This window comes from Schistocerca nitens, chromosome 7, assembly GCF_023898315.1.
Source record: "Schistocerca nitens isolate TAMUIC-IGC-003100 chromosome 7, iqSchNite1.1, whole genome shotgun sequence".
In the NCBI taxonomy this organism is placed as follows: domain Eukaryota; kingdom Metazoa; phylum Arthropoda; class Insecta; order Orthoptera; family Acrididae; genus Schistocerca; species Schistocerca nitens.
In genome coordinates, this window is record NC_064620.1 from 609878356 (window position 1) to 609941645 (window position 63290).

General features: G+C 45.6%; 1 protein-coding gene across 1 annotated transcript; it reads left to right on the plus strand.

Moving 5' to 3' along the window:
- The first annotated feature begins 32409 nt into the window (after nucleotides 1-32409).
- Nucleotides 32410-58261, plus strand: LOC126195777 (uncharacterized). The gene is made up of 4 exons (XM_049934410.1): nucleotides 32410-32909; nucleotides 47906-48284; nucleotides 57290-57959; nucleotides 58239-58261. Exons 1-4 carry the CDS (start codon nucleotides 32410-32412, stop codon nucleotides 58259-58261), a joined length of 1572 nt encoding a protein of 523 aa, XP_049790367.1.
- The last annotated feature ends 5029 nt before the right edge of the window (nucleotides 58262-63290 follow it).

The window sequence follows — 63290 nt, forward strand, 5'->3', positions numbered from 1 at the left end:
AAACTTCTGCGTTCTGAGTGAACGAAGTCACTTTTCATGAAACTGAACCATCTCAAAAACTATTGTTCCATAAATCGAATAAAATACGTTGAACGATTTTTAGTGCCCGACGACGTAATAGAAATTGGTTAAGACTTCAACTAGAGTGAACCTTACACAAACAGGTACTATTTTCGGCTACTACACACCAGCTCATAAGAAAAACCTCGCTCACCAAATTCCCAGGACCGAGTGACCAGTACCCTGACCAAGTCGGGGTCCATACACGGGTAGCGGAAGCTGCCAGAGAACGCCCTCATGTCGCCAGTGAAGCCTCTATGCCATTCTCTAAGCTTACCCCAAAGTTGACTAAATTTCCACTGTAGCAGACAAGAAGTTTACCGTCACTAGACACTATGAGACCTCAATACACATGCCCATTCACTTACTCTGTCGTTCCGAGGTGGTAGGAGTGGGATAGGAGGATTGTGTTACAATGTAAATACAGTATAATTAAGTGTCGAGAACATATAGCAATCACAGAAGCGTAATAAATCAATTTATGGATATAAAATAGACATAGAACAAATAGGCGTAGTTGTGACTGTATGAAACATAACAGCTGCTGATTCTCTCCTCCAGGAGTGTTTAATGAATGTACCTAAAGTATAACCTGCTAAATCACATGTAAAATGACGTTGAATGTTACTGAAACATTACGCTGGCGCTCTCGTAGACACCCTTGGACGAAAAGAACCAAGCTCCACGTGTTGAAGCACAATTGCAACTGCATAGTACGGATACGTAGGTGTTCTTCCCCGTCGCATACTCCTTCTAGAACACCACCTCTACGTGCGACACCGACCACAGGCCTCACCAACAATGCTTACCACCAGCCTGCTGTTTGAATCCCAGAGTACTTCAAATGTTCTGCATTAGGGTAGCCAGCCTCTCTTCAGAACTACGTTACACAAGGTGCTTCAGTCTCGAAGACTTCGCTGGCCTCTAAAACTACTTCAGTCGAAAACACACACTGGCAATCTCCTGTGTCCCGCGGACCTGATGTACATAAGTTATTTAAGCTCGCGGGTCGCCTCGTCTCTGTGACGTTAATGTTTATAGGATGAACGATACGATGGCACCCCTCCCCAACATGTTACGCCAACAAATTATCCCTCAACACATGCTTTTCTTTTAGTGTCCATTCATTTTATGTTCTCATCAGCTTCGGATGTTTACAATTACTTACGCGTAGTGAACATTTTTCTTGACTCACGACGTTTTACTACAGCTGACTTAAAAATTTCCGTAGCAAAATTCTGCAACTTTGTTAGTAAAGAAACGGCGTTAATGACACGTAAATAAGCCGGCCGATGTGGCCGAGCGGTTCTAGGCGCTTCAGTCTGGAACCGCGCTACCGCTACGGTCGCAGGTTCGAATCCTGCCTCGGACATGGATGTGTGTGATGTCCTTAGGTTAGTTGGGTTTAAGTAGTTCTAAGTCTAGGGGACTGATGACCTCAGATGTTGAGTCCCATAGTGCTCAGAGCCATTTGAACCCTTTTGACACGTAAATAAATATAAACATCTCAAGATGGGATGCCATGAATCGTGAAATGTCATCGTGTGAAAATATACGCCTATAAAAGTATCTAGTTAATCCGAGAAAGAGGAGAAAAATAAAATACACCAATGAGATAAGTAATCTCAGTCGACATGCAAGTAGAAGTACCTTTGCGATTTATGATCACAGAGGGGTCATTTCGAGTGTTTAAAATTTGGTGTGTTAATACTGACAAACATTATTAAAAACATTTCTTAAATATATGTTCAAAAATAGTTTTGATGACTGATCGAATCTACATGTGTTATTGTCACCAATAACCCAGAGCCGAAATACTTCTCCCCACATCACTTGAAGGTAGTGCGCTGTATCCCCCACTCATTGTAGAGGGACGTGTCCTCAGTACCTGCCTAGCGACTTTCCGTGGGGCATCCCGTAGTTTCTGAGAAAAGCGATGCGAAAGTGTTATGCCTGTTTTTCATACGCATAACATTAGTAAAGTTTCCACCGTCTTAGAACAATAGCAAATATTCGCTGCTACCACGCTGGTGGTACAGGTTCAAATACTGCCCGTGTCCTTTTTTTCCCCTCCGATTTCATCATATAGAACATCATTAAACAATACATTACATTCAAAATTAATCGGTAAGTATCCCACCCACATGTATCCCAGTGTTCCAATCCTTTGATTATTTTCACCGGGAATTTAAAATTTTCACGATAAAAATTTAAGAGCCCCCAATTTCCTGAAGTCTATTTCGATAAATCGCTTCGATGCAAGATTCCATGAACTTACACTCTTCAATTACGCATTGATTTAGTTCATTTACTTTCACATGAACGATCAAATACACGCGGTTTCCATCGAACGTGATCCAAGAAAGAACAATCTTTCTGAATTCAAACGGACTGTATATTCTGGTATCGCTTCCGAAATATCTTTGAGGCTGCTAGCCAGTAGCTTTCATTAAATGTGCGTGGTGCTCTAAGAATGTGTTTCGGTTGCTCCCACGTCAAATACTCTACGCAATTCTGTTGTGGCGCAGCAGTCCATAGCGAGAAAGACGATTCTGTTATCTATTATGTAACAAACGGAATACGCATTTGATGGAAGTGTGTTGTAGTGGTTGATTTGTTTATGAAATTACTACAGCAAAAATAGCTACTTTTGAAAAATTTTGCATCACACATAGTATTTAACGATATTTTGTACGATGAAATTGAAAAATGTAGACACGCAGGACTTGAACTGTGGCACTTGCTTGGTAAGGTGAACCCTAGTCGCTGCGCTAAGCTCACTGTGATAACGTTACACGCACAGCAGGTACGTGTAAAACTTGAACATTTATTTTCCCTCAAACTATGGGCTGTCGCATGGAAAGGCATTAGCCAGTTACTCAGGATAGGTCCCTCCAGTACACACCTAAGATTCACCAAAATCCGTGATTACCTGCCCAGGCCGTGGGGGCTTAGCCGAGCGGTCTCAGGCGCTGCAGTCATGGACTGTGCGGCTGGTCCCGGCGGAGGTTCGAGTCCTCCCTCGGGCATGGGTGTGTGTGTTCGTCCTTAGGATAATTTAGGTTAAGTAGTGTGTAAGCTTAGGGACTGAAGACCTTAGCAGTTAAGTCCCATAAGATTTCACACACATTTGAACATTTTTGCACCTGGCCAGACGGTCGCCTTGTCAGACAGGAAACGTGTTTCCCTTTGTTGTTGACATCCACAGGCGGCGAAATGGCATTGTGCATGCGCGGAGAAAGCAAAACTTCCACTGGTCTACGTCACGAGCTGCAGACCCTAAGCGAGCCGAGCGTCGACACAAATATCCGAAAATGCGTCCTGTACAGTGCGAGCGCTTCGCTCTATCCCCCACGAATTTCTTCCGCGGGCAGGGTTTGAAACCAATCACTGGCCGGCCGCCGGCTGCCCACTCTTGGTTTAGAAGATAAGCAGTTTCTTCGTTGCATCGATGCACTGCAGGGAGATCATCAAACCAAAGCATACAACTACGTAAAACTGTGCCCTGGAGCCGCCTGGTCTCTCTAAATCGGCCAGCCGCCTGATTATTCCTGCCCTGACCGTCACGCACAAATCATCTTGCTCTCGCACTTGCGGGCGTAATTAGCCTCGGCCTGTTTCTTAATTTCTGTGATCGAACTACTGGCAGAAATTAGTAAATTAGTAACATTCTTACCGATCACAAATCTACGTAAATAAGAATTGTAGAAGACTCAAACAGGTGTACTGAATGAAACACACACACACACACACACACACAAATAGGCCAACAGTGAAGCATGCCCAAGCATAGAGCAATTTTAAGGCCCATTGATAAAAAATTTGTATCCTTCGCTGTATCTATGTTTTGTAAAGAAGGAAGCGTGGGCTTTATTTCTGTCGTGACTACTCTTCGTAGTGGAGACGTATCTTAATCCATCTCCAACGCTCCTCACACCGCTGGCATCCAGTATTTCTCCTACTTTTTGATCTATACTTCATTCAGTCATCTCTGTGTTTTTTCGTAGAGCTTTCTAGGACGTCACGTTTACTTAAAAACGTTTTCATAATTAATGAATCATCGCGATAAAGCATTGACGTATTAGAGGACAGTGGTTGATAATGCTTCATGTCGTAAACCGATCTACAATTACTCACATACGAAAAATAATTATATATAATTACTGTCATATTCACAGAATGAATTACTTCGCACGTGTATTCGGTGTAGCTGACAGAGGAATTTCAGCAGTTCACGGAACTAAAATTTTTATTCGCTTTTACTGTGTGGAACTTGCTGTTAAAACTACGCCAGCATGAGAAGGAAGTGAAAATTTTCGGCCCTGGGATATGAGAGTAATGTTGACTTTGCCAGTCTGCCTGCGACCCTTCCGCAGTCGGCCAGCTATTGGCCAAGCACTGACCAATAGCGCGACACCAAACGAGTAGCTCGCTCCACTTCAGTTTAGTAGTAGCAGTTGCCTGTGGCCGGTTCAAATGGTTAGAGTTGATGTGAATCGTGTTGAATACTCAATTTTTGTCATCAGTAACAGCTGTGTATTTTTTGGTAGCACTTGGTTACTGGCAGAGTTTACGTGAATACAACGCCTGTTCGATCCAAGCGACGTACCGACGAGAAATGTATCCAGCAAGCCATGGAAAGAAGGTACTGTTTGACAATTGGCAGTTGCAGTACACTGGTGTCATTCGCTTCAGACAAACTGAAATTAGTTTGAAAGAAGTCTTACCCCTGCCTCGTCCTATTTCTTATTTGAAGCAAAGAATTTATTTCATGCACTGTTAGTTAATTTCTCTCTGTTTGTATAGCATCATGCAACTTCACACAAAAATAGCTGTGATTCGTTTGTGAGCATTCCATGCATCTACTGACTTTTAAAATTTCGAGATATATGGTAACAGATTGTGATATACTGGGTCTGCTGGTACAATGGACTAAAACGCCAAATGTGTTGCACTTTTCTGTTCTAGGTACAGAACCTCAGATCTCTGAACGTACACTAAGACACCGTTGCATGTTTATCTACTCTAGTGTTGTCTACATCATGATATGTTGACTAATCTTCGTACGAAGATACGAAACTTCAGTGTATTTTTGTTTGATAAGACCCAAATGTTTCTGTAAGCTTCTGTAATATGTTTATTCGTATGGCCATCATCCTCAGCAACTGCAGTTTTTCCGTGTTCCACATAGTGCAATTAAAGAGTATATTTCTCCAGACGTGTTTCTCTGATATTTATAACGCATTTTCTGTGGTTACTTTCGAAATATGGATACACAACACGACCCCAGATTTTGGTATTTATAATTAAAAACATTTCTGTGTAAAATTGGGGTACAGTTCACTTACGTTGATTTTCGTCTCTTGTTTACATATTCTGCACACCATTGTTTTTCCCATCGGTGTTAGCGAAGGTTGAGATCGAAAGAAATGTGGTTGCACATTCATTTCTGGCAGTTCTTCGTCATTTTCATTCTTATTCACGATTACGAAAAAAATATGCATTTGATATTACATTGCTGGATAAATGCGGCCTCTATGGTCTCTCGATGATTGGTAATTTCATCCACCTACATTATTCTAGATTTTCGGAGAATCAGTATCTTACGTAGGATGTAACTATTGTTTCCTTTTTTATTGTCACGTCGACGCATAATTCATTAGGAACGTAACACCCGTTTCTTGAGGGTTCAAGAGACGATAGAATATGTAACAGGCGTGTCTGAACCCCAACACTTTGCTAATGCAAGTCATGAATCTTGGACACTCATTCCGTGTTGTCAGACGACTGAAATGCTTGGTAGAATTTATGGAAATCCGGAAGCGTCCGATCCCGCCCGTCTGCTTTGACCCATGACGTCACAAATATGGCGGAAACAAAAACACACACACTTTCCACAAGAAGCCTAATGGCACTAACGGGACAAGCGCGGAAAATGGGGTGTTTTGGGTGGGGGGCAAACTAAATATAAACAAATTTAGACGCCTTGCGTAGCTACAACGTGTAAGTGAAGACAGCCATGCATGAATACGCACCCACCTCCCCAGGGGTCGTAACCCCTGCAACCCATAGAAGATAAAGATGCTTCAGTAGCTGATTAGTGTTTTTTGTCTTTAAAAAAAAAATCTCACGGGATAGAACGAACAGATCAGAAAGATAAATATAATAAACTAAAACAGAAATTGGAGGAAACAGATAATTAAAATAATAAGTGTTTTTAAATTTAAAAAAAAAATCTCACGAGATAGAACGAACAGATCAGAAAAGTAAATAAAATAAGATAAAACAGAACTGGAGACAGCCACACTCAAACCAAACTCCGCGTCGTCATGACGTCACACACAACACCCTTACGTCACGGGTCAAAGCCGACGCGTGGGATCGGACGCTTCTGTCGACCCGAATTTATTATTGCACTGTGCAGTGAGGCTATATTTTTGGAAAGCAATGAGCGGACGCTGATCATATATTTTCCTCTGCGCGAGTTCTTTATAGTCTAATTTCATTCTCACAGTCGCTTTTCGATTTGACTCTAATAAGTGATTGTTTTATGCAATGTGCGTGAGACAGTGATGGGACAATATGTTTGCGGTCATTAGCTTTGTAATCTGTTTTATGCAAAGTTCTTATTATGTCTTCCGTGAGTCACTTATGGGACAAAATGTTTGCGGCCATTAGCTTTGTAATGGAACGTAATGTGGTTCCCGCACAAAATCAATCTTACCTCTCGTTTGATGTGGCCTGCCGTAAGCTCTGCATCCGCGCCATGCTTCCCATCTCAGAGGAACACTTGTTGGCTATGTTCACTCTGTCTCCCACTTAAGCCCTAATCTCTACATCTCCCTCAGTATCACGAAAGGTGCTCCCCGATGTCTTCAAGACGTTTCCTGTCAACTGTGGTTTCTGCTCGTCAGTGTTTTACACACATTCCTTTCCTCACCAAGTCACTAGAGAACCTCCTTCTTTCTTATGTTTTGTAAACAGTTTGTTTCCAAATATGCTACTTCTAAATCTAAGCTTAACGTTTGCTTCAGTAAAACGTAAACCAGTCGAATAATTAGATTTCATATTCCAAACAGTATTACTTTTCATATTCCAAACAGTATTACTCCCAGCTAGGAAAATACTGTAGTGTCAATCCTCTACTTACAGGAAATATTCCCACATAATTTATCCGTGAGCAGCTCTGCAAGTGTGAAGCTGCGAATCGAAAGCTGCAGGTTCTATCCACACTTGATACGAGTACAATGACTTTTTTTATTTTGCACTCTTAACGTGTTTCTAATAGGAGACAGGCTTTTTACGCATGCAAAAAACGTGGTTGAGTTGCGGTATGATTTAAATCTACATTCTGCACGACACTCCTTACAACGGAATGGTCCAACCCAACATATAAAAACCTACTCTCAAATTTTTCTCACAGGAAGAATACACGGATAGAAATGCATTGCGAATATTCTAGTTGCTAAAGCGCACTGCAAGTTCCTTTTTTTATTTTTAAATTAAATCCTCGTTTTTGCCGCACGAAGAACCGCTTACAATATCGGTTTGTTCAGCGCTTCCTGCCTAGAGCGCGCGCGAGTCGGCAAATAAACAGACGAAGCCGTGACACGAGAACGCAGCGCGTAGTCAAAGGTGCTCGCAGGCGAATTTTAAGCACTTAAACCACACCAAATATGTCTCAAATCATTAATTTTTTGAATAACTTGGAGTTCATACCAACAACTAAGCTGCTGCAAATGTCACTGCCACGCAACTGACCATAAAAACAAAGCGGGGTATGATACTACATTACTCGCAACTTCCTCAATCGCAATTTTAATTTTTTGACATCAAATATTTTATAACAATAGCTGCAGCACAGTTCCAAAGATAGTTTTTAAGTAACATCAATTCTACTAGCTTTGAAACCGTCTCTTGTTTCTTCCCTGGAGTTGTCACAAAAATGCGAAGTGTCTATTGGATGACGAAAACACACCCGATGTAAGAAAAATTAACGCATTCAGGGGCTTCGCTGTAATTACTGCTGTAATTTTATCTAGATACAATTAGGATGGAATAGGAAGTGATTGTGGTCGCTGTTCTACATGCTGTGCAGCGTACCAGGCGTTGTTGTGGTGTTCAGTCCTGAGACTGGCTCGATGCAGCTCTCCATGCTACCCTGTCCTGTGCAAGCCTCATCACCTCCGAATAATCACTGCAACCTACATCCTTCGGAATCTGCCTAGTGTATTCCTCTCTTTGTCTCCCTAATTTTTTACAGTTTTTAACATCCGCTTGCGTGTCCCTACATTTCTCCAGAATCTAAACTGATCTTCCCCAGGGTCATCATTTACCAGTTTTTCCATTCTTCTGTAAAGAATTCGTGTTAGTGTTTTTAACCATTTCTTATTAAACTGATAGTTCGGTAACTTTCACGCCTGTAATAATAGATCTTGCGTATCAGGTGGAAGAGTTAAGTCATAGTTGGCTCTCCCAAGGCTATCAGTAGTTCTGACGGAATACCATCTACTCCCGAGGCCTTGTTGCGACGTCGATCTTTCAGAGCTATGTCAAATCCTTCTCGAAGTATCTCCCTTCTCATCTTCATCTACGTACGCTTCTCTTTCTAAAACATTGTTTTCATTTCCCTTGTATGAACCCTCTATATACTCCTTTCAGCTTTGGCTTCTTCGCTTAGGACTGGTTTTCCATCTACGTTCTCGATATTTATATAGTTACTTCTCCGCAAAAGCCTCGTTAATTTTCCTGTAGGCGGTATCTATTTTTTCCTTAGTGGAACATGCTTCTAAATCCTTACATTCGACCTCTAGCCATTCCTGCTTGGCCATTGAGCACTTCCTATCAGTCTCATTTTACAGACGTTAGTATTTGGTTTCGTCTGCTTCTTGCTGCTTTTGTGTATTTTCTTCATCAGTAACGTTCACTATATCCTCTGTTATACAAGGGTTTCTATTATGCCTTGTCTCTTTACCTATTTGATCCTCTGCTGCCTTCACTATTTCATCTCTTGACGCTACCCATTCATCTTCTACTGCATTCATTTTCCTTTTCTAGTCAACCGTTGCCTAATGCTTCCTCTGAGACTCTCAACAACCTCCGAGTTTTTTAACTTGCCCAGGCCACATCTTCTTAATTTCTTACTTTTTTGCAGTTTCTTCAGTTTTTGTCTTCAGTTCATAATCGATATATTGTCGTCAGTCCATATCTGCCCCTGGAAATGTCTAACAATTTAAAATCTGGTTCCTAAATTTCTGTTTTACCATTATATATTCAATCTGAAACCTCTCGGTGTCTCCATTTCTCTTCCAGGCGTACTTAATAAAATTCGTAAAAAGTGTCGATGAAAACTGACAGTGCACAATGACTGATGTTCAACAATACTATCGGAAATTGTAATTGTCAGACGGTTTACTAAAAAAAAGCTTACACTGTGGAAAAGTTTCTTTATCGAGAGGCTGAATAACACTTTTAGTCCCGAGTGGAATCCGAATTATATGAAGTCTTTTCTTCTTCGATCTAAAGAGAGAGGTGCTTATGTCCATGCCAAGGATCCATCAAAAGCAATGAGTTACTTTCTGCAACTGGTAAGACGACGTTTCAGCTGTGATACTGGACATTATTCTCTCCCGCTTTTCCAAGTTTTGTTACGTCGATTACTAGATTTTTGCAACTAAACTGTTCTTTTATTAATGTTTTGGCACTGGTATGCCTTGAGGTTCATGAAGACAGATATAAAGCAGCAGAAACAGTAATTCACTGATACTTATCGCACACATTGTCGTATACGAATGTGCCATAGCATGTATCGACAGCACAAGCGAATCCGTCTTTTTTTCATCTCCAGTGCTTTCAGGTAGATCTTGCACAAAACGTGACTTACTGCTTTTATAGGCAGCATTTTAAGAAACAACAAGTTTGGTCTTCAAGCCAGCTACGAATTTCGCTATAGTTTTACCTACTAATCCCATTTTTGGTCTTTACTTCATGTAAACTTCGTAACTTTGTGACTTCTCATTTTGTATAATTTCCGAAATACGTGTAACCACAGGGCAGTTCGTAGATGTACCTCGGTAACAGTGCACTGACTATCCCAAGCAGTTCTAAATTTTCCGAACAGCTTTTCTTTCAAACTTTTTCGAGTTTCATTTTGGCGCATATTTCATAATGTGTGTAAATCTTTCTCCCATTTATACAATTCACATTCAGTGTTTACGAAATGAAACCGGCTTTGCAAACTGCTTAAGTTTGGGTATTTCATCTCTCCTTCGTGTAATCAAAAAATTTTGTTTTTTCTTTGTCACTGAAAGCAATTACACTCAATGTTCTCTTTGGGCTAGGAGGGTAGAGTATTTTTTTTTCTCCGGACTTGAATTAGCAGAACAATCACCGTTCGAACCACAATTCACGGAATCGTCGGTTATTCCCTGTTTTTTTCTAATATTGACAGAATTTCCAACCCAATATCGGCATCATTTTAATCAAATGAAAAGAAATTAACCAATAAGTAACACACATATTGGCCTCTAGGAGAAGTAGGTAATTTAGATTGCATACTTCGTTGTTCATGTTTCATCTTCGTGAAGCTTAAAACATTATTGGATTCCACCTTACTGTGAAACTCGGGAACCTGCACAGACAGATTCTGTTAGCCATATACGAAGAAAACTCAAAGAAAATTTTAAATGAGATGTAACTTTTAGTGAATAGTAAGTGATCAATTGGGTCAAAGGGGCTATCAACAAAAAATGAAATTAACTTTACAAGTTGTGATCGCGCTCTGCCGTGTTACGCGTATCGATGTGCGGACAACCAAGGATATGCGCTATGCGATGAACCTACGATAGGGGTGTCCAGTTCTCCAGGCGCCCGTCGAGCTACTGTTTGACAGTTTTCAGCATTTAAAAAAATATTTACATTGTGTCTTAGCAGCTAAAATTTTGACGTTGTTTCTTTGTGTGTATTCGTCCTGTATAAGAAATTTCAGGGGCGGTTTCGACAAGTCTGACTTGACCATTTCTTCGATAGCTACGTCTACATACATACTCCGCAAGCCACCGTACGGTGCGTGGCGGAGGGTTTCCTGTACCACTACTTGACATTTTCCCCCAGTTCCACTCGCAAATAGAGCGAAGGAAAAGCGACTCTACACCTCCGCATGGGTCCTAATCTCTCGTATCTTCCCTTGGTGATCCTTACGCGCGATGTATGTTGGCGTTAGTAGAATCGTTTGGCAGCCTGCTTCAAATAGTTGTGTGTCACAGAATAATCTGTACTTTACTGTTTGATTTGCGGATGCTGTGCGGGTAGGAAAAACACTGTAAGCCACCTCATGAGGTAAAACTTTTCCATAAATTCTTCCTAAACGAACTCCTAACGAATACCAACACTCTTTTCTGGATTTTTCTATTGTCTCTTTAAGACTGACCTGCTGAGAGTATTGCGACAACCTGCATTCTGCACCACTTTCCAGTTGCCAGATGTATCCAAGGTGGCGGCGATGACGTCATCCAATATGGCGTCCTGTAGGCTTGGCACCAGCGCATGTCATCCAAGATGGCGACCATGACGTCATCCAAAATGGCGGATTTTGATGGGAAGTTTGAATTTTGGTGGGAAAGAGATGAATTAGGCAACCTCCACTAACCTAACCCGCCTCCTCCCCCCCCCCCCCCGACCGAGCGAGGTGGCACAGTAGTTAGACACTGGACTCGCATTCGGGAGGACGACGGTTCAATCCCACGTCCGGCCATCCTGATTTAGGTTTTCCGTGATTTCCCTAAATCGCTCCAGGCAAATGCCAGGATGGTTCCTTTCGAAGGGCACGGCCGACTTCCTTCCCCGTCCTTCCCTAATCCGATGAGACCGATGACCTCGCTGTCTGGTCTCCTTCCCCAAACCAACCAACCAACCCCCCCCCCCCCAGAAAAATGGCAGGAAGTTCAAAATCCAACAGAATAATGCATCACACCATGTTTTACTAACCTAAGAAAATCGTGGGAAGATAGATAGGTCACTTGGACAACCTCCTACCACCAAATGCCACCTCTTCCTAGGGAATGGCGGGGAGAGGTTTTTGCCTGTGCTGGACATAAGTCTTTATTTTGCAGACAGTGTCTCCACCACGAGATCTAGAGTCCAACTGACCTAGTACACAGTACTGCCACCAACCCCCCCTGCGGGTCCGGGGATTAGAATAGGCCCGAGGTATTCCTGCCTGTCGTAAGAGGCGACTAAAAGGAGTCCATCCCCCTCACGGGGGTAGTTAGCGCCTGCGTCCGGAGACAGACGGTTTCACGACCTATAATCGTGGTCTTTTTGGTTTTTCACTTCTCGTTTCTTCCTTCCTTTTGTTGGTTCCTTTCTTTGCTCTTCTCCACTTCACTGTCTTCCTTACTTTTTCCCTTGACTTCTCCTTGCCTTCTCATTGCCTTTTTCTCCTTGCCTTCTCATTGCCTTCTTCTCCTTGCCTTCTTCTCCTTGCCTTCTCCTTGCCTCCTTCTCCTTGCTTTCTCATTGCCTTCTTCTCCTTGCCTTCTCTGGTCTCCGCCTCGGCGTTTGAGACAGTCTGTCCTCTTTCTCCCTCTCCCTTCTTTTTCCTCTTCTTCCTTCCTCCCTGTGCGTGTCTGAAGGCCGACCCACGCGTTCGCACGCGTAGCCGGTGACGGGGTAACGCGTAAGTCCCCGCCCTGGGTAGACATGTAAGGCACGCGCGTACCCCCTGGTAAAGGCCAGGCCCGGGGAGGGGTGATTGCCTGAGCTGATACCTTCTGACCATGCCGATTGGTCCCTCCGTCTGTTTCTCGGGAGGTGTGACCTGAGGTGTAAACATTCACCTAAGGCGGGAGTGCCCTCTGAGAGGGTCCCCACAAGGAAGGAGCGCGCCATCGGAGACGCTGGCAATCATGGGGGATTCCTCCGCAATGGATTCTACTCCATCGCTTTCGACTTCGACCCACAAACGGAAACGTGACCAGCCAACAGTGACAAAAATACTACCGCCTGCCCCACAGTTCCTCGTAGTTTCTCGATCTGAGGACGGAAAGGATTTTTCCTCTGTCAACCCTTTCGTTATCCAGAAGGGCGTAGATGCCATAGCCGGATCTGTCAAATCTTGTACCAGGTTGCGTAACGGTACCTTATTACTAGAAACTGAGAGTGCCTTTCAGGCACAAAAACTGCTTCGGGCCACACTCTTGTACACGTTCCCTGTCCGGGTGGAGGCCCACCGCACTTTGAATTCGTCTCGTGGTGTAGTCTATAGTAGATCTCTCGACGGATTGACTGACGAGGAGCTTCAATCTTTCCTCGCTGAGCAGGGCGTGACGGCTGTCCATCGGGTCATGAAAAAGGTCAACAATGACCTTGTACCGACCCGGACACTTTTCTTAACCTTCGATAGTGTTAAGCTGCCATCGCGCATCAAGGCGGGCTACGAGGTTATCTCTGTTCGCCCCTATGTCCCGACACCTACGCGCTGCTACCAGTGCCAGCGTTTCAATCACACTCGACAGTCTTGTTCCAATGCGGCTAAATGTGTCACTTGTGGCAGGGATGCCCATGAGGGTGACTGTCCACCTCCGTCTCCTCGTTGTGTGAACTGTCAGGGTGACCATGCCGCATCCTCCCGCGACTGTCCTGTCTATAAGGAAGAACGCTGTATCCAGGAAATTCGAGTCAAAGAGAAAGTGTCCACCTCGGCTGCTCGCAAGCTATTGGCTAGTAGGAAGCCCACGCTGCTCCCAGCGGGGAAATACAGCACTGTCCTCGCCTCTCCTCGGACTACCCGGGAGGTAGCAACCCAGACATGCGATCTGACCTTCAGCACCACGGTCGTCCGTTCGGCCAGTGCTAAGATCGCGCGGTCGACGTCTCCTCTTCCTCCCATCACCCCACAGACACCAGCCACTTCCTCAGCTTCTGCTCAGTCGAAGACCCCGAAGTCAGATGCACGGGCCTTCAAGAAGGAACCATCCCGTGCAGACTTCCTCCGTCCCTCGACCTCCCAGCCTTCGACCGGTACTTCCACCAAACGTCCTTCTAAAAAGGCGCATAGGAAGCACAGTTCTCCTTCTCCGCCGCGGCGCCTTTCTTCTCCTGCGCCACCCAGCGGTTGCCACCCCAGGCCGTCATCCGTTTCGCCTGGCCGCACCGCTGGTAGCCGAACATCTGGCCGTTCACCGGCGGAGGAAGCTCCCCCTCCCGGCCATCCTCCTGAGATGGCCGATGACCCTATAGACCCCATGGACGATGACTGTCCGCCTCCTGCTAGCGGCGGCAGTGCTCGCTCGAAGCCAGGCCCTAAGCGGCCTTCGAGGTGACCCCTTCTCTCATCTTCCTTTTCTTACGATGGCACTTATTAACTGGAATATTCGCAGCATTCGCTCCAACCGAGAGGACTTGAAGCTGCTGCTCCGCTCGCATCGTCCGCTCGTCGTAGCCCTCCAGGAAACGAAGCTACGCCCATGCGATCAAATTGCCTTGGCACACTACACCTCTGTGCGTTTTGACCTACCCCCTGTGGTAGGTATCCCAGCTCATGGAGGGGTTATGTTGCTGGTCCGGGATGATATTTACTACGATCCCATCACGTTGCACACCGGCCTGCAGGCAGTTGCCATCCGCATTACTCTCCCCACTTTTACGTTTTCCTTTTGTACCGTTTACGCTCCATCGTCATCTGCCGTTACCAGGGCAGACATGACGCAACTTATTGCTCAGCTACCTGCACCATTTTTGTTAACTGGAGACTTCAATGCCCACCATCCTCTTTGGGGCTCTCCAGCATCCTGCCCGAGGGGCTCCTTGTTAGCAGACCTTTTCAACCAGCTCAATCTTGTCTGCCTCAATACTGGCGCCCCTACTTTTCTTTCGGACACATCTCATACCTATTCCCATTTAGACCTCTCTATCTGTACTCCCCAACTTGCACGCCGGTTTGAGTGGTATGCACTTGCTGATACATATTCGAGCGACCACTTCCCGTGTGTTATCCTTCTCCTGCAGCATACTCCCTCTCCGTGCTCCTCTCGTTGGACCATCTCCAAGGCAGACTGGGGGCTCTTCTCTTCCAGGGCGACCTTTCAGGATCAAACCTTCACAAGCTGCGATCGTCAGGTCGCACACCTCACGGAAGTCATTCTCGCTGCTGCTGAATATTCCATCCCTCACCCTACTTCTTCTCCACGTCGCGTACCGGTCCCCTGGTGGACCGCAGCATGTAGGGACGCTTTACGTGCTCGTCGACGTGCTTTACGCACCTTTAAACGCCACCCTACAGTGGCGAATTGTATTAATTATAAACGATTACGTGCTCAGTGTCGTCGTATTATTACAGAAAGCAAGAAAGCCAGCTGGGCTGCTTTCACCAGCACCTTCAACAGTTCTACTCCTTCTTCTGTTGTCTGGGGTAGCCTGCGCCGGCTATCTGGCACTAAGGTCCACTCCCCAGTTTCTGGCTTGAAGGTCGCGAATGAAGTCCTTGTGGCCCCTGAGGCTGTCTCCAATGCCTTCGGCCGCTTTTTCATCGAGGTTTCGAGCTCCGCTCATTACCACCCTGCCTTCCTCCCCCGCAAACAGGCCGAGGAGGCTAGGCCACGTGACTTCCGCTCCTCGAATTGTGAAAGTTATAATGCCCCATTCACCATGCGGGAACTCGAAACCGCACTTGGCCGATCACGGTCCTCCGCTCCCGGGCCCGATTCTATTCATATTCAGATGCTGAAGAACCTTTCTCCTGCGGGTAAAGGTTTTCTTCTTCGTACATACAATCGCATCTGGATTGAGGGACATGTTCCCGCATGCTGGCGCGAGTCTATTGTTGTCCCGATTCCTAAGCCGGGGAAGGACAAGCACTTGCCTTCCAGTTATCGACCTATCTCGCTTACCAGCTGTGTCTGTAAAGTGATGGAGCGAATGGTTAACTCTCGATTGGTTTGGCTGCTCGAGTCCCGACGCCTACTTACCAATGTACAATGTGGATTTCGAAGGCGCCGCTCTGCTGTCGACCATCTGGTTACCTTGTCGACCTTCATCATGAATAACTTCTTGCGGAAGCGCCCGACCGCGGCTGTGTTCTTTGATTTGGAGAAGGCTTACGACACCTGTTGGAGGGCGGGCATTCTCCGCACCATTCATACGTGGGGCTTTCGCGGTCGCCTCCCTCTTTTTATTCGTTCCTTTTTAATGGATCGACAGTTTCGGGTACGTGTGGGTTCTGTCCTGTCCGACACCTTTCGCCAGGAGAATGGGGTGCCACAGGGCTCAGTTTTGAGCGTCGCTCTCTTCGCCATCGCGATCAATCCAATAATGGATTGCCTCCCAGCTGATGTATCAGGCTCCCTTTTCGTGGACGATTTTACCATCTATTGCAGCGCGCAGTGTCCACGTGTCCTGGAGCGCTGTCTTCAGCGTTCTCTTGACCGTCTTTACTCCTGGAGTGTCGCCAATGGCTTCCGTTTTTCTGCCGAGAAGACGGTCTGTATTAACTTCTGGCGCTACAAAGAGTTTCTCCCACCGTCCTTACGACTCGGTCCCGTTGCTCTCCCACTCGTGGAGACAATCAAATTTTTAGGCCTTACCTTTGACAGGAAACTTAGCTGGTCTCCACATGTGTCATATTTGGCCGCCCGTTGTACCCGTTCTTTAAATGTCCCCCGTGTTCTCAGTGGTATGTCGTGGGGAGCGGATCGAACCGTCCTACTTCGTCTATATCGGTCGATCGTCCGCTCCAAGCTGGATTATGGGAGCTTCGTATACTCCTCTGCACGGCCATCCATCTTACGCCGCCTTAACTCCATACAACATCGGGGTTTACGACTTGCGATCGGAGCATTTTATACCAGTCCCGTAGAGAGTCTTCATGCTGACGCTGGCGAATTGCCACTCACCTACCGGCGCGATATACTGCTTTGTCGGTATGCCTGTCGGCTACTGTCAATGCCCGACCATCCTTCTTATCGTTCCTTTTTTGACGACTCTCTTGACCTTCAATACGGGTTGTATGTCTCTGCCTTGCTACCCCCTGGAGTTCGCTTTCGTCGCCTCCTTCAACACCTTCATTTTTCACTCCCTGCAACCTTTCGAGTGGGCGAGAGCCGCACGCCACCTTGGCTCCAGGCTCAGGTCCGCGTTCACCTCGACCTCAGCTCGCTCCCCAAAGAGGTCACCCCCGGTTCGGTCTACCACTCCCGTTTTTTGGAACTTCGAACGAAGTTCAACAACGTGACTTTCATTTATACAGATGGCTCTAAGACCAATGACGGGGTCGGGTGTTCCTTTATTGTCGGGGCACAAAGTTTCCAATACCGGCTCCATGGCCATTGTTCGGTCTTCACAGCTGAGCTCTTTGCCCTCTACCAGGCTGTTCTGTACATCTGCCGCCACCGACATTCTGCTTATGTCATCTGCTCAGATTCCCTGAGCGCCATCCAGAGCCTCAGTGATCCGTACCCGGTTCACCCTTTCGTACACCGGATCCAACGCTCTCTTCAGCAGCTGGTGGACGTCGGTACGCCGGTTAGCTTTATGTGGGTTCCTGGCCATGTCGGTATCCCTGGGAACGAAGCTGCAGATGCCGCGGCCAAGGCTGCGGTCCTCCAGCCTCGGACAGCTTCGTGTCCCTTCGTCCGATTTTAGCAGGGTCAATTGTCGGCGCGTTGTGTCGCTGTGGCATGCCGATTGGGCTGCACTTACCGACAACAAGCTTCGGGCCTTAAAACCTCTTCCCGTGGCTTGGACGTCCTCCTCACGCCCTTCTCGGCGGGAGGAGGTCGTTTTAGCAAGGTTAAGAATTGGACACTGCCGGTTCAGCCATCGCCATCTGCTGTGGCTGCGCCGGCGCCGTTCTGCCCATGTGGGCACTTGCTGACGGTTAGTCACATTTTAATGTCCTGTCCCGATCTTAAAACACTGCGCCTCGATCTTAACCTGCCTACTACTTTAGATGCCATTTTAGCGGATGACCCACGAGCAGCTGCTCGTGTTCTTTGTTTTATCAATTTGACAAACCTCGCTAAGGACATTTGATGATGTTTTTTAATCCTCTGCCTGTCAGTCTGTCTTTTATTGTGTTTTCCCTTTTAGTTGTTGTTGTCAACTTGTGCCTCGCGGTGCATTCTTAGAGTAGTCAGGGCGCTAATGACCATTGCAGTTGTGCGCCCGAAAACCACAAAAAAAAAAAAAAAAAAAAAAAAAACAGTACTGCCACCAGAGGGTGCTGTCATCCCTCCTGTGACGTAATCCAAGATGATGGTCTCGAGGGGGAAAATGGCACGAAAATGACTCGGCCTGCACTGGGCTGCTGGAGAGAGTAAGGAAGGAGTGTATTTTATTTATTTTGGAACAATTTATTTAGGGATGGAGTATATTTATCACACTGATACAAAACACATGCTCTGACATGTTTTAAGGAAGTAGTTTTTTCATTTTACTGTTTGATAAGATAGTTTATCGTAGAGAAACCAGGAAGAAGGGCATACGTCATCCACTTGAAATATATTTCTTACATTGGGATATTAACAGCGCCACATTCCATACGACTGATTGGTCGGAAACGCTAGCCAACATTTTAGCCCATTTTAAGTGCAAAACGTTGTACCCATAGGAGTGCGTGTGTTTATGTTCTCTCTTACTAGTACCTTCCAGGTACTGATCCTAGACTCTAGAACAATACTTTAGAGTTGATAACTTGGTTGATTTACTTAAAAATGCGTCGAACTCCATCTGTCTGGAGCTCCATCGTGCATAAAAATCGTCCGTTTCTTGTTGTTCTTAACCATCTGCTGTTACATCAAGACACTTTGAAATCTGCTACTATACATCGATAAGGAGTGCTAAGCTCCTTGACACAGGCACATCTCGAGATATCTTGTGCACTTGGATGGATGAGGACTTGGCAAGCTCCATTAATTCACAAGACATGGAATGTAGCAGTCTTCTTCTGGTCGGATGCAGATTACTTCGCTAACAGTGCTGTAGGGTAGTTTGGTCAATGACGGTGTGAGGAGGGTCATTCACTCTCTAATTTTATCCTAAGACAGAGAGATTGCTCTGTGACTCACATGTGCAGAGAGATAGATTGTAAATTAAGCACTATGCTAGAGGTGTTAGAAATATGTAGAGTGCTGTCTGATATACTTTGATGGTGTATGTGTTCGAGAATTAAAAATGAATGGACGTACTGCACAGTCATCTGTCCATGATCACAATGATACTCGCGAAGTGGAGAAGGGGTGGTTTAACTATGATACTGAAATTGGGAAGCATGCTGTCGCATCATTGGTCAGTGTTGAAATTACTCTGAAATTGCTAAAATTGTTCACACTATCAACTGTGATGATAATTATTAGAGTACATCGATGGTGTCTTTTCCACCCCATCTGTCCACTGGCACGCTGTTGGTTAGCACATAATGATTGACTGACATCGCTTGTTTGAGTTGGAGAAAGAGTTTTGGTGGATGGACAACACCTTCTGACGTGGACAGCACAGAAACGGTGATCGCATACATGATGGCAATATGATGAACCAGTCGAAACAGAACAGAGTGTCATCAGCTATTCCATGACTATGACAAATGAGTTTAGATGTAGAGCTCGTGAATCACTTTCAGACTGTAGTTTGGAAACCATCCACAACGCCGCAAAACTCTTCCAGTTTCCTTATGTTGTAACTCTCTTTTATTTAAAATCATCCAGTGTTTGTGGCGTGTTATGGTAGGTGCAGTAAAGACCTGACTTACACCGTACGCCACCTAGTTTTCTGCGAGAGGCAATGGATCAGAGCATGTTAATGTCAGTTTAGAACGTTACACAGACCTCGAAGTCGTGTTAGACAAGCAAAATGTATGGCATTGTACGAAGCGTGTTAGAAAACAATGTTTCAAACGACGACACAGGTTCACAGGGAGCGTCTCTTGCGATTTACAGTATACTCCATGGAATGCGAAAGTTTCATCAAAGATGATGAAACTTTAAACTGTCCTCTTCAATGGATCAAAAGCTTTATACTTAATAGGGTTGTTCCACATCAGTAGCAGCAGCAGCAGTTTGACAGGTAAATTTAGTGACGGGCGGGGTGTCCCCTTAGGAATGCTATTCTGGCAAGCACTGCGACATCTCGCTATCCGCGATGGCCCCTACCACAGCTATGCGTCATTGCGCCATCAACGGTGCCTATATGAGTTCTGTATCGGAAGAAGTTAGTGGAGCTTTTATAGTTCGTTTCTCTGTTGGATGGTAGAGAATAACGGTGATAGCATCTTAGGCTGATAGATGTGAATGGATGTGGATCTGCTTCAGATTGTAGTATCTGTACCTAGTCTGGAGACGCACCACAATGCGCGCATTTCCACCGAATGGTCAAAACACGGTCCTGTTGTGCTAACTCAGGTCGTTCTGTTTCTACATTGGTTGCAGAAAGTGGTGGATATGGCTTTCTCCGACTTCTGCTCAGTTCCTACTTAAACTGGATCTATTGGAACTATCACATGCCCAAAGCTGCAGAAATGGAGGCAGTTGCAGGATGCGTAGGGACTGATGTTGGAATTTTAGTGTAGCAGACAGGTTCGAGAACGGTGTTTCGAGATATGAGAGTACCAGAAATAAGATTCACTTGTGGCTGTGATCCAACGCAGGTATGTGGTTGAATGGAGAGACTTGATTCCAAATCATAGACATCATTTCTAGCAGATAGCGTAACACTAGACATCTGGAAAGCTAGTGTACATTTCTTAGGACTTCAATCAGCACACCATCTACTACTGTTTGTGATCCTTCTCAGTCAGTCATCGCCTATAGCTCAGTGGATGTAGCGCAGAACCTCTAAAAAGATATCGAGACAGAATACGTTATGTATACTGGAGAAATATCTAGTGGCGTGAGGGAGTTGCAGATAGTGGTTTCATACCACATTCCTTATCCAAAACACTTTCAAAACTGAGCGATTTTATGACGAGGTTGCATCGTGGGTTATGTGTAACCTGACTGCTGGTATGATAATATATACTCCTACGATCACTGTCTTGATATTTGTCTTGGAAAACCATGTCATTTGTAGGTAATGCCATACCTCGATTTATAAAGCCTGTGTAGCTTTTAACGTGGATATTTGTGTTCACCTGTAGAACGAAGACCGCTTTTGATAGTAACATAAAGTAGTTTTTGCGACCGGGTTTTTTAACATCTGGCGGATTACTCCTGTCTTTCTAAGACACAGTGGTAAAACTCACAAGAAAAAGTTGAGGCATGCCCACCCATCGTTGATTTTCTCTCAGTATTATTTTGTATCATGTGGAATCATTTATTGATCAAGTACTATACTTAGTAGTAGGGGGTGCGTGAGAGGTTCACCTTGAACATCAAGCTTATAAAGTATGTATTTGTGTTCCGACAAGTGCAAAGGACATCACTATGTCCATTCAGTAAGGAAGGTATGAATTTGACGTCGCACACTGTGATAGCAAAAGGGAAGTATGTATCAAGTCATAAGAATGGTACTGATATTTCTATTTCCAGAGCCACAGCCATCAACAGGGTGTACTTCCAATAAATCGCTCATTGTCGAATGTTGTTCAACTGAGACTGTGATCGTAACATTTAGTTGCAAGTAGAGTGATACGAGTAAGGTATATGTGACCGATGTCTTAGGATGATGATTTTACCTGTGCGTGCTGGGCGTGCAGTCCTGGTGACCCGTGCGGGGATGATTCACGTTTCCCATTGACAGTATAAGCCCTCCAAATGCAAAGATCTGTTGGATCACTGGAATGTAGAAGTCTTAACCGGGTTGTCCTCTAGTTGATAGAATAGTGAACTAATACTTAGTATGTGTTGGGTAGCTTTCGTGATCACATGGAAATTTGACAAGATTCAGTATGGACTTGTGTTTGTGCTGGGCCATTATTCCCTCCCATGTAAATTGGTCGGTTTACTGTTTCTTCACATTTCCCGTTTTTATTTAATTGAGGGAATATCTATTGTGTGTGTGTGTGTGTGTGTGTGTGTGTGTGTGTGTGTGTGTGTGTGTGTGTGTGTGTGTGTGTGTGTCTAGCAGGTGGTGGACACATTTGCCAGGTCTCTAGATATGAGAAAGACCTTAGTTGCCTTTGTAAATTAAAGGGATGATTTGGAATCTGTTACATCACTGGCATTGGTATTCACAAGTGGAAATATCTATTACGTAAAGGTGTTCACATATGGGGTAAGTTTCTAGTTACTCAATGGTTTACAGCACACTCCACCTACCTAAAGTTTGGGGTTTGTTGAGAAATAATTCCCAGTCTGCATCATCGGAATTATGTTGCGTGAGTGATCGGTAGGATACTGCTGTGTGCAAACCTTTCGAAAATATATTTGTTCTTGTAATCCCAGAATCTGGAGATTGGTGTAGAAAAAAGGAAGCAGGGAAGCAGGCCCAGACCAGATACAGTAACACTTTCGTGTCGAGGGGGAACGAGCTCGAATTTGTAGAACAGTTCTGAGAGTGACTTCAGCCCACCGAGGACACTCTGGCCACCTGTCGGGAGTGGATGACCGCCGACCTCGCAGGGAAATATCTTGTGCCGTGAGTATAACTATGGTGCTGTCTGTCTTCGCAGTATATGTACAAATGATGTAAAAGGGGCTATTTTTTATGGCATAGGATACGACTTGTATGTTTACTTCATCGACATGGTATGTGGTGATATATTGCTGGGTTGGAGATTGGTTTCATTCTCTAATATTCAAGCTCCTGTCCTCAGTGGGAGAGCAGTGTAACTGAGTAAGAGTCTTTCTGCATTTGACGATATGCAGGGCACATTGCGAGGTTTAGTTGTCGGAGCAATATGGCGATCAGTGTAATATTTTTTTTTTTTTTTTTTTTTGCCACTGTAAGCCTTGTCTGCAGAAAGAGAAAGAAAAGGCAGACTGTGATTCCACACTGATGGCATCAGTAATTCAGTGGGTAAATGCGATATGAGCCAATCATAATCCCACAGCCATTCACAAGATGTCCTTTGTGCTGGGATATAGGAGTCTCTACATAGCGGTGAGAATGTTTGTGTATGTTGAAAGCAGGAAGGGTACCACATGATGGACAGGGTGCTACGTTTGGACTGTGAGGAAGTACGAATTCGCATGTTTCCTTGTTGTTCTATCGATGGTGGTGATGATTACAGTACACCAACCTGCATCAATGATGTCTTTCTAAGAATTACGTCCACGGGTGCGGTGTTTATTATCACACGTAGTGCCTGATGCCTGTCCTTCATAACACTTGTTTGAGAGAATCTTGGCTGGATGCAGCACCTTCCAGAAGTGCTGATTGTAAGAATTTGTCAGATAATTTCCTAGGACTGAGGCGAATCAAGACATAAAGCCAGTGTGCATGTAGGCATATCATAATTTTTTTCAGGTGCCATACAGATATAAAAGATAACTCGCTGTTTGTGTAAAATGTGTATATATTGCATTGTAAAGTGTCTGTAGCTTATGTTGTGGCATGACCGGAGATGATGAGTGTGTGTCCTATCGTGAGGGACGTATAGATTCTGCACATCGATAACTGCGAGGGTGTGAGAGAGGTATTTTCATGTAGAAAATTATGTGCACTACAGATACTGAGATTCGTTCCAGAACCACAGCCGTCAAGAGGAGACATTACCCGTACATTGATTGGTGTCAGACTGTAGCAGCAATCGTAATATTTAATTGTAATTCTGCTGGTAAATATGTTCCGGGCTTCCAATACTCTTGTGAATCTTGTATGTATTTGATGATCCGTCGACAACTTTTGTGGGTTTAACTGTCAGTGCAATTTAGCAATCTCTGCAAAATAATTTTAGCACTGAAAGTCTTTTCTGCAGAAAACAATTGCAAACGGTGCTCCCACTTGACCTGCACTACAGTTACGCATCATTATGCCAGTAAGGTAAACTTTCACATGCCATCAGCACCAGAGTGAGAGTTACGGCTCGCAAATAGGTCTTTGCTACTGTCCAGTTGCGTTATCAGTGGTGCTTAGGTGAACACGTATTTCGAGAGGACTTTCTCAGGTACCTAGTATGAAAGGGATGTCGCTGCCTCATGCTTGAAGGATCCGAACAGGCACCTGTGCGTGGCTTGGCAGCTGGTGACTGCGCCACTTCATAGGGGCTGTCAGTGCATCTCGACTTCTGGGAGCGTGTGAGGTCCAGTGGACAGGCGGCAGCGGGCAGTGTCTGTTGCATTATTTTGCAAGCAAGTTTGTAGGCTGTGCTATGCACTAATTGGAAAGTTTAGGAGCACTGAGTGTGTCTACACTTCAGTGTACTGCAATATTTAGGAGAAGTTTGCATGTCTGTGCTGAAATTATTTCAGTAATTTAGGAGTTGTCTGTGTGTCTGCAGAGCATTATTTAGCAGTAGTTTAAAAGTCTGTGGGCTGTGTGATGTGAGCCCAAGCATGTCAGTGTGTGTGTTTCCTACCTGTGTGATAAATACACTCCATCCCTAAATAAATTGTTCCAAAATAAATAAAGTACACTTTTTCCTTACTCTCTCCAGCAGCCCAGCACAGTCTGAGTCATTTTCGCGCAATATTCCCCCTCCATACCAACATCTTGGATAATGTCACAAAAGGGATGACATCACTCTCTGGTGGCAGTATTGTGTACTATGTCAGTTGGACTCTACATCTCGTAGTGGAGACACTGTCTGCAAAATACTGACTTACATCCAGCACAGGCAGAGTCCTTTTCCTGCCATTTTTCCCACCCCAGACCGCCATCTTGAATTATGTCATGGACTGGTCAACATTGCTTTCTGGTAGTGGTACTGTGTACTAGACCCTGACCTCGTGGAGAACACACTGTTTCCCACCATCTTGGATAGTGGTATGTGCATCATCAGCTGATGTCATGGTGGCCATCTTGGATTACCTCATGGATGAGATTGCCATCTGGCAGTGGTACTGTGTACTAGATCAGTTGGAGTCCGGAACCCTTGGCAACCGTGCTGGATGGTGGTAGTGCCTCTAGTTATTTAAATAAAATTGTGCATGCAAAATAGAGACTTACGTCAAGCACGGAGTCCTCTCCCTGCCAATCCCTAGTAAGAGGTGGCAGTCAGGTGACAGGTTAGTGGAGGTGGCCCAATTGTCCTTCCTTTCCTGCTGTTTTCTTAGGTTAGTAGAGATAGCCCAAGTGACCTTTCTTTACCGCCAAAATTCAAACTTGGCCCCAGTTCCTAGGATGAGGTGGTGGTCGGGTGACTTAGGTTAGTGGAGGTAGTCCAATTGACCTGTCTTCCTGCAATTTTTAGGTTAGTAGAGATAATCGTGGTGTGATGCATTATCCTGTTGTATTTTGAGCTTCCTGCCATTTTTCTGGGGGAGGAGAGGGGGGTTAGGTTAGTGGAGGTAGCCCAAATAACCTCCTTCCCTGCAAAATTCAAACTTCCCGCGAAAATCCGCCATCTTGGATGACAGCACAGCTGCCATCTTCGATGATGTCATGTGCTGTTGTCAAGTCTACAGGCTGTCATCTTGGATGACTTCATCTCCACCATCTTGGATACATCTGGCAACAATGTGAAGTGGCGCAGAACGCAGGTTGTCCCAATACTGTTGAGTAGTGGGACGAGTGTTTCGTGAGTCACTTCACTTATGGATGAATTATCTTTCCTTGCGTCATTTTCTATTAATCTGAGCCTGCTCTCGGCTATCCTACGTCTAGTTTTATGTTGTTCCATTTTATTTCACTTCGAGAGAAAACAATCATTTTTATTTATATTTTACGGCTCCCAATGACTTCTTGCCAAAAGTGCAATCGAGTAATTAAGAGTCCTCTGCTTACTTATGCGCTGTACTTTGTTTTTGAAGACGGCATACTCTTGGCGTCTGCTCCATTCGTGTGCAGGTCTCCATGCACTTCGCTACAGTTTTGCGTGGTTGCCCCCTGCCCACATAGAACAGACTCGTCCACGAATAGCCCCACAGCGCTCCCGATATGTGAGATTCGCCCGTGATGTTTTGCGACGTTTAATCGAGGCTGCGTTAGGAGATAGTGTACTGGTAGATAGGACAGCTTGGCTGTGGAAGTGGAAGGGTGGCCCACAACATAGACAACAGTATTGACAATTACAAGCACCCAAGCTTTAATCATCTTCCAGCAATAAAGGCTCTTAACAAATCTCAATTAAGTGAATAACCCCAATAAAGAATTACCAATCAATAAAACGTAGATAAAGGACTGCTTTACAAGAATGCTTAAATTAAGTAAAATCATGAAAGCTAAGTTACAAATTTTATGTTAAGCTTCAACAGGTGAATAACCCCAATAAAGAATTCTCATTTAAATAAAACATAGATAGGAAAATGCCTTACCAAAATGCTTGAATTGTGTAAAATCATGAGAAGCTGAGTTACAACTTTTCTCACAAACTCCTTAGGAATTTACAGGAAATAAACAAGTTTCGTCTGTTTAACCAGAAGGTAACTGCGAAGTCCAAGCGACCGAAGCCACTCAGAGCGGACGACCGCCCCAACGCTGGTCATCAACCGACATCGTCACGGCCCAGTGGCTACCGTGCTAAAACAGGCTAACGTTTCGGTAAGCGACCGACAGCAACACAGGAGCAACAGTGACTGAAAGTCGGCGTACGCCTTACGAAACACGGCACACCTGACAGCGGCCGTACAACCGCGAGCAAACAAATCTCACGCCACCCGTACTAACGCGGGAAATGACAGCGAGCGGCAAGACGCCACGCGCAAAGCAGCAACCGTGCCTACCCCTCGACCACAGAATGTGCCCTGTCTCCTTGTCTATGGTAATACAATTTATAGCACAAAAGAAACGATTTAATAATGGCATTAGTTCAACGCAAGATCAGTTAACAGTTAGGCCCCGTAAAGATTTACCAACGGATTTACCTTCAAACCAATTTCCGGACCACAGGCGGAAATTAGTAAACTTCGTATAAGTTTTCACCAGACCGATAAACAAGAAATCAAATTAAACAGTTACCAAAAATACAGTCACGATACGCAAGCCCTTCAAGACCTTGCTATCTTACAGTTATGATTAACGGCGAAACATACACAAATGAATGACAAGAAATTCACCATTGAAAGCAAAAAACACACCAAAGGTTTAATTAATTTGCAGACGAGCCAGTCACTGAAAGCTCAGCTCCACAAGATTAGGACTAACCTCACTCGGCAGCAATACATTTGTGTGCGTGATAACTAGGTTGCCGAAACAGGACTCCAAAACCCAAAACAACAGGTCACATGTTAGCTGTCTTGTTCTCGGATACTAGGCACCACCGGGCTAAGACAATCGCGGCAAAAAAAATCTCTGAAATTGCAGCTGCCTGCAGCAAAACAAATGAGTCAGGGTGCATGAACGTAAAGCACAAGCCACTGTTCCAGCCGGAGCGGAACCTTTTCAATGCACATACGGACAGAACAACACACGTGGCCATAAAGGGAGCAGCAGATGCGTACCGAGCGAACTATACTGCGCCAAAATACGACCCACGTCACCTCCACAAACCGGAGCACTGCTCCCGGAGCTGGTGTCTGCTCGCTGGACTGCCGCAACTCTCTGTCCCCCGGAAAGCGATGCTGACTGCGGCCTCGCTCGACGCTCCCTTCCCGGCCGTACACAACTATTCTTCTCTTGTCGCGTCAGAGTGCGGCCGCAATGTGCGTTCTCCCCTGCTGTCCGCCCCAGACTCCCGTACTCGCACTCACTCCCTCGTTAGGACCCGCTCCGACAGGAGGCGCTCGCGATCGCACATAGTGCCAACCTCAACCAGAGGAGTCATCGATAGCGTCTTGCGCCCGAGAGCCGCGCCGCGGCTCAGATAGCCAAACCCACAGTTACTGGGGACCAGAGACTTCGTGCCTGACTAAAACTGTATATCGGACCTGGTCTCTAAACCGGAACTTCGCCAGCACTGCTCTTACTGACTCAGCTGCCCAGTTGAGGTCACGGTTTCGAGTCCCAGTCAGATACTCAATCTGCCAGGAAGCTTCGAAAGAGCGCACAGTCCGCTGCAGAGCAAGAGATTCATTCTGGAAACAGTCGTATCAGCTGATGTAATTGATTTATGGGTTACAAGTGCATAGCTTCATCTGATGTCTCAAGCGATATTGATGTTCGAATAACAAACGAAAACTTAATAAGAAGTTCGTTACGAACATCAGCTCCAACAAAAGTATAGATCTGATTGGCTTCGATATGGCAATCGTTAATGAAAAACGAAAACCGTGGTCTTTCACTCGACTGGTGATCTCTCAATACTCCTCTATCCGACGCTGCTGGCTTTGTAGTGTTGTCTTGCGGTACTGCTTCGGCATCATCCGGCCGTATGTGAGAATTACATCAAGTTCCTTAAATCAAACTGTCTGTTCTTTAGTTTGAAATCACGCTGAAGACCAAGTTTCTGGGAAGATTCAATGCATCACAATAGTCGAGAAACCCTACAGATTCGTGGTTAGTAGTCCCTATGCAAATAGTTTTTGCAATATGTTGACGGAATGTATCTGACAAGGCAGAGCGACAGAAAAAACACTACTAGAATTCCAAATTCTGATTGCTTTGGGTATCATGAAACTTAAATCGGATGTTTTGAGTGAGAGTACTTTTTAGCTACTGACGATTTTATCTGCCCCTTGTAGAGGGTACTACCTACCTGAATAGAGGCAGTTCGGCTTAGATACCTGAGCTGCAGTAAAACGATTTTCAAAGAACAAGCCGAAACATTACTCGAGCTCTGCTAAAATTTAGATCATTACCACGAAAGGGCCTTCCGAATGAAGCAATCAGTTAGTCGTGGCTCAGGTGCTACCGGTCGATCTTAGAATGACAAAAGAAGCGGAGAAATCGTGTGGACAAAATATGAAAGTATCAAATCGGTTTTTTGACAGCGTTCGCGATTTGGTATTAGATAGTATTCAATACTTCGTTCTTAACGAAAATTTACGTCTCTTGAGTTACGCCCGTTCTACTTCGTTCGGAATGAAGTGAGTCCTATCTAATAGAAAGTCGTGAGTCCAGTCTCGAAGCTGGTTTCATACTAAAGTTCGTTTTCTGTTTACTTTCTGAGACTGTATAAATGCATTACATGTTTTCCGGAAATAACGAACACACTATTCAATCGGACATTTGTCCGCACGAAATGTATTCGCAGTTGCGAATATGAACGGCCTGTAGCTGTATAATGGAATAACGACAGTGAAAATTTGTGTCGATCCGGGACTCGAACCCGAATCTTCCGCTTTACGTGAGCGGTCGCCTTAACCCTTTCGGCTACCCGAGCTGACCACCAGACCCACACTTCCATATGTCGTCGTCCGCGTCTCATACCTGTACTCCTACACCCCACTAACGCTATTCCCCTGCAGGGGAGATATTTTATTTATACGTCGTAGGCCGATGAACACGATATTGCAGAGCCTGTGTCGTGTAGAACTACGATGCAGTGTTCCATCGGACATGGATGCACTTCCTAAGGAACATTGCATTGTACTTTATTACAACAGGCTCTGCAGTTTCGTACATTTGCCCAGCACTTCCTAAGGAACATTGCATTGTACTTTATTACAACAGGCTCTGCAGTTTCGTACATTTGCCCAGCAAATTAGTGAAACATAGTTCAACTTTTTACTCTTCATGTGAACGCAAACCCAGCACAGGAACGTAATGATATAGTACGCCCTTCTCTACTCTTTTAGCCAATACTTTGGAACTATTTTTGGTCGCATTCTGCTATTCACTTCGTAATCAATATACTCGTCTCCACGCCAGACCACACTTTTCTAATACAAATGATGTGTAGACTTAATATTTTCTTTGACCTAATCACACAAGATTCACACTGTTAACGGGGTTCGTCCAGCACTGACCATCATCGGAGCAGTCGCCCTCCCGGTTAACCGCGCGGCCTAACGCGCTGCTTCCCGAGCGGGAATGCGTGCCGGTGCCGGCCAGTCGTACGCTATCGTCTGTGGAATGGCGACCCACTGTCCAAGTCTCGATGATCATATGCTTCACGTGCCCGGCTCAAGAAACATCCTCCTCTGCTCCTCTTGAATTGTTAAATAACCATTTTCTACAAACTTGTAAAAGTTCGCCTCCTCAGAAAATTGTTGATCACAACATAGTCGAGCCATGCCGTGTCCAACCCCATGCGATCTCTCGACAGTCGTGTTTTCGCTGGTGTGGAAAATTCACCACCTGCTGCTCGAGGATTAGCTAGCTTGCACGTTAGCCACTACAGAATGGCGGCAGGAACATCAACGAGCTCTCCGCCGCGCGTTATCTGAGTTCCTCACGACGCACTGGCAACCATAGGCACCTTCAGGAGACACCTACATCAGTTTAGAACACGTTCTCACACTTGAACATGATGCTCACTCTAGAGCGGGTATAACGACGCCAGTCTGCGACTTGTTAACACACCCATTTGTGACTCACGTTCAGCTTGATTCTCAAATATGAGCCATAAAGTTTTGAGCCTTTGAGTATTCGCATCCAGACCGTCAATAATGATTTCATTTATTGTTGTTTATCTTTCTCAAGCCACAGCTCACAATGAAATGAGCGTGGAAGACATATCGACATTGCGATGGTAAAAAAATAAATAAATTCAGTTAACTCGCAGCAGACCATATTGCCGATGTTGTGTGAGGGACTACGCAAACAGAAAATAATAGCTATCAGTTACTGGGAATCTGAACCGTTCGCTTCAGAGGGACCATTCGTATTCGGTTGTCCCTGCTGTTCACGTTTACATTTCCATTAAAAAACTGTGATGTATATCAAACGATTACGTTTGATTAGAGGGTTATGAAATTGTAATTGCATTTTGTCTAGTACAGTATTACAAAAGATATCGATGTACTTTTTGGATGTTTCTAGTTAATTAATAGAAATCAAAAAGTCGTCTTTTAAGTAAAACTACTTAAGAAAATAGAAGTTGGTTGGTTGATTCGGGGAGGGGACCAAACAGCAAGATCATCAGTCCCATCGGATTGGGGAACGGTGGGGAAGGAAGTCGACCATACCCATTCTGAGGAAGCATCCCGGCATTTGCCTGAAGCGATTTAGAGAAATCACGGAAAACTTAAATCAGGATGGCGGGAAGCGGGTTTGAACCGTCGTCCTGCGATTGCGAGTCCAGTGTGCTAGCCACTACGCCACCTCGCTCGGTAAAGTAGAAATATTTCTAACTCCTCCTTCGGCTGATTGAAAAGGCGTTCCTAAATATTTCGATGTTGAAGTGAGAAGTGTTGTCATACAAGACTTTGCAGGATTCTTGATGGAGGCTGTACACCCCAGAATCTGTTGTCACTGCGGGTGGGAGGTGGTTCTGACATCCAACAAGTATTAGTAAAGCTGAGTATAAACGAAATACAAAAAAATTTGAACTACACACAGGAAATTGATAAAAGTAGTGAATGGGAAGGCATAGGTAATTTTAAGCTAGATAGTGGCCGCAAGTATGAATTTATTACCTTAGAATCATCTTTTTTACGTAGAAGAATGGGTGATAATTTACGAAGCAATTCTCGTCTCAAGTAATCAGTTTAAACAGGTCGATCTATCGCAGTCTGTCTAGGATTTATAGAGAGGGCGGGCGTGTCAAGTAGAGCTACAGCGTAGTCGTGAGTTGACACTTCTTTTTTTCACTAACTGCTTATTTTTTACGACCCACCGTCTAATTTCTTATGGTGGGTTGTATGTTGCCACTGAGCCGCTGTGACTGGGTCCGGAGTGCGGAGTGACTGACAGTAACACCACTCCGGCTCCCGTCCCAACTGAGGCCGTTGCCCCTGTCCCGCCACTTGGAGGCGGGCTCTATTTGTTTACATCTATTTGATACCTTTTTTGTGCAGCATTACAAAGACTTATAACTAATACAAAAACAAGTGAGATGAGTTGGCAGTGGAGCCGCAGCGCTGACGCCGGGCGCGCGTGTCGCTGTTGCAGGGACCCGGCGAGAGTCGCATCCCGCTGTTCCGGGCTGCGGCCGCCCCGCGGCAGGCGTTCGCCGCCCCCGCCGCAGTGGAGGCGCACCTGCCCCACCTGCAGCAGCGGCCGCGCCCCCCTCAGGAGCTCGCGGAGGCGGCAGTCCGGCAGGCCGGACAGCTGCCCTCCGTGCCGGGGAAAGCCGGCCTCTCCCTGCACAGTCCTCCGCGAGCCGCAGGTGCCGGTGGCGGCGACTCGAGAGCGGACGCGGATGGCGCCGAGGCGCCGGCAGCGCCCAAGGCGCACAAGGGTACCGGCAGGGTAGCCACCATCTTCGGAGCGCTGCGCAAGTTGGCGCCGCAGGCGGGGGGCGGCAAGAGGGAGGAGCCCGCGCCCCCCGCTGAGGCCGCCATGCCCGGCGACGGCGACGCCTGGCAGCGGTTCGCGGCGCCGCAGCTGCCCAGGCCGGCTGGCGGCGCCCCCGCCGCCGCCCCCGCCCCGGCGTTCGCCAGGTCTGCGCTGAGGAAGGGCGGCGACCAGCCGAGGGGGGCGGCGCCGCTGCCCAGGTCCGCGAGCGCGACGACGAAGCTCCACGAACGACACGGCGACACGTACACGGTGGCCTCGGGTCGCCAGACGGCGGCGACCCTGGCGCTGTACCGAGGCGTCGCCGACGACGACCCCGCACCGACGCCGGCGGCGTGCGGCGCGGTGCAGGAAGCGACTCCGACCCCGGAGGAGCAGTTCCAGAACGCGGCTGCGGTGGCTGCAGGGGCGGCGTATCGTAAGCGGCCCTCGCTGCTCGGCCTGTTCGGCGGCGCCGCCCCCGCCAGCGGAGGCGTGGCCGTCGCAGTCGCCTCCACCTCCTCTGGTACCACCTCCCCCGTCGGCAGTGGCCAGAATGCGCGCAAGTACGTATTAAACTAGCGAAAATGAAACTGATGAGATGTGGACATCGAATACTCGATTAGTTGGTACTGAATCGAACTGCAAAAAAAAATTACTAAAGTAACTCAGTCTCAATATCTACACTTATTATTAGTGACGATATGGACCGTTTGCACCAGCTGGACAACACGTGTGGCAGGTGCAGGTGCACATTCGCACTTCGTACACAAGTCACAAATGTCCTTTCCACTCACGTTGTGTCTTGTACAGTTATCCTAACTAAGGTACGACCATATGGCATTGGTTCCCACATACGTGAGTGGCTCAAACACTTCTTAAGTAATAGAACCCAGTACGTTGTCCTCGATGGTGAGTGTTCATCGGAGGTGAGGGCATCATCTGGAGTGTCCCAGAGAAGTCTGGTAGGTCCGCTGTTGTATTCTATATTCATAAATGATAGGGGCATAGCAACGTGCGGCTGTTTGCTGATGATGATGTGGTGTACGGGAAGGTGTCGTCGTTGAGTGACTGTAGGAGGATACGAGATGACTTGGACAGGATTTGTGATTGGTGTAAAGAATGGCAGCTAACTCTAAATATAGATAAATGTAAATCAATGCAGATGAGTAGGAAAAAGAATCCCGTAATGTTTGAATACTCCATTAGTAGTGTAGCGCTTGACACAGTCACGTCGATTAAATATTTGGGCGTAACATTGCAGAGCGATATGAAGTGGGACAAGCATGTAATGGCAGTTGTGGGGAAGGCGGATAGTCGTCTTCGCTTCATTGGTAGAATTTTGGGAACATGTGGTCCATCTGTAAAGGAGACCGCTTAGAAAACACTAATACGACCTATTCTTGAGTACTACTCGAGCGTTTGGGATCCGTATCAGGTCGGATTGAGGAAGGACATAGAAGCAATTCACAGGCGGGCTGCTAGATTTGTTACTGGTTGGTTTGATCATCACCCGAGTGTTACGGAAATGCTTCAGAAACTCGGGTGCGAGTCTCTAGAGGAAAGGAGGCATTCTTTTCGTGAATCGCTACTGAGAAAATTTAGAGAACCGGCATTTGAGGCTGACTGCAGTACAATTTTCCTGCCGCCAACTTACGTTTCGCGGAAAGACCACAAAGATAAGAGAGATTAGGGCTCGTACAGAGGCATATAGGCAGTCATTTTTCCCTCGTTCTGTTTGGGAGTGGAACATGGAGAGAAGATGCTAGTTGTGGTACGAGGTACCCTTCGCCACGCACCGTATGGTGGATTGCGGAGTATGTGTGTAGATGTAGATATTGCTTTATGCAGAAGATGCAACACGATCGTGGGTGCGGTCATAGCAATCACCTTGCCTGTAACACGAATTCCTACACGTAGGCAGCTTGGCTGTAGGCAGTGTTTTCGAATATCAGTTTACAGATGCCTGGGTACTTCTTATTTATGACAAGAACTAACATTGGGGACACTTTAAAATGACTCATCTGAAATAGAATAAAATTCCTTCTCGCACAATCTGCAGCTTTATCTGTGGTATCGTAGATCGATGACACCCCCAACAGTCTCTCACAGTTGGCAAAGGAAACACAGTTTCCGGCGTCTAGCGGTCGCGCGGGGACCCTGCGGATCCAGTGATGCGCGCCCACTGGGCCACACCTTCAGCGCCTCCGACTACGAGCGTGCTCTGCTGCAGCGATGTAGGATAGCCGGCGGCCGCTTAACGGCTCAGTCTGGCCGAGTCTTCGGCAATCTTAGTTAGCCTTCGACAGTTGCGTTAGTAGTGGGAGCCAACCACTGCACAACGCTTTTTAATTTACTTCGTGTATTAGCTGGACTTCATTGTCACTTGCTCTTCGGTAGAGTTTCTCCACAATGCTTGGAGAAAGCTACGAGTTAAATAAAACTTCTGTCTGTTGTATTTACGTGTCCACTAACGATTTATACTCCTGCACAGCTTCCCTATGATGGCAGCTCCTGCACCACTCTCTAGCCCGCCTCTCGTTACTGTTGTGTATCGAGTAGTATGCAACATTCTGCATGCACATTGGTGCTCAAACTGACGCCACCACTTAGTCTCAGACCGTCGTGGACACTGTGTTCTCAAAAACACCCAGTCAAAGACCACAAAAGGTGGCGCTTCCTTGTAAAGACGTTCTTTGGACATTCAATGGGAGACGACAAAAAGTACTTGTCATGCGTTCCTCGTGTTCGACCACGCACTCAGGGGCGTCATCACGACACAGTACTATTGCTTCCATATACCGCATTATTTGGCACGAAAAACTGTCTCGTATCAAATAAACATCACGTTTGAGATTTAGCGTATCGTACCACGAGGGCAATTCGCCAAAAATATTATTAAGCGATAGTTTCATATGACATGTTATTAGGTATGAAGGAATTTTCAGTTTCGCAATGCTGCTTAATGTGCAGGACAAAAATGGGAGAGGGACGGTAAAGTTCCAATACAGAAAGCAGGCTCAAGTGGATGTAGGTTGCGGTAGTCATTCAGACACGGTCTGCACAGGGTGGATTAGCGTGCACGGGAGCACCAGACCAGTCTTCAGACAGGCAGGCAGACAGAAGAAGCAGAAGGAGGAGGCCATAAAAACGTAGGGTTCCAGAGCCGTTGCGAGCCTCATTGCAATGTTTAGATACATTCCCGCGTCAATAACAATCCAGTAACGGTAGAACGGGCACCCATGAGTTTCCCGACTGCTACGCTCTGAGCATACACCACCGAAGTCTCTGTTATTTTAGTATCTTCGTATTCAGTGCTCCATTATTAATAAATCTGTACAGAAAAGAAGCAAATAAAAGCAGAAAGGTTCAAGAGAGAGCATAAAATACAGGGTGGAAGTGCGTGCGTGTGTGTGTGTGTGTGTGTGTGTGTGTGTGTGTGTGTGTGAGAGAGAGAGAGAGAGAGAGAGAGAGAGAGGATTTGTTGAATACATTCTTAACTTCAGTGATTGAGAGGAAGAATTAAAATACTTGTTGCAGAGAATGAAGAATCCACTAAACACTGAACATGGACTGAGAGTAAACCAAAGAAAGGTCGAAGTGATGGGCAGCAGCAGAAGTGATATCGCCAGTAAAAACTGAGAATCGCTTAGTAGTGGAAGTGAAGGCATTCTGCTACCCCAGAAGCAAAACAACGCTTGACTTGTGAAGCGAGGAGACTATAAGACAGAGACTAGCGTAAGCGAACAGGGTATTCCTCGCTAAACGACTCCTGCTATACCTGATTCGGGATGACAGAGCGACTGTCGCACCTGGACAGCGGCGATGTTGTCGGTTCACCGTTACCCGCAAACCCAATGTGGTCGCGGCGGCGGCAGCTGTGCAGTTCCAGTACTAATTCTTTCGTGCGTTTCCTGTCAAACTACAGTACTCAGTTGACCTTGCACAATCGTAATGCCTTATCACTTTCGCTATTAGCTGCAGGCAGTCTTTTGTGTATTATAAAGAAAAATACAGCACAAAGAAACAAAGCAATGACGGAAACGTATCACGGCAGTGCGTTAGCGGCTGCGATTGTTCGGAGAGCGATATGACAACATACGCCGCAACTAAGCTCGTTCTGTCATGTATAACATCCAACTGCCAATCACTCCGTTATTTTAATACGTACAGTGCCAAACGTAGACCTTAATTTGAGAAGGGTATTTCTGAAAATGTATATGTGAAGTGTGGAAATGAACGATGCACATAAGGAAAACTGGGAAAGAAGGGAACCCAAGCGATTGAATTATACTTCTACAGTATGAAGCTGAAAATAAAGTTGATTCTCAAAGTAAGAGGACATCCTCCGTTTACCAGAGAGGTCAGCAAGATACTGAAAAATTAACTAGGATGAGGCATAGCATTCAGTAAGACATCAGGGAATAGCAGCGGTGATACTGCAGAGATCTGTAGGGTAAAAAAAAACTGTGGGAAAGAAAAAGATCAGAAAACACCAAAGAAATAATTGAGTGTAAGTGGTACTCAGAGATATGGAGGTTCACACAGGATGAGGAAATCGTGGTGGGCCATAACAAACAAGTCAGGATACTGGTATCCCACAAGGCAAAGACGAGGTGGGGCGTGCAGTGTCTATCAGAGACTGACACTGTGTGCTGCGACTTATCGATACAACAGTTAGTAAGAAGAATGTTCATGCAAGTATAGTTTCAAAGACGTTTGTACGCCTTACAGTTCCTCCCACATGGATTTGGGTGAAGAATCTGGTAGTGAGGAAAGTAAAAATGTTGCTTTGGACAAAGTGCACTTATTTAAAAACGCGAGTCAATGTCCTTTGTGCAAGGTACTGTTGGAAGCAGGAACACGTGCGCAGAAGCAGGTTACCTGACGTTGGCAGTGAAGTCGGCCACTGCGGCAGGCTGCAGCTATGTCCAGCTGTCGGCCCACCGGAATGTGGAGACCTGGGGCGGCGACAACACAGTGGGACAAAAGTCATGACGCAGGTGGCTGCTTCGGTGGGCCATCAGCTGCTTTCCCCCCTTACGATACTTAGGTGGGGTCTTACATAGCTTCCATGGGCCACACCCACATCTGAGTATCAATTTTTACACAACTTTTCCCTACATTCAACATGTTTTGCTGTTTCGGTCTTCAGTCCGAAGGCGGCTTTTATGCAGCTCTGCTCACTACTCTACCTTGTGCAAGCCTCTTTATATGTGCATAACTACTGCAGCCTTATCCATTTGACATGCTGACTACACTTAAGACCCATCGTCCAGGGGTAGCGTCTTTGAATAATAAACGGAACATCCTGTGCCCTGGATTCGAACCTAGTCACTACTTAAGTTATGAAACAAAATCATTAGTAATTGCCGCTGAAGACTTCGGGCATAAAAAGTCACCCTTGTTCTGACAAAGGCCTCTTCAAGGAGGGCACAGGAGCGGACAGAGGTTCGGGGCATTCACTTGCCTTGGGGTGGAAAAGTGCCCCTAAAAGGCCGGTCAGTCATCAGCGATCAGGGACATCAGAATGCAGAAGGCAATGGAAACCACTGACTTCCAGACGCATAATGTGTATCCACAGGACATGTGAGCTGTAATTGAAGAAGTGCCATGATCATCTCTCCATCGGCAAAAGATTCCGGAATATCCCCCCATTCGGATCTTCGGGAGGGGATTGCCAAGGGGGAAATGACCATGAGAAAAATATTCAAAACGAGCGACACGGTAATATCCTACGAGTCCAGGCGTAGAATGTGATAGGGAAGCTGGAAAGTCTGAAAATGAAAATATTAAGGCTCAGTCTCCATAACAGTGGGAGTCAATTAAGTGAAAAGGAAACAAGGCAATGTCTGACGAATATAAGGTAATATCAACAGCAGAAGAAAATCGTGTAACGGAGTAGGATTAGTTATGGACAGGTAGGGCAGAGAGAGAATTATTGTGAACAGTTGAGTGATAAGGCTGTTCTCAACAGAATCGATAGCGAACCAATACAGACGGCAATAGTTCAGGTATACATGCCTAGGCAGGAGGCGGATGACGAAGAGCTAAAGTATATGACGGTAATGAACGAGTAAAGGGAGGGGGAAAAGGAATAATCATGAGGAATTGGAATGCATTTGCAAGGGAAGAAGTAGGTGAACGGGTTATCAGAGAATACGGACGTGGTAGTAGCATGAGAAAGGAGAAAGACTAATTGAGTACTGAAATAAATTTCAGCTAGTTATAGCAAATACTCTGTTAAGGAATCAGAAAAGGAAGTACACTTTGAAAAGGCCGGGAGATATGGAAAGATTCTAGTTAGATTACATCATGGTCAAGCAGAGTTTCATTAATCAGATATTGAATTGGAAAGTGTACCCAGGAGCAGATATAGAATCAGATAACAATTTAGTACCGATGAAGAACAGGCTGATGTTTAAGAGACTAGTCAGGAAGAAACCATGTGCAAAGAAGTGAGATATATTTGAAGGTTTCTTAGGCTATAGATACTGCGATAATGAATAGCTCAGTAGACAGTTTAGTTGAAGAGGAATGGACATCTCTCGAAACGGCAATCACAGAAATTGGGAAGAAGGTAAATGCGAAGAAAACATGGGAAACAGAAGAAATACTTCACTTGATCGGCGAAAGAAGTAAGTACAAAAATTTCCAGGAGATTTCAGGAACACAGAACTGGAAATCATTTAGGTGCGAAATAAATAGGAAGTTCAGGGAAACTAAGGCGGAACGGCTGCGTGATAAATGTGAAGGAATCTAAAAAGAAATGGCTGTCGGAAGGACTGACTCAGCAAATAGGAAATTCAAAACAACCTTCATTGATACTAAAAACTAGGATGGTAACATTAAGAGTGAGATGGGAATTCACTGTTGATTGTGGGGAGAGAGCGATTGGTGGGAAGAGAACATTGAAGGCGTCTATGAGGGGGAGAACTTACGGAATGTTATAAAAGAAGAAACAGGAATCGATACAGAAGAGATAGGTCTTCCAGTATTACGATCAGAGTTTAAGAGATTTGGTGGACTTATAAAATAAGGCAGAAGGGGTAGTAACATCCCATCGGTATTTCTCAAATCAGTGGAGGAAGTGCCAATAAAACGACCATTCCCGTTGGTGTGTAGAATGTATGAGAGTGACGACATACTATCAGGCCTTTTAGAAAAGCATCATCCACACAATTCCGAAGATAACAAGAGCCGTCAAGTGCGAGAATTGCACAATCAGCTTAACAGCTCATGCATATAAGTTGCTGACAAGAATAATATACACAAGAATGGAAAAGAAAATTGACAATGTGCTAGATGACGATCAGTTCGGCATTTTTAAAGGTAGAGGCACTAGAGAGGCAATTGTGACGTTGCGAATGATAATGGAGGCAAGATTAAAGAAAAATCAAGACACGTTCATAGGATTTGTCGACTTGGAAAAAGAGTTCGACAATGTAAAACAGAGCAAGATGTTCGGAATTCTGAGAAAAATATGGGTAAGCTATAGAGGGTGGGTGGGTGGGTGGGTGGGTGTGTGGGTGTGTGGGTGAGAGAGAGAGAGAGAGAGAGAGAGAGAGAGAGAGAGAGAGACGTCCGACTAATATACAATATTTGCAAGAGCCAAGAGGGAATAATAAGAGTGGAGACCAAGAACGAAGTGCTCGGATTAAAAAAGGTGTAAGACAGGGATGTAGTCTTCCGCTCCCTACTGTTCAATCTGCACATTGAAGAGGGCAAGACGGAAATTAAAGAAAGGTTCAAGAGTGGGATAAGATTCATGGTGAAAGTATTTATAATTCGCTGACGTCATTGTTATCCTCAGTGAAAGTTACGATTACAGGATCTGTTGACTGTTGAGTGGAATGAACAGTCTAATGAGAAAGAGAGAGAGAGAGAGAGAGAGAGATTAAAGTATGGAGAGGTAGTAGAAATGAGAAGAGCGATAAACTTAACATCAGAACTGCGAGTCGCAAAGTAGATGAAGTTAAGGAAATCTGCAACTTAGGCAGCGGAATAACACACGATGGATCGAGCAAGGAGGACGTAAAAAGCAAACTAGCACTAGCAAAAAGGGCATTCCTAGTCAAGAAAACTCTATTATACACAGGCTTTCATTTCAGGAAGAAATTTCTGAGAATGTACATGTGCAGGACTGCATTGTGTGGTAGTGAAACATGGACTGTGGGAAAACCGGAAAGAAGAGAATCAAAGCATTTGCGATGTGGTGCTACAGAAGAATGTAGAAAATTAGTTGGACTGACAAGATATGGAATAAAGTGTTTCTTCGGAGAATCGACGAGTAAAGGAATGTATGAGAGACACTGACCAGAATAACGGACAGGATGGTAGGTCATCTTACATCACAGAATAACTTCCATGATACTAAAAGGAGCTTTAGAGGGTAAAAACTGTACAGGGAGACAGAGATGGTGAAAATAATTGCGGACGTTGATTGAAAGTGCTGCTCTGAGATGAAAAGATGGCACAGAAGAGGAATTCGTGGCGGACCGCATTAAACTAGTGAGAAGAGCGATGACTCAAAAAAATACTAGTCTCGCGCCTTGATCTCCCCCTACAATTTTTACCTGCTAACGCTGGTTTTTACCAAACTGATAATTCGTTGGTGGATCGTAATTATGTCCTGTCAATCGATGCCTTATTTGGTGAGCTTGTGCCGTAAAGCTATATTTTCTGTAATTCGAGTCTGTATCATTTCATCGGTTACTCGATTTACCTCGTGTAATCTTCAGTATTTTTCTGCAGTACATTTCAAAGGTTTCTATTTTTTTGTGAACAATTGATAATCCATGTTTGTCTTACATTCAAGGCTACACTCTAGACAAATATCTCCAAAAAGGCTTTCTAACAACTTAATTGGCATTAGATATTAACAAATTCCTCTTCTTCAGAAAATAATTTCTTTCTATTGTCAATCTGCATTTTACGTCCTATCTATTTGGGTCAACGTTTGATATTTTACTGCCCAAATAGAAAAACACTTCTACTATTTTCAGTGTCTCACATTCTTACTAATACTCTCAAGATCGTCTGATTTAATTAGACTACATTTGATGAGACTTGTTTGACTTATGTTGGTAACGGCCTTCCAAGACACTATCCATTCAGTTCGACAGATCTACCAGTCTTTCGCTGTCTGACAGAATTAGAATGTCATCGGATAACCCCATATTTTTTGTTTCTTCTCCTTGAAGTTTTATATACTTTCCAAGTTTTTGCTCGTTTTCTTTGCTGAAGGTACAAGCTGAATAATATTGGGGGTAGGCTAAAACTTTCTTCTCAACAATTGCTCCCCTTCCACGTCCTCAAACTCTTCGCAATTAAGTCTAGTTTCTGGACAACTACTATAGAGGGTGTTTCAGAAGTGATGGTCAATATTGAGGGATATGACTAGAATGGTCATTCGAAACAAAAAGTCAAGTAAACTTGGGCTCTAAAAAGCATATCTTAAGAGCTATGAGCTATTCTTGATCTTAAATACTGTGAAACAAATGGGGAATAGAATGTTGTAGAATAGTATGTTGGTTGTAACTAGGCTCATTTGGTAGTCCATTAAACAACTTCATTTATAAGTCAAGCCTCGTAAACAGGACTCCAGAAATTTAGAAGCACAATCAATTTGAAACTGACTTCAGAAACACCAATAAAACAAACTTGACTATCCGTGGAAGCACAGGCCTCAATAATGTCCGCTAATCCTAGTATTAGGACGACTTGTGGTGACAATAAAATTAGCTGGCGTCAGAAAGATTCTTTGGCGAACACGACACACCAGAATACGGAAAACTCCAGCAACACTGTGCAAATGACGAGTACGTAGTATCTGTCAGTCACGCTATACAACCAAGGCAGCGGTTTGTAAGCTACGTGCCGGATACAGAGTTCGGGCCGGGAAGCGCTTAATGCGGTCGGCACGGCCGTCCATGTGCAGACCACAGCACGCCACGCCCCAGTCGTGTGCTGCATCGCTGTGGTTTCCTCTGGCACACGCCGAGACACCTGCCCACCGTAAAGTTGTCGCTGCTTTGGCCAGAATCGTATCCCTCCTTCTGGTCAGCGCACCGCCTTCCACACCTCAAGAAACAGGCAGCTCGCCAATGCAGACTATCTGGAGTCTGAAAGACGTCGGGCCGAGACTGACGTTCACCGCACCGAATATCAGCCTAATGTTACCCTTGTTAGGTTCGAAATTTCAAAGATGTAATTCAGTCAACATTGTAAAACCCTTTCTCTAAATCTACAAAACCTGCGTCTTACGAACCACGGCGCTCGGCGTCGCGGTGGCGTCGCGGTGGTGTGGCTTCCTTGTCTCAGCGATGCAGGCGGCAGTGCGGTAGGTGCGACCGCATCGGAGGGGTACTTGCTGGGAGGCTGGACAACCCTGTGGTTCCTGTAAACGAGCAGCAGTCTGGATGACTGGATGTTCTGGCCTTGTGTAAAATCAGTCAGTATGGCCTTACTGTGCTGGTACTGCTAACGGCTAGAAGCAAGGGGAACCTACAGCCGAGGGCATGTAGCTCTACTGTATGGCATCATCCTGCGTGTAAAATATTCGGATGTGCGGGCGGAGACTAATAAGGACTGTGTACTCATCAGGAGAAACAAAACTGGCAATATACTGGTCAGAGCGTGGAATTTTAGATCGCTTAACCGAGCAATTGCGTTACAAAATTTAGAAATAGAATAGGTAAGATGTTAGGTGTAGTGAGAATTAGCGAAGTTTGATGGCAGGAGGAACTGGACTTCTGGTCAGGTGTATTTATTTATTTATTTATTTATTTATTTTACTTTTACCCACTACGAATTACTCTTCTATGCGAACCTTTTCGTCTCAAAGAAGCACTTGAATCTATGTGCTCAATTACTTGCTGGATGTATTCCAATCGATGTCTTCCTCTGTAGTTTTTACGGGTGAACACAAGATTATGAACACAAAATCGAATAGGGCTAATGCAGGAGGAAGCTTAAAAATGAACCAGGAAACAGTAATGCAGGTCACCGCCTACGAGCAGCATAGTGAACACATTGTTGTAGTCAAGATAGATAAGAATTTGGAGTAGGAATTGTAGTTCAGGTAGAAGAAATAAAAACTTTGAGTTTTGCCAATGGCATTGTAATTCTGTCAGTGACAGCGAAGGACCTGGAAGAGCAACTGAGCGGAATGGACATATTCTTGAAAGGAGGATATAAGACCAACTTGAACAAAGCAAAACAAAGTAATATTTTGTAGTCGAAGTAAGGTAATTCTGAGGGAATTTTATTAGGAAACGAGATACTTGAAGTAGTAGATGAGTTTCGCTATTTGTGCAGCAAAAAAAATGATAGACGAGGGAGAGGGGATATAAAATTTAGACTGGCAATGGCAAGAAAAGCATCTCTGAAGAGAAATTTGTTAACATCAAATATTTAAGTGGTATGAAATCCTTTTTTGTTGGTATTTGGAGTGAGGCCTGTATGGAAGTAAAACATGGACGATAAACATTTCTGACAAGAAGAGAATAGAAGTTTTCGAAATGTGGTGCTACAGAATGATGCTGAAGATCCGATGGGTAGATTATGTAACCAATGACGAGGTACTGAATAGAACTGGGGAGACGAGAATTTTGTGGTACAGCATGATCAGAAGAAGGAATTGGTTAATAGGATGTGTGTGTGTGTGTGTGTGTGTGTGTGTGTGTGTGTGGGGAGGGGGGGGGGGGAGGGGACGGGAATTATTGATAGACCAAGATATGAATAAAATACGGAGGTTCAAAAGGATGTGGGTTGCAGTTCTTATTCAGAAGAGATGATGAATTTTGCACAGGATAGTATAACAGACTGAAGGGTGGTCGATTTCCACCAGTCTTTCTGTTCTTCTGCAAATAATTCGTGTTAGTATTTTGGAAGCATCATGTAATTAAACTGGTGGCTTGGTAATAGTCACATATATTACCTTTTGCCTTCTCTTACTATATTCTTCCAGGAGTATGGGAGTATTTCGTCTGCCTGATGCATCTTGTAAACATGATATATTTGTGTAGTATGTTCTGCCGGAGACCCCAGTAATTACTTAAGGTCGTTAAAACTTAGGCATTCAGCTCTCTTAGATGTGTGCAAATTTATAGTACTTGGCAATGCAGTCAGCATTTTCACTAGGTTTTCCTGCAATTTGAGTGTGGAGAACGTTCAGCATATCCCAATATGAGTTGGTTTCGTCATCAGCTGGCGTTTGAATGCCCTCTGAATTGTTTATAACTCAGATCTTACTGATGTGTGCAGGTAAACATGTGTATCCCAACCATATCCAAATTATTTATGTGGCATGTCTCATCGAAAGATTCTTTTTATCACGGTTTTGTTGTCGTGCTGCGCAACGTACAAGCGTATGTAAACCACATTTCCTCCTGTGATGTTACCTGCTGCTGTCCCCATTGCTGCTTTATTTTTTCCTTAAACGTGCGCAAAGTGTCAACACGGAAGCTGAACAAGTAGCAGGTTCACTTCTCTGAAAGTCTTCTGTAGGGCTATTTATTGCTTCGTTGTGCCAAATACCTAAGTGCCCCTTCCACTGCATTAGATAAGCGATCTTACTTTCTTTCTTGGTTTTCATTATAAATTCCGCCACGTCCTTGAAATTATATTGGCGATGCTCCATAGCACTTCTGGAACCAGTAAGAATTAAAATTTTGCTCCATCTTTGGATACCAAATATAGTTGTTGCTTTTCTTCCATGATATAAACGCTACTTCCTTGCGCTAACGAAAATTTTTTTATAGGTTTCTGCAATGCAGAGCAATAACATGAGCAACTAAATACCTAAAGTGTTTTGGATCCATTATATTTTAGTAACCTATTTGAAAGTTAAATTTATGCACAGATTAACTGAATATCAAAAGAGTAGGCAATAACGACATAAACAGGCTACAGAAAGTTTTAAAAAGTTTTTTACTCTGTAAGGATTTCACAAGTTCTTTTTATTTATTACGATACGTTTCTGCTGTCTTCAGAACCACCACTATATCTTGTGACCCTTGTATGTCGTATTTATTGCTGAGTTAAAATATCTAAAATAGTGTCAACACAAATGATTCGCACTGCAGCAATTTCAATATTCGTGATTTACTCAATGTAACTAATCGCTGAGAACTGAAAAGCAATTATTTCAGTTATGGAGAAAGCAGAGAAGTCCTAGAATTATACTACGTGAGTACCAGAAAGACAAAGCAACTCACTAATGTGACATATTCTGCAGATTTTTTTTCTTTTAGTTGATATTTCTATGATCAAGGAAGCTACTCTGGGCAGACCGTCAAATCTTAAGTCTGCCGAAAAGGTCCACCTTTTTTATTTAACAGATTCACTAAATTTTAAGCATCCGTCTATAACACAACCTTCAAAAAGCTTCCGTTCTCTGTTGCATCGTCCATGATTCGCTGTCTTAAAATTGTGTGCTCCAGACGTAGTACATTCTCACAAATGCCTGCCTCAAATTAAGACTCATGTTTGACGTTACCACAGTTCCGTTGGCCAGGAATGCTCTCTTTGTCATGTCAATCGTTTTTGTGATCACCTTGCTTTGTCCGTCACGTGTTACATTGCTTCCACGGCAGCACACTACCTTCACTTAGTCTGCTTCGTCATTTCCAGTTTTGAACCACTCTGGTCTTTCTTTGGTTTAGTCTTACTTTAACTCAGTATTGTGTACTGATTTCAATCAGTTCCATTCATTTCATACAACGGTAATTCTTCCTCTCAACCACTGAGTATGAGGATGGCGATGTCATAATCTTTGACGTAGCTGTCACTGAATTTTAATCGTGCTCCTGAACGTATATGGAACCTAAGGAACTTAAACCTCTCCCTATAACTGCATTTGCCGTCAGTCGCCGACCGTTCGCAAAAGCAGAGATACGTTGTTTTTGACACACTGGTCACAGCTTCTGCTGATGTTGAGGGGCATACCCTCCAACAGAACGTCCAGGTTATGATTAACCAATGTGACATTGAAGCTGTACATCCCACCACCCCTGAGGTGTTTGTTTTTTGCATTTTGGGTGCATGTCTTCCCACTGTACAGCAGACCCTCTGTGGTGAATATGGACGCCCCCTCTAAGAGGGGAGCAACTATGTTCCAGCGCCCATGTGTGTTATGACCATCAGTCTCCATGCTCCCTGGAGAGGAAAAATGATACGGGAGTGTAATTCCCTTGATCATTTCTCCAGGATCGTCATAAATATGGCAGTCCCAAAACAAAGCGGCTAGTGACCTCACCAAGAAAACAAGTGGAATTTATCAAGTAAATGATACCGCCCCTTAAATGCACGTGAACAGGCAACCTTTCCGCTTTCGCATCAGGAGGAGACATAAAAGCTGAGAGTGCCACAGCGGCGCCACCGCCAGGAACGGAGGGTGACTGCTTCACACAACGCGCTGCGGCGCGCTCTTCAAAACAGCAATTTTTTACCACGGCTCACATACCAGGTTTACCCATGGTTTTTAGTGCACAAAGAGCTGCCTCCCTTGTCTTCTTCCCCTGCTGTTGTCTTCGTTGTGTTGCGATCGTGGTACGGTGCAGGGGTCGGGATGTATCGGCAGCGGTGCCGGCGCCCCGTCACGTGTTGGGCCACTGACCCCTCTCTCTCGCCAATCCCGACCATTCGCCCTCCCCCCTCGCCATCCCCCCGACCTTTATTTTGCTTATCCTACTGCCTCGACGTTCCTCCTGCCTCTTTGCTTGTTTTGCTTTCATGTAGACCGTGCAGTTCTGTTTGTTGCGTTGGCTGTGCCTTAGTTTCTGCTACCTTGTATCGTAGGGTCGATGACCTCGCTGTCTGTTCACCTCCCACCCCAACCAACAATACAACCATCGGCAGATGCCAGAATGAGATTTTCACTCTGCAGCGGAGTGTGCGCTGATATGAAATTTCCTGGCAGATTAAAACTGTGTGCCGGACCGGGACTCGAACTCGGAACCTTTGCCTTTCGCGGGAAAGTGCTCTACCGGCACACAGCTTTAATCTGCCAGGAAGTTTCATATCAGCGCACACTCCGCTACAGAGTGAAAATCTCATTGTGGAAACATCCCCCAGGCTGTGGCTAAGCCATGTCTGCACAATACCCTTTCTTTCAGGAGTGCTAGTTCTGCAGGGTTCGCAAAAGAGCTTCTGTAAAAGTAGGAGACGAGACACTGGCAGAAGTAAAGCTGTGAGGACGGGGCGTGAGTCGTGCTTGGGTAGCTCACTTGGTAGAGCACTTTCCCGCGAAAGGCAAAGGTCCCGAGTTAGAGTCTCGGTCCGGCACGCAGTTTTAATCTGCCAGCAAGTTTCATCTGCAGATTGTTTTTGAAGAGAACCGAAATCAATCGTTATACAAAAGGTATCCTGGTGATCCAGTTGGTGGTAAAAAAGTTCCAAATTATAGGGATCATAGATCCAAAAACGCTGCACAGCATAAAAATAAGTACAGACAGGTTTAGCACATAACGGCGCTGGAAACTCGCCTCCATTGGCCCCGCTGCTTCCGCCAGTTGCTGTGATACCGCAGCCTGCTTACTTTGCTCGGTGTGACGCACAGGGGCAGCGGCGGTCGCTGGCAGCCGCTCTGCTCCTCGACGCCGTTTCGTCCGCCGCCGGACGGCGGGACCGGGTCGGAGGCTGCCACACCGGAAGACGACAGGCTGCGCATGCGCACTGCCAGGTGCACAGCGGTAGGGCCGCGCGCCGTGGCGCGGGGGCGTCACGAGCAGGAGGAGCCCTGCCACGTGGTGCGCACGCGTCAAGAGCAGGTAGAGTCCGGCGGCGGCGGCGGCGGCGGCGGCTCCACCAGCACCAGCACCAGCGGCAGCCACAGCAGTAGCAGCGGCGGCGGCGGCGCTGGCCAGAGGCCGCGCTACTTGGAACACAGGGCGGGCTACACTTTCACCATTCCCTCTGAGCCCTCTCCGTTGACAAAGGTGAGCCACCATAGTCTGTGCTACCAACGCTGTACCCTTTCTGTATTTGACTCAGAGTGGCTACGAACATATGTCTCGTATTTTATTTCGTGCGCGCTTGGCGGTATCTTTTTCACCTGCTGTGGTATGTCGAAGTACCACTTAAATTTAACCGTGCAGAAGGCAGATGTAAGTTTCACATTGCTTAGAAGAATCCTAGGTGTAATTTAAGCACGAAAGAGGTCGCTTATGAAAGCCTCGTTCAACCATTTTTGTAACCAGGTTGGATTAAGAGGAGAGCACGAACAGATCCAAAAAAACTACTAAATATTAAAGACCCGTCGACGATGAGGTCATCAGAAACAAGAAGCAAGCTCAGTTTTGGAAATGATAGGAAGAAAATAACTTTCCAGGCTTTTGCCTAGATCGATTTAGGGAAAAAGCAAGAAACGTGAGCATGGATGGCCAGTTGAGGATTTCAAACGCGAGTTCACTGTTAGTGAGGCCGGTCGTGGATCGTGCCTGGCCTGGGAAGGAACTTCCCGTGACAGGCAAAGGTTCTGGGTTCGATTTCCAGTTCGGCGCTCATTGTTTGATTGGGAAAATAACTCGGTTATCCAGTACAGTCATATTTATTTCTAAAGAAGTGACGCATTTCGGCTGGCATCGACTATCCTCAGATAATCAGATCCAGGCCGTGGTTCAGTCCGAGCATTGCGGAAACCGCGTTGTCAGTGATGACGATGCCCTGTTTTTCATAATCTGAGGATGACTGATTGTAAAGACCAGCTATTTTGTTAGAAATAAATGTGACGATGAGGGATAGTTAAGTTATTCTGAAAGCAATCGCTGTGTTCTCCTGCTCGACAAGAATGCCGCTCTTGTCAAGCTTGTAACGGCAGGAAGTACTACTCCCTCCAACATAAATCTCGCACAGTGGCCAAAATAAGTAAAAAAATTGAAGAAACTCAGACGCGTTAAAAAATGAGACCGGCAAACTTCGTTTCCCATCTGTTACCCTTGAACAGCGTAGTGATGTGGAGGGTGTGTTACAACGACAGTGGCACGCTAGGTAACCTGTTGCACAACCACGTACCACATTTGAATTCAAGTAAACGTCTGTAGAGACGTGACAGTCAAGCTCTGATGCACACCACACTCGTGACATGCTCATGAAATATGCGCAAGGAAAGACTCTGAACTGATTTGGTCCCTATGCAACCAGCCTTGGCTAAACGTCACAAAGATTAAATTAAGAGATTCATTACTTTTCCCCTTTTTTCTGGGCGAAAAGTGCGCATGTAAATAAAGTTGACACCCAATTGAAAGAGACGATGAGAATTATCTCAGGCACACTTACGGCTACCCCTTGTGACTGGCTCCCAGTCCTTGCCAACATAGAACCCCCTGATATAAGGCGCTCTATGGCGACCTCAAGAATATATAGGAAGATCGTACACAATCCAGAACTCCCTATACACCAAGACTTGTCACCCATCAACAGGCTAAAAGCTAGGTCCCCCTTTTGGAAGATTGGCAGGAAATTACAGGACTTCGACCCAAAGCTAGCCTGGGGGGAATCATGGCGCAAAGGGGGCACACAAGAACCAAAAGCTTATCGATTACCCCAGCAAGAAGATAAATGGTTTTGATCTCCCTCGGAAGCTCTGGGTTGCCTTAAATCGCCTTAGAACAAGCGTGGGAAGATGCAAACATCTAATGATTAAGTGGGGACTTGCGGAGAGCCCCGTGTGTGAATATGGTGAAATCCAGACAATGGACCACGTACTGGTGTGTGAAGTGGTAGGATATAGTGGTGAACTGAAGGACATACATTACTTGCCTGACATAGCCATCGAATCGCTCAAAACTATAAGTAGCATTGTGTAGTGTTGTAATTTCCTGGTGGATTGTAATGACACTGTAATACAGGGCTATTACAAATGATTGAAGCGATTTCATAAATTCACTGTAGCTCCATTCATTGACATATGGTCACGACACAGTTTTGTTCGGCTGAAGCCGCACTTCAGGTTTCTGCCCCCAGAGCGCTCGAGAGCGCAGTGAGGCAAAACGGCGACAGGAGCCGAGAAAGCGTATGTCGTGCTTGAAATGCACTCACATCAGTCAGTCATAACAGTGCAACGACACTTCAGGACGAAGTTCAACAAAGATCCACCAACTGCTAACTCCATTCGGCGATGGTATGCGCAGTTTAAAGCTTCTGGATGCCTCTGTAAGGGGAAATCAACGGGTCGGCCTGCAGTGAGCGAAGAAACGGTTGAACGCGTGCGGGCAAGTTTCACGCGTAGCCCGCGGAAGTCGACGAATAAAGCAAGCAGGGAGCTAAACGTACCACAGCCGACGGTTTGGAAAATCTTACGGAAAAGGCTAAAGCAGAAGCCTTACCGTTTACAATTGCTACAAGCCCTGACACCCGATGACAAAAGTCAAACGCTTTGAATTTTCTGCGCGGTTGCAACAGCTCTTGGAAGAGGATGCGTTCAGTGCGAAACTTGTTTTCAGTGATGAAGCAACATTTTTTCTTAATGGTGAAGTGAACAGAGACAATGTGCGAATTTGGGCGGTAGAGAATCCTCACGCATTCGTGCAGCAAATTCGCAATTCACCAAAAGTTAACGTGTTTTGTGCAATCTCACGGTTTAAAGTTTACGGCCCCTTTTACTTCTGCGAAAAAAACGTTACAGGACACGTGTATCTGGACATGCTGGAAAATTGGCTCATGCCACAACTGGAGACCGACAGCGCCGACTTCATCTTTCAACAGGATGGTGCTCCACCGCACTTCCATCATGATGTTCGGCATTTCTTAAACGGGAGATTGGAAAACCGATGGATCGGTCGTGGTGGAGATCATGATCAGCAATTCATGTCATGGCCTCCACGCTCTCCCGACTTAACCCCATGAGATTTCTTTCTGTGGGGGTATGTGAAAGATTCAGTGTTTAAACCTCCTCTACCAAGAAACGTGCCAGAACTGCGAGCTCGCATCAACGATGCTTTCGAACTCATTGATGGGGACATGCTGCGCCGAGTGTGGGAGAAACTTGATTATCGGCTTGATGTCTGCCGAATCACTAAAGGGGCACATATCGAACATTTGTGAATGCCTAGAAAAACTTTTTGAGTTTTTGTATGTGTGTGCAAAGCATTGTGAAAATATCTCAAATAATAAAGTTATTGTAGAGCTGTGAAATCGCTTCAATCATTTGTAATAACTCTGTATTTGCCTTGTATATGCCGAACGAATAAAAAAATTTTCCCTTTCAAAGTAATGACGGGTAGGAATGCAGGGGAATTGTGTAGTTCAACACAAATTCTCACCTAGGGTATTACAAAGAAAGAAGTTGGCTAAGGACAAACATGAGCATGGAATCCAAATATGACCTGTATGGGAATCTTGTCCGCAGCTCGTGGTGTTCTCTCGCTTCCGGAGCATGGGTTCCCGGGTTCGGTTCCCGGCGGGGTCAGGGATTTTCACCTGCCTCGCCTCGAGATGACTGGGTGTAGTGTCGTCCTCGTCCTCGTCGTCGTCGTCGTCGTCGTCGTCGTCGTCGTCGTCTTCATCTTCATTCATCCCCATTACAGTCGGAGTAAGGCAATCGCAAACCACCTCCGCTAGGACCTTGCCTAGTACAGTGGTGCGGGTCTCCCGCATCGTCCCCTACGCTCTGTCAAAGAGTATGGGACTTCATCATCATGGGAATCTTAAGCGCTATGACTTATTGGGAATTTACGAACCAAAATAAGGCAGTGGCAAAATAAAATAGGTGACCTACCTGAACAGATAGATGAGTCACCTATACGTGTCTTGGCCCACAGTAAGATGCAAAGAAATTGTAATCGAAGCTAGCGTATCGGCGATCGAACGCTTTACAACGCTATTTAGAACTAGAGAAAAGTTATGCTAAGTGCAAGCGCTGTGAAGACAAGACTGACGGATTCCCTGTTAGCCTGACTACATTTCGTCGTGAAGACGACGGCCGTGATGAAGCTAATGCTGTCCAAGATAGGCAGCTCCAAACCCGACGCGAAACACTATTTGTCCAGTGACCGGACAGGTAAGGCTCTCCAGCGAAGTAGAGAAGAGAAAGTGAGGACCAACTCCTGTGACGGTCAGGACGGCTCCCCCTGGTCTCCCTTCGCCATGGGTTTGCCACAGCTTCTGCCCCATTGCGTTGGGTTTGCGACAGCTTCTGCCCCATTGCGTTAGTGATAAGCCAATCGCCGCCCAACAACTTTTCCGCGAATGACGGCTGTTTATAAAACGGCAAATCCCCCACTACAAAGTTACGTGACTATACCACTTTTTATAGATCTTATCCCCAATCTGCAAGGCAGCTGTAATCACAATCTGATGCAACAGTCAACCCTCTAGTCACAGCTCAGGCTAGATGTGTGCGCGGGAAGCTCTCGGGCCTGGGACAGTTACAGACTGTGTTCATTACATTGGCTGAAAGCGGCGCCGACGCGGCGCACCGTCCGTCGAGACGGACGCCCGCTTCCGCGAAGCCCAGGCCGTAGCGTCTGTCCTCCGTCCCCTCTCTTAAAACACACAGCTTTGGACAACAACGTTCGCCGTCGTAAAACGGTGTCTGGAGCGTCCGCTAGCCGCCAATTGCTAACATCAGACGGCGAACCGCGGTGACGGACCTAGGCGCCTTTGCTACGGCCGGTAACCTCCCCCGCCCTCAGTCTGTTCGCCACTGGGTCGGCGCGGCTATTGCGTAGGCTGGCCGCATTTCTGCCAATCCGTCAGCTTCCTCCACTCGCCGACCACACCCAAGGCTGGCAGCAATATGGGACAAGAGATGATTAAAAAAAAAAAAAACCTGTCACCCATGCAAATTGTTTCCGTTACACGCAGGTACAGAGCGTTCCATCACAAATTTACAAAACGAAGTATGTCCACCGCATGTTACTGGCAATTTCATTATATGTAGAGTCAAATACGATAATGGAAGATCGACCGGCGTAACGGATCTACTACCATGGGTGGGAGGCGCAAAACGTCTGTCATTTATAGAGGGGACAGGTAGTAATGATGTTGTTGTTGTGGTCTTCAGTCCTGAGACTGGTTTGATGCAGCTCTCCATGCTACTCTATCCTGTGCGAGCTTCTGCATCTCCCAGTACTTACTGCAACCCACATCCTTCTGAATCTGTGTAGTGTATGCATCTCTTGGTCTCCCTCTACGATTTTTACCCTCCATGCTGCCCTACAATGCTAAATTTGTGATCCCTTGATGCCTCTGATGCCTCAGAACATGTCCTACTAACCGGTCCCTCCTTTTTGTCAAGTTGTGCCACAGATTCCTCTTCTCCCCAATTCTATTCAACACTTCATCATTAGTTATGTGATCTACCCATCTAATCTTCAGCATTCTTCTGTAGCACCACATTTCGAATGCTTCTATTCTCTTCTTGTCCAAACTATTTATCGTCCATGTTTCACTTCCATACATGGCTACACTCCATACAAATACTTTCAGAAAAGACTTCCTGACTCTTAAATCTATACTCGATGTTAACAAATTTCTCTTCTTCAGAAACGCTTTCCTTGCCATTGCAAGTCTACATTTTATATCCTCTCCACTTCGACCATCATCAGTTATTTTGCTCCCCAAATAGCAAAACTCCTTTACTACTTTAAGTGTCTCATTTCCTAATCTAATTCCCTCAGCATCACCCGACTTAATTCGACTACATTCCATTATCCTCGTTTTGCTTTTGTTGATGTTCATCTTATATCCTCCTTTCAAGACACTGTCCATTCCGTTCAACTGCTCTTCCAAGTCCTTTGCTGTCTCTGACAGAATTACAATGTCATCGGCGAACCTCAAAGTTTTTATTTCTTCTCCATGGATTTTAATACCTACACCGAATTTTTCTTTTGTTTCCTTTACTGCTTTCTCAATATACAGATTGAATAACATCGGGGAGAGGCTACAACCCTGTTTTACTCCCTTCCCAACCACTGCTTCCCTTTCGTGCCCCTCAACTATTATAACTGCCATCTGCTTTCTGTACAAATTGTAAATAGCCTTTCGCTCCCTGTATTTTACCCCTGCCACCTTCAGAATTTGAAAGAGAGTATTCCAGTCAACATTGTCAAAAGCTTTTTCTAAGTCTACAAATGCTAGAAATGTAGGTTTGCCTTTCCTTAATCTTTCTTCTAAGATAAGTCATAAGGTCAGTATTGCCTCACGTGTTCCAACATTTCTACGGAATCCAAACTGATCTTCACCGAGGTCGGCTTCTACCAGTTTTTCCATTCGTCTGTAAAGAATTCGTGTTAGCATTTTGCAGCTGTGGCTTATTAAACTGATATTTCGGTAATTTTCACATCTGTCAACACCTGCTTTCTTTAGGATTGGAATTATTATATTCTTCTTGAAGTCTGAGGGTATTTCGCCTGTCTCATACATCTTGCTCACCAGATGGTAGAGTTTTCAGGACTGGCTCTCCCAAGGCCATCAGTAGTTCTAATGGAATGTTGTCTACTCCCGGGGCCTTGTTTCGACTCAGGTCTTTCAGTGCTGTGTCAAACTCTTCACGCAGTATCGTATCTCCCATTTCATCTTGATCTACATCCTCTTCCATTTCCATAATATTGTCCTCAAGTACATCGCCCATGTATAGACCCTCTATATGCTCCTTCCACCTCTCTGCTTTCCCTTCTTTGTTTAGAACTGGGTTTCCATCTGAGCTCTTGATATTCATACAAGTGGTTCTCTTCTCTCCAAAGGTCTCCTTAATTTTCCTGTAGGCAGTATCTATCTTACCCCCAGTGAGATAAGCCTCTACATCCTTACATTTGTCCTCTAGCCATCCCTGCTTAGGCATTTTGCACTTCCTGTCGATCTCATTTTTGAGACGTTTGTATTCCTTTTTGCCTGCTTCATTTACTGCATTTTTATATTTTCTCCTTTCATCAATTAAATTCAATATTTCCTCTGTTACCCAAGGATTTCTACTAGCCCTCATCTTTTTACCTACTTGATCCTCTGCTGCCTTCACTACTTCATCCCTCAGAGCTACCCATTCTTCTTCTACTGTATTTCTTTCCCCCATTCCTGTGAAGTGTTTCCTTATGGCCTCCCTGAAACTCTGTACAACCTCTGGTTTAGTCAGTTTATCCCTCCTTAAATTCCCACCTTTTTGCAGTTTCTTCAGTTTTAATCTACAGGTCATAACCAATAGATTGTGGTCAGAGTCCACATCTGCCCCTGGAAATGTCTTACAATTTAAAACCTGGTTCCTAAATCTGTCTTACCATTATATAAATCTATCTGATACCTTCTAGTATCTCCAGGATTCTTCCATGTATACAACCTTCTTTCGTGATTCTTGAACCAAGTGTTAGCTATGATTAAGTTATGCTCTGTGCAAAACTCTACCAGGCGGCTTTCTCTTTCATTTCTTAGCCCCAATCCATATTCACCTACTATGTTTCCTTCTCTCCCTTTTCCTACTCTCGAACTCCAGTCACCCATGACTATTAAATTTTCGTCTCCCTTCACTACCTCAATAATTTCTTTTATCTCATCATACATTTCTTCAATTTGTTCATCATCTGCAGAGCTGGTTGGCATATAAACTTGTACTACTGTAGTAGGCGTGGGCTTCGTGTCTATCTTGGCCACAATAATGCGTTCACTATGCTGTTTGTAGTAGCTTACCCGCACTCCTATTTTTTTTATTCATTATTGAACCTACTCCTGCATTACCCCTATTTGATTCTGTGTTCATAACCTTGTAGTCACCTGACCAGAAGTCTTGTTCCTCCTGCCACCGAACTTCACTAATTCCCACTATATCTAACTTTAAGCTATCCATTTCCCTTTTTAAATTTTCTAATCTACCTGCCCGATTAAGGTATCTGACATTCCACGCTCCGATCCGTAGAACGCCAGTTTTCTTTTTCCTGATAACGACATCCTCCTGAGTAATCCCCGCCCGGAGATCCGAATGGGGGACTATTTTACGTCCGGAATATTTTACCCAAGAGGACGCCATCATCATTTAACCATACAGTAAAGCTGCATGCCCTCGGGAAAAAATACGGCCGTAGTTTCCCCTTGCTTTCAGCCGTTCGCAGTACCAGCACAGCAAGGCCGTTTTGGTTAATGTTGCAAGGCCAGGTCAGTCAATCATCCAGACTGTTGCCCTTGCAACTACTGAAAAGGCTGCTGCGCCTCTTCAGGAACCACACGTTTGTCTGGCCTCTCAACAGATACCCCTCCGTTGTGGTTGCACCTACGGTACGGCCATCTGTATCGCTGAGGCACGCAAGCCTACCCACCAACGGCAAGGTCCATGGTTCATGGGGAGGGGTAGTAATGATATGGTTCACAAAAGATACAGCTAGCTCTGCGTGTGAAGAAAATTTAGAGCTGGTGATAGGAACGGGTGGCATACTAACAAGTAATGTGCCTTAAATATATACAGAGCAAAGATAAAGGTGGTCAACAGATGTAGACACAGAATAAAGATTTCATTAATATCGACATTGGGAACGTTAAACAAGAGTAATAAGTGAATAAATTCTTCTAAAAGGAGGAAGATGAAACAGGATGACGGAAGCAAGGGAAATATGAGAAGATATGAGATGTAACGAGCCATAGGTGAAGAAAGCTTTCTTAATTAAGAGGTCTGCTAGTATCAAATATTGATGTAAAACTGAGGCAGTTTCTGAAGCTCTACCTCGCATTTTGCTGTCCTGATTCGTGGACGTCTTCACAACTGGAATTCTCCACTAACGCTCTCCTACTGTCTATAGTTTGCAGAAGAGTCTCCCTTGTGGATGTACCAGTAATGAGAGAGTTCTTGAAGTAGGAGAGAGATAGTGGCAGAACTTGAGTTAACAGGAAGGCCCGTGTGTTGTACCATCCCCTACCCCCGCCGTCTCTCTCTCTCTCTCTCTCTCTCTCTCTCTCTCTCTCTCTGTGTGTGTGTGTGAAGACAACGAAGCATTACCCGTCGCCTGTGGGTGTTACTTTACAGTACGAGGGCCGGCACTCCATGGCGGACCTCGGTGACTTCAAACAGCGCCAGCGGGACTCGCAGCCTGCACCGGCACCGGTGCCGGGAATCGAGGACACAGAGGAGATGGACGTGGACAAAGACGACGAGGAGAACTCCGTGGACCTGTCGTCGGAGCAGGCGGACGAGCCGAGCAGCGGCGCTGGAGGCGGCGGCGGTGGCGGGCTGACCAACAGGCAGGGCTCGCTGGAGCTGGACGAGTCGCTGGGCATCCTGACGCCCGACCAGATGAAGGAGCCGTTCTCGCTGCTGGGCGACAGCGCCGCCACCTTCCTCTGCGGCAGCGCGCCCGCGCCGTGGGCCGGCGGCGAGAACTCGGCGCTCCGCATGGACGCGCTGTGCCGCGAGGTCGTCTACGTGGACCAGTTCTCCTTCCCCGAGTACGACTCCATCATGGACACGGTGGAGGAGGGCGGCCGGGCGGCCCGGGCGGCGGCGTCGCCGCTGCCGCCGGCGTCGCCCTGCTCGGGGGCGGCGTCCGCCTCCGCGGCCGGCGACGGCGACGCCACGGAGCACACGCTGTCGCCCGAGGAGCTGCCGGTGGACACGCCGGTGCGCGAGGGGGCCGCGCTGCTCGACGACGACGACACCAAGACAGAGGACGCCTCCGACGCCGCCACGCTGCTCACAGGTGGGCGTTCCTTTAACACACAGCCGCCACAGCTGCAGAAGTACAGTCCTTGTGAAACACAGCTGGCTCCTTCTTCCCACCGAGGAATCAGTCCTGCAAGTTCATCCCATATTTCTAGATCTGTAAAAGGCTTCCGACACTGTTCCTTACAATCGTATTCAGTGTGCAACTGCATTACTCATTAACACTGTCGGAAAGGTCACAGTCCGTAGTCATTAACGCGAAGTCAACGACTGAATCAGTTGTGGATATCTACAGTTCCCGAAGGAAGTGTTACAGGCATTCTGGTGTTCCTAATCTAAAGCTGTCAAAAATATTTTCACATATTTTGGGGGAAGCTTGCTAACACCAAATCAAGAAAAATAGTTCATATCTCCAAAAATCTTTCGTTTCCGTGTTATTAAAGTCTACCATGTACGTGATTGAAACTCACCAATACATCAACTCATAATAAATGCTCGAAACTTTAGAGCCTTGTACCTTAAGGAAGCAAGGGAGAGGATGGCCGGTATCCTCTTTCTACAACACAAATGCACGTGTACAATAATACAGTTCTCTATTACATGAACATTTACTTAACTTGAATAGAGTCCATGTTTTGCGGTACAAGCTCTTTCCTGACAGTCCTCTTCCAGACGATATCAGTAATCTATTACAAGCTTTAGTCTCGCTATAGTCACTAAGCTGGTCGCTATCTACTGTCCTAACTTGTGACGTGAACCTGGACCGCTCTGCGAACCGACTGACTCAGCAAACTCGATGAGTGAGTCAGTCCATTCTCAGAGGGGGCCAGGTTCACGTCACAAGTTAGGACAGTAGATAGCGACCAGCTTAGTGACTATAGCGAGACTAAAGCTTGTAATAGATTACTGATATCGTCTGGAAGAGGACTATCAGGGAAGAACTTGTACCACAACACATGGACTCTTTTCCAGTTAAGTAAATGTTTCCAGTACACGTAAATAAAGAACCGTATTAATCCACGTGTGCATTTGTGTTGTAAAAACAGGGTACCGGCCACCCATAACATCCTCCTCTCCCTCCCTTCCTTCCTTGCGCTACAAGGCTCTACAGTGAGGACGAGGATACTACAGAAACGTTCTCCTCTTTCTTCTAAATACGCATACATTCGTCGAAAGGTGTAATGTCTCACCCTGATGGGTTTCCAGAGGTTTCCCAGGTCGCCATGAGACGTCCATCAAGAATTTCTGCGCCCAGATGGGATGCTGCACAGACGAATAAGGTGCCCCCAGAGATAATAATTCAAAAGACTGAGGTCTGAGAAATGAGGGATGTGGAGCCTATGGAACTGGTCCTCCTCTAGCTATCCATCTCTCATGGTAGGAACCAACCAGTGCATCTCGAACACTGAGATTGATATCCACTGGAGCACAATCACGCATAGACCTCGTGTTTCCTCTTATTTGCAGGGACGCATCTTCTAGTATGTCTCGGAGGTTGTTCTGAATAGACCTCGCAGAGAGCACCTGTACGACCCTACGAGACACGCACTGATGCTGGTCCCTAGCCTGTACTGCAACATGAGGATAGCGTTGGTTGTCAAATTCGTTGTGTCATCTCTTCCAAGAGTTGCCTCATCTGTAAACCGAACTGCAGACACAGACGACGGGATGGCAGTTGATGCAACAAATCGTCGGCAAAAATTGTCCCATGGTGGGAGATCGGCAGGCATTAAGGGTCCTGCAGACGTTGATACGGATACACGAGTTGCTTGTGAAGTACCGGCCATGCTGAACTTGGAGATACACCACATGCCACGTCATTTCTTTTGCGCAGATACCTCGCTCCCCTTAGAAATCATCTAGAACATTCTCCTGCTGATGAGCCCCCGTCAATAGTCGAAGTGCTACGGATCCTGTCTCGGCAACGCAACTAAGCTTGCTGTCTTTGGTCTGCAAATGCCGTCTGATAGAACCGTGCAGGCTCGTTCCATTAGCACTCGCGCAGCCGTACGTAAGCCATGTGTGCCTGCTCAAGGAATCGATATCCTGCCTTGTTTCAACGGAAGACAGACGAATAACAACTCTTCCCGGCAACACAACGTCTTCTAGTACACAATGAGTCAAATGGGTGGACAGATAAGTGAAACTGTTGGATTGTACGTGGAAAGCCTTTGAACGTCAACTTCCATTAATAACTCGAAACCGTGCAAGGTGGCGCAGTGGCTAGCACACTGGACTCGTATTCGGCAGGACGACGGTTCAAACCATCTTCCGACCATCCTCATTTACGTTTTCCGTGATTTCCCTAAATCGCTTTTGGCAAATGTCGGGATCGTTGCTTTGAAAGGCCACGGTCGACTTCCTTCCCCATCCTTCCTTGATCTGATTGGACCGATGACCTCGCTGTTTGGTCCCTTTCCTCAAATCAACCAACCAACCAATAACTCGAAGACGAAGGGTTTTGGGGCATATGCTTATATGAACTTCTTTTTCTTGTTTTTCGCGTAAGGAAACTATCCCTAAACTTCATAAAAGTATTTTTAAACACACTTTATAACAAGAATTTAGGAGCTAATATGAGCAGCACTTTCAGATAATTTGCAGATGATCTCGTTTACCGTCTAGTGAAATCGTCAGAAGATCAATACAAATCACAAAATGATTTATACAAAATATCTGCATGCTGCGAAAAATGGAAATTGATCCTTAATAATAAAAAATGTGTGGTGTTCCACGTGAGTGCTAAAAAGCCATTACATTTAGGTTACATAAAACATGGTACGAATTTAAAGGTTGTGCATCCAAGGAAGCACGTAAGGTTTACAGTTATGGCGACGTTAAATTGAAATCATCTCATAGAAAAATTTTGATCCTGCCGCTATGAATAAACACACAAAGTAATTAAAAATATTAGCTGCCAGTACGTATCGATTTATATCAATAGGGCAATTTCAATATATGCGCCAGACCAGAATTCGAAATGGGGTCTTTCTCACTAGGCAGACGTGCGGACCATCCGGACATAAACCAGACACACTGGCCACCACAAGCGCACGGACTGTCCTAGCTCGCATCCAGTCAGACGCAAAGCCTCAACGTGGATACCACATACTACTGACTTAGTGCCTCGTTACTCGCACCTCGTCGATTCTCGTAAGAGTTTGACCTTGGTGTGCGTCTGCACTGGAGTTATTGTTGGCCGTCATCATTTTAATTATATTTGTAGTCTGTTCTTTCAGCCAGTGATTCCTCTAATGCTGATCCACGTCAGTTTCGAATTCTCATGAGAATCTGCGAGATGCTGCTAGTAATGAGATACATCAGTAGTGTGTGGTACAGGTTGACGGGAGGCGTGCTAGGACGGGCCGTGCGGTTGTGGCGACCACTGCGTCCGGATGGCGTAGTGGTCGGCGCATCTGTCAAGTAGCACGAGCCCTGGGTTCGAATCCCAGTCCAACACAAATTTTCACCTTGTCCCACTGATGTAAATCAACGCCCACAGACACCTAATGTCTTTAATTCCTTTATGTCGTAAAATCTTGCGTGGTAAACGAACCAAAGACAGCGTTTTTATTGGCAGAGTACTTGGAAGACGCAATACACTTAAAAAGGGGTTCCTACACTACTCTTGTCCGCCCTCTTCTGGAGTACCGCTGCGCTATATGGAATCCGTATCAGACACGGTTGAAAAAGTTCAAAGAAAGGCAGTTCGTTTCGTATTGTCGCGAAATATGGGAGAGTGTCAACGATATGATATACGAGCCGGGGTGGCAATCATGAAAACAAAGGCGTTTTTCGTTGCAATGAGATCTTTTCACGAAATTAACGACCTATTTTCTTATCCAAATGCAAAAATATTTTGTCCCGTATCACCTACAGTCATCTGGGAAAAGTAAGGAATCAAATCTCGCCTTTGCATTCTGATGTGTTTCAGAGCAAAGTACTACACGCCATTCTGAAAACATTACGACGGCCCATTATCCCCTCACGAACGTAACTCGAGTAACGTAAGTCTTACGGCGGCGGTACTTGGATTAGTGACAGATTACTTGCAAAGATCAGGTCAAGCGCTGGAGGTTGCCTTATAGCAACATCGCAGAGGTATGATAGCTAATTTAGGTTTTCAGATTTTTTCGTGAAGAAACAAGTACAGTTCTGTTGTTTGCTGAAAGCTGCATACGCATAGAATTAAACTGCTCTTCAGTTGCCATTAACCTATGTAATCTAAACGTGGAAGAGATTTATGGTTGTAGAAATCCTGTCACACATGTCATTTTGTTACCTCTCCTTTGTAATAATAAACTTGAGATGGTAGTGGGACAAATAATGTAAATTAGACACTTGTGCCGACTGGTAGTACGTAAAGTGTGCTTTAATGAAATTACGTCGAATGTATGCTTCAAACGTAAGAAAATACAGTTTTATGTCGGTGCCTGTTATTTCCACCGCTGTAAACAAACTGGACGCAATGCCGCACATACTCCTTAAGTATTATGTTAAATTCAAAACAGGTAACAGTTGATTTTTCCGCTGAAAATCCGGGCAGCGCTGTTTTTTTGATCCCTGACAGCGTGGGGCTGGTAGTGTGTGCTGTGAGGGAACGTGCCCCTGGGCGTTGCTGCACGCAGTGGGCTCAACAAAAGGCGCGTCTGCGGGCGGGTGTGACGTTTCAGCGAGACACATTCGCTGGTGCAAGTATTGTTCATTCAGTGAATCCCGATCTAAGGATGGACGGCTTCATTTCTCGTGTTCACCACAACGACGTGACACCTGGCTGCGATCTGTCCTGGAGGCCGTTTCGTGGCGAGCAGTACTGACCACACTGGATGCTCGCCAATTCGTGGGGCAGCCTCCCGTGCTGACATGCCGAGGCACCCTCACACCCTGGACGTTACGCAGAGACCACACTGCCCCATTCACGACTCGATACGAAACTCACGCTACGGAACTACACACGTATTTGTACGTAGCGATGTACACGGCTATCATGAAGCATTCAGTAGTTTTTAAACCTCCATGTTTTTCAAAGTATTACTTGTACAAATTCGGCTGATGCGTGAATGGAACCGTAAACTCAAAAAGTTCGCATTTAGCACTCTGCAAAAGTTCTATGAGCGCCCCGATTGTCATGCGACACACATCCAAGCGGTAGAATAGTTCGTTCCATAGCTCATGTAGCAACGTGGTGTCAGTGGTCTGCACAGCAGAGTTGAGCCACCGTTCTTGGTAGTGGGGTTACATAAATACGGTCCTTGATGAGCCCCCAGAGGAAAAAGTCGAGGCATTACGTGACGTGGCCCACGGGGACCAAGGGAACGTGGCCACGTCGGCACCATTACATCCAACGCGGCGACAAGGAAGTTCGTCG

What these genes read in the sequence shown, in the direction of transcription:
- LOC126195777 (XM_049934410.1), top strand. Translation starts at nt 32,410, where the DNA reads ATGCCCGGCGACGGCGACGCCTGGCAGCGGTTCGCGGCGCCGCAGCTG. An exon ending in AGTGGCCAGAATGCGCGCAA is followed by an intron (nt 32,910 to 47,905) that starts GTACGTATTAAA and finishes TGTGACGCACAG; the next exon opens with GGGCAGCGGCGGTCGCTGGC. An exon ending in AGCCCTCTCCGTTGACAAAG is followed by an intron (nt 48,285 to 57,289) that starts GTGAGCCACCAT and finishes GTTACTTTACAG; the next exon opens with TACGAGGGCCGGCACTCCAT.